Source organism: Arachis hypogaea, chromosome 9, assembly GCF_003086295.3.
Source record: "Arachis hypogaea cultivar Tifrunner chromosome 9, arahy.Tifrunner.gnm2.J5K5, whole genome shotgun sequence".
In the NCBI taxonomy this organism is placed as follows: Eukaryota; Viridiplantae; Streptophyta; class Magnoliopsida; order Fabales; family Fabaceae; genus Arachis; species Arachis hypogaea.
In genome coordinates this window covers 38512481-38584569 of record NC_092044.1, presented here as the reverse complement: position 1 = coordinate 38584569, position 72089 = coordinate 38512481, and the positions used below count along the sequence as shown (strand labels likewise).

Below are 72089 nucleotides of genomic sequence, written 5' to 3'. Positions count from 1 at the left end.
CTTTCAAACTACACTACCACAGAGAAGGAATTACTTGCAGTGGTCTATGCCATTGACAAATTCAGATCCTATTTGATAGGTTCCAAGATCATTATCTATACTGACCATGCTACTTTCAAGTACCTTCTTTCCAAGAAGGACTCTAAACCAAGATTGATAAGATGGGCATTAGTCTTACAAGAGTTTGACATAGAGATCAGGGAAAGGAAAGGATCGGAAAATCAAGTGGCTAACCACTTTTACTGGATTAAACCTACAATAGGGACGTCCCATCCCACTACTGAGATAACTGAGACCTTTCCAGATGAACAACTCTTTGTAATATGCAAAGCACCTTGGTTTGTAGATATTGCAAATTACAAGGTGATAAGATTCATTCCCAAGAAATACAGTAGACAGTAAGTTAGAAAACTCATCCATGATGCTAAATACTACTTGTGGGATGAACCATACCTTTTTAAGAGGTGCTCGGACGATATAATCTGTTGTTGCGTATCTGAGAAAAAAAGCAACAAATCCTATGGCATTGCCATGGCTCAGATTATGGAGGTCATTTTAGAGGTGAGTGATGACTTGCATAAAAAGTGCACATATTCAATATTTCAATGCAATTTCATGGGCTAAATAATATATATTATGGTACGTTGCTTTGAAATGGGTTTGTGCTAAATTTCAGGTGAAAAGAGCAATAAAAAGGGAAGAAAACAACAAGAAAAAGCTAGGCGTGTGAAGAAGGCGTGCCACTTGGGACGAACGCCACAAAAATGAATGGGCGTGGCACACCAGTATCAGGGCGTGGCACGCCAGTAGTAAAGTTCAGAGAGCAATGATGAAGGCCACAAGAAAGGCGTGGCACACCAAACTGGGCGTGGCACACCAAGACCATCACACACCATGGGCGTGCCACTTGAAGAACTAGGCGTGGCATGCCAACTCATCAATCAGGAAGAGGAATCACTTGGGCATGCCACTTGGTGTCGAAGGCGTGGCACGCCAGCCCCAATCCATCACTTGGGCGTGCCACTTGAGATTGAATGCGTGGCACGCCAACTCTCCTAGCCATCTGGGCGTGCCACTTGAATGCTGGGTGTGGCACGCCAGCTACTGGGACAAAGAGGAATACTGGGCGTGGCACGCCAGCACCTGGGCGTGGCACGCCAGTTATATTTTCTAGAAAGGTGAAAAAGCTTGCACTATGGGCATGGCACGCCAGACCCTGGGCGTGGCACGCCAGACCCTGGGCGTGGCACACCAGTACAACTTTTCAAAGAAGGAGATAGAAGGCCAACCACATGGGCGTACCACTTCGTATCAAAGGCGTGGCACGCCAGCTCCCATTTCCCACTTGAGTCTCAGGCGTGACACACCAGCATCATCAATCGCAAGAAGTAGACTGGGGCGTGCCACTTGAGCTTCAAAGCGTAGCACGCCAAGACTAGGAGGCCATGGGCGTGCTACTTGCGTTCTGGGCGTGGCTCGCTAGCGAAGGAGCCAAGCACACACAATGAGCGTGGCACGCCAGACCCTGGGTGTGCCACCCTAGTTCAACTTTCCAGAGACAAGAGGAAGAAGAAAGAGGCCTGGGCGTGCCACTTGGGCTTGAAAGCGTGGTACGCTAGGCTAACCAAGGCTTTAAAGAAGCCTAGGCGTGCCACTTGGGCTCGAAGGCGTGGCACGCCAGGCTACACAAGCGTTTAAAGAACCCTGGGCGTGCCACTTGGGCTTGAAGGCATAGCACGCCAGGGATGCCAATGAGAAAGGCGTGCCACTTGAAGAGTTGGGCGTGGCACGCCAAGCCAAAATTGGAGCTGGGCGTGGCATGCCACTGAAGCGCCAATCACACGCCAGCTACAGGAGGTCACATTTAATGAGTTTTCTTTTTCCCTCCAATTGTATTTTTTTTCCTTTTGTATTTTCTTTATTCTAGTAATAGGAGTAGTATAAATACCCCTTGGAAGTACTGAAGAAGGGGTCAAGTTAGGTAGTATTGAATTGGCATTGCCAAGTTTAGATCTAGTTTTCACTTTACACTTCATCTCTTCCATCTCTTGTACTTTTTTCTGAACTATGAGTAGCTAAACTCCTCTCATTGGGAGAGGGAGCTCTGTTATACTTGATGGATTAATGATAGTAAATTTTCTTCTTCTATTCATCTTCTCTTTGATTTACTTGAAGGATTTTCGTTTTCACTCCATCATTCAATTATCTTGGGAAAGAGATTGAATGAATCTAGGTTTTATGTGAGCCTTGGAAGAGGGATCATAAAACCATGCTTGAGAATCCTTCTCATACTTGAATAGATTTGGGTTTAGGTTGGAAATAGTGACATTAATCCTCCCAATACTTGAATCTAGGAAAGTGTGTGGTAAAATCAGGGACTATTCTTCATCTCTTCTCATGAGAAATTAGACCAAGGAATTGGCTATTGATCAAGGTTAGAGAGATTGAGTTACCAAAGGATTGGGACTCAATCACTCATGATTTCCAAGAGGTCAATGAGTTGCATGATTGAAGAAGCGATGAATTAGATTTAATCCAAAGAGATCAACATCTCCCAAACCCAATGAATTCCCAGACTCTTATCTTTCATTTTCTTTAAAGCTTTCCTTTACATTCTGCTCATTCCCCATTACCTTTTATAATTCAGTCTTTTATAATTCTATTCTTTACATTATGCAATTTACATTTCTGCAATTATCGCTTTCCTTTATTTTCACGTCTTTATGATTCTGCAATTTAATTCCCAGTACTCAACATTCTCTATTTGGTTAGCTTAACTAATTAATTCATTAGCTAACACTATTTAATCAATCAATCTCTGTGGATATGATCCCACTCCTAGTGGGTTATTACTTGACGATACTTTTGGTGCGCTTGCCAAAGAACGGATTCAAAATCAAAATGTGGTGGGGTGTGAAATCCGGGTCATCAGTGAGCGTACAGCCACCAAGGTTCTTCAGAGCGGCTTCTACTGGCCAACGCTCTTCAAGGACTCTCGGGCATTTGTCTGTAACTGTGACAGTTGTCAACGTGCTGGGAATCTACCTCATAATCATGAGATGCCACAACAAGGGATCTTCGAAATTGAGCTGTTTGATGTATGGGGCATAGATTTCATGGGTCCCTTATCCATCTTCACATTCAAAAATATGCATACTTATGGCGGTAGACAATGTATCTAAATCGGTTGAGGCAATCGCTTCACCCACTCATGATACTCGAGTAGTGATAAAGTTCTTCCAGAAATACATATTCAGTAGATTTAGTTCCCAAGGACACTGATCAGAGATTGAGGCAGTCACTTCTGCAACAAACAACTCGACTCCATACTGCACCATTATGGTGTTCACCACAGGGTGGCAACTCCCTACCATCTGCAGACAAATGGACAAGCTGAAGTCTCTAATAGGGAACTCAAGAAAATCCTAAAGAGAACAGCGAGCACCTCTAAAAAGGATTGGGCAAGGAAGCTTGATTATACCCTCTGGGCATATAGAACAGCTTTCAAGACCCCTATTGAGGTGTCCCTTTACCAACTGGTTTATGGCTAGGCATGTCATTTACTAGTGGAACTGGAACACAACGCCTACTGGGCAACTAGATTCCTCAACAGATGTCAAGGCAGTAGGAGAAAAGAGGTTGCTCCAATTGAATGAGTTAGATGAATTCCGACATGTTGCATTTGAGAATGCTAAAATTTACAAGGAGATGGCTAAGAAATGGCATGATAGGAAGATATCTTCCAGAGTCTTTGAGCCTGGGCAGAAGGTCTTGATCTTCAATTCCAAACTCAAGCTCTTCCCTGGGAAGCTCAAGTCGCGATGAACGGGACCTTATGTGATCACTGACGTGTCACCTTATGGTCGTATTGAGCTCCAAAACAGACACTCTGATGAAAGATTCACCGTTAATGGACAGAGAGTCAAGCATTACCTGGGGGGATGACATTGAGCAAGACAGCTCTACACTGTTGCTAACATGATAGCAGTAATGTCAAGCTAATGACATTAAAGAAGTTCTTGTTGGGAGGTAACCCAACCATAAGTATCTTTTAGTTTATTTCAGTTTTATCTCAGTTTAATTTTTTATTTTCAAGGTTTTCTCAGGTTTTCTAACATTTGCGATCATGTGTAGCCATTAGAACAGAAACAGGAACGCATAGGAGAGAAACAGAACACCCTAGAGGGTGCACCTTACTAGCGTTCAATGCTAGAAGGAGGAAGGGAGCATGGGCATTCAACGCCCATAAGGGAGGCAGTCCTGGCGTTCAACGCCAATAGGGGACCAAGATCTCTTTTCTTGGGGACAAGCAAACTTTTTAAGTTTGGTGTTGTAGGGCAAGCTTTGGGATTATATTATCACCGAAGGCACTAAAGAAAGGTGAATCATCTTCATGGAAGATCAGTAGCCACCATAACTGAGGTGGTTAAGTTTCATTATCCCTTCCTTTATTTTATTTCCTGTTTTATATTCTAGCTTTTGCATGATCACTCTTAGGAATTTTTTCCTTAGTAGTTTATTTTTGAAATTTCTATGGGTATAAGATATCCTATGTATCCCTCATCAAGCTTAAACGAAAAAAATTCTTTTTCAAAAAGAAGTAGTAAGATGCACAAGGCCTCGAGTTATATCATGAGTTATTCCAATTATTTTGATGTGGTGGCCTTACATTTATTTTCTGAATATATGAATTAACTATGCATATTTGATATTAAAGTTGAGCATATTGACTCTTGAAGAACAATGAATTTAGAGAAGTATTATTGATTCTCTGAAAAATAAAAAAGATTGATTCTTGAAGTAAAAGAAACAGCAGAAAAAGCAAAAAGTATAAAGAAAAAGAAAAAAAAGAAATAAAAAAAAGAAAAAGCAAAAGAAAAAGCAAAAGAAAGAAAAAAAAAGATAAAGGTTCCAAGGCTTTAAGCATCAATGGTTAGAAGGGTCAAAATTGCCCTAAAAAAAGTTCAAATGAGTTTCTTCCCCTAACTATATGCTTGTGGTGTGAAGGTGTCAAGTAAAAAACTTGAGACTGAGCATTTAAAGTCGTGATCCAAAGCAAAAAGAGTACGCTTAAGAACTCTGGGCACCACTGTCTGGGAATTCTAGCATAGCTGAATTACAATCCTAATGGGTTCACCCAGTTAAATGTTTGTGGCATTTATGTATCCGGTAGTAATACAGGAAAATAAAATGCTTAGAGTCACGGCTAGGCTTAAAAAGACTATGTGTTCAAGAATCAAGAAAAGCTAAACTAGGAGAATTAAGAATATTATCCAGATTCTAGTTCCAAGGGATGCCAATACTTCTGAGCTTCAAGGGAAAGTAAGGTATCAAAACTGTTCAGAAGTAAAAGGCTAATAGTCCCATTCAGATATTTGGAACTAAGCTTCATTGACAAATTTGAGACTTAGTGTATTCTTCTCTTCCACTCATCCTATCTTGTTTCTTTTTGGTTGCTTGGGGACAAGCAACAGTTTACGCTTTTTGGTATTATTTTTTAGTGTTTTTAGTTACATTTCATCAATTTTTAGTATGTTTTAGTGCAAAAATCACTTTTTGGATGCTACTTTGAGTTTTGGTGTTTTTGTGATTTCAGATGAATTCTGGGTGAAAACTACAAGTTTTGGCAAAGTCAAATTCAGAGGCAAAGAAAGGCTAGTAGATGCTGTCAAAACCTGACCTCCATGCACTCCAACGAGCATATCTTGAGCTACAAAGATCCAAATGACAAGTTCTCAACTGAGTTGGATATAATATTCTATACTTTACTCTAGAAATGATGGCCCAAAACGGGTGTTGAATGCCCAAATCACTCCCTGCTCAGCATTCAACGTCCCAAATGGAACAAGCCCGGCGTTGAACGCCCAAGATGGACTAAATCCGGCGTTCAACGCCCCAAGAGGAGTCTCAGCACATGAATTCACCCCAAGCTCAATCCAAATACTCACCAAGTGGGCTCAGAAAGTGGATTTTTGTACCAAAAATCCAGTCTATCTTAGTTTGTAATCCTTAGTTATTATATTAGTATATATAGACAAGAGTTCACCCTTGTTAGAGACTCTTGACCATTACACGTTTCATATTTTTTTCCTGTAAATCATGAGCAACTAAACCTCCTAGGTTAACGATAGGAGCTCTACTCATTCCTATGGATTAATATCATTACTTTTCTACTTTAATACATGTCTGACTTGATTCTATGATGTATTGTCGTTCTTAATCTTTATGGATTGAGGTGGAACTAGCATATGACCCCTGTTCTACATGAGTTCTTACTAGTCCTTGGCGGGATAGTATTGAGCTGCAATTTGAGAATGCATCACAGGTTCCAATAGGTTATCTGGGCTAATTGGGATATGTGACATAAAATCTCATTAGTAGTGGGTAACTTAGGTTTCTGTGGAGCTAAGGCTAGAATCCTGAGCTTCATTCTCCGATCCAGAAGATCTGACCTTGTTGTAGCGTTTTGAGTAGGATCATCAGAGATTGAACTGCTAGAGCTTCAACCTCGTTCAGATCAATTGACCATTGGTGTGGCGGTTGATGTGGATCAGAGGAGATTAATGACCATTGGCGTGGCGTTGAACACTTACAGCCTTGCCATTGAACGAATCATTCATTATTAAAGTAGTCAATAAGAAGTATTAATCCGGAAGAACAAGCATCTCTGAGGCCTTAACTGATTCCTCATCATTGTTTCTACGTCAAGTTGGTATTATTTTCGTTCTTATTTTATTTTATGCGTTTCTACAATATCTACACTTTTCGGATCGTCTGACTAAGATTCGCAAGATAACTTCTGCTTGTTCAATCCGACAATTCTCGTGGGATTATTCGACCCTCACTCACCTGAGGTATTACTTGAACGACCCGATGCACTTGCCGGTTCAATTGTGCAAAATTCTAATTTCGCGCACCAGTTCACCAATACTATTATCTCACTATAATAGAAGTGATTCATATAGATTTACTAATATTATAGATATTGCAGCTTATACCCATAGAAAAATAGAGAAAAAAAAAGAGAAAATTTATATATTATTATAGTGTGTGTTGTCTAAGGTTTTGTCCTCTATTTATACATGCAACAAATTTAAATATTTAAACTTCCTTAAATCTCAATTTATTTTGAGGAGTTAAATTCTACGATGTTAAAAAATGTAACCACCCATATTAATGAACATCCATTCTTATCATAACACCAACTATATTTTTAAAACAATTCATAAAATAGCTTATATCACGTCATAATTTACATTATTAAACAAAATTTTGATAACTAGCCCATTAAAAGTACGGGCTTAGTCCCTATTTTCTAATAATAAATAAATTTATTACAAAAGAATTCAATTTTACTTACATCTTATCAATAGTGAAGGCCTTTGTAATTATTGCAACCGAAAGCATGAATAAATCGTCTATTAAAAAAAAAATTCAATTTTAATTCACCAACAGCTCGAACTGTTAGTAACAAGAATTATCGATAGTAATGTTGTAAAAAAAATAATTAAAAAATAATGTATATTTACTAACGTCAGATTGCCAATAATAAAAAAAAATTCATTTAAAAAAATTGTATTTTAGTCGAAAGATTGTCAGTAATAATTAATTTTTTTAAGTAAGTAACATAATTATATATTAAAAAACTAGGTAACATAATTATATATGACACATCTTTTAGACTAAAATAAAAAAAATATATATTTTTTAATCAATCATATAATTATTTTGTTAAGTAACATAATTATATATCAAAAAACTAGGTAACATAATTATATATTACACATTTTTTAGACTAAAATAAAAAAATATTTTTTAATCAATTATATAATTATTTTGTTAAGTAACATAATTATATATTACAAAACTTATCAGTATTAAATTATTTTAGAGAAAAATTTATATAACTAAAATTAAAATCCTAAAAAATATTTATAAAAATATTTATATTTAAACAACATGTAAACAAATATAATTAAAATTAAATTAGTTCATTTACGGATATTGAAAATTTTTAATATGTAAAATAATGAGAAATAATTGGTGAAAAAATTAATTAGTGTACAACATTTGATTTGAAAGACTATCACTATAAGAAAAACGCTGAATATCGTCGGATTTGTCGACAAATTTAGCGAGGAACATCATTGATGAATTTAGCAGTAAATGTTTCGATGATCCGTCCCCAAAAAACTTACTGTGAGATTCCATAATCTGTCCCTAATTCTGATGGTAAAAAAAGGTGCCAAATTTTATTTTATAAGCTTTAATTTTACTGTCAAATTTATTTTCAAAAATTTTCTATGGTAATATGAATTAGTGAAACGCGGCGTTTTGGATAACGACAAGCACCTTATCATCAGATTTATCCACCGATACATCCGACGGTAAAATTGAGTTAAATTCGAATTCAGAAACCCTTCCCCATCACTTCTGCAACTTTTCTGCCCTCTCCTCTCTTTTTCTCCACCGGTAACAGTGCCTCCTCTCCACAACAAACAAGTCCTATTCCTGCATTGTCCTAGCTGAGCCACCAGAAATTTAAACGCCGCTGTCGGATTTCGTCGCCGTCGCTATTGCCTTGTGGGTCGCCGTCGTTATTGTCCATCGTCGTTCCTCCTCCATGTTAGTGTGACTCCTCCCCATTTTTCAATTTGTCAATTTTTTGTTTAGAAAATTTTAACACTATTCCATTAATGATAGAGGTGAAAGAAGCTTGATGCTGCCATCGTACCGTGAGCGCTGCTACTGCACCTCTATCGCAACTCAACAACCAGATGTAGATATTTTTTATTTTTTTATGTAATTTTATATGTATTTTATTAATTTTATATTTAATTTTTTGTTATAAAATATAATTTAGTTTGAAATATTAATTTTTTTGAAAATTTATGTTTTAAATTTTGTGTTTAAATTCTATTTTATTTTTTTAATTTACTGATTAAGGGATGTAGTTTAAATTAATTATTAGGGTATGTAACTTTAAATATATATATATATACTCAAGAGTGATTGCGCGGTTGAAAGATTTTATTTAGTGAATAAGTTTTTTTTAATTGCATTAAATTTATATCTTTTATTTTTGTTATGTGGGTTGTTAATTTGGTGAAATTAGAATTAGGTTTTAATTAATTGTAATGTTGATTTTTTTTTATTCCTTATGAATTAGATTTTGATTTAGTTTTACTTTGTAAATTTAATAAGTTGTCTTTTTTATTAGGATGGTGTTATTTTCTTTGAGATCAAATGAAGTTTGCTTCTTTCGTAGTTTGTGCAGTCATATTTCAGGTTAATTTTCTATCTTTGAATTTAATGAATTGTTTAAGTTTTATGACGGATTTACTTTTTTTAAGATAAAGTTTTAGGACGAAAGTGGGAGAAGGTTGCCTAGTGACACATTCTTGAAATCCTTGTTTGCTGAAAAATTACGGAGTAATAAAAAGAAACTCTACCAAATTTTTGTTAAAATCCTTATTTGGTTTGTAAAAAAACTGAAAAATTATATTTGCAGAAGGCTCCAAATTGTAGATAAAATTTTGCCGAAATTTTGAAGAAATTTAAATATAATTGAATGATGAAATTAAAAACAAAAGTTTTTTTGGCATTAAATGAATAATAGTCATGAAATTAAAATAACTTGTTTTATTTTGTTATTAAATTTTTTTGTCTATGACATATAATGTCATTATTCCTTGGTTTAACATATTGTTAAATATGTTATGTGTAGTCTAAATCATTGGATCATGATTTGACAATGACAGAGACCTTTAAGTATACTCACATCTTGAAGGAGAACAAGGAGAGATTTGTTGACAGCGGTCTACGAATTATTATATGATTAAATGTCATATGATATAAAGTTTAACATGTATTAGTTTTCAATTTACTATCGTCTTAATCATACATGTGTTACACAAGAGTTCCACATGTAGATATTAGAGGCCGCAACCCAATAATCTCAGCATACTGGAGAGTGTAACACCCTACCATACAGAGTCTTATGCTTAAGTCATAATTTAGAGATGGCAAGGTATTACGACCTCTAAAATAAAAATTTAGTACGTATAGTAGTATGAATGATTGATTATAACTAGGAGCCTTTGTAGAAAAAGGGGTAAACAAAAACCACAACGCGAAAGCGTAACACTCCGGTCGATAACGTAACGAACAAGGATAACCAACGCGTGATTATATATATATATAGGAGTGTCAAAAACAGGAATATCAAGACTCAAGATCCAGCTGCGAAGATAACCGGTCCGAGCATAACAATATATACATATGATAGAAAATAAGGAAAACCCCAAGGAAACCCAAAGGGACACCAATACATAAAACCTATTCTCCAAAATTCTCCCATAAGAGGAGTCATCACAGTTTGTATTATTTAATGGAGATAAAAGTATCTAAGCAAAACATATAAACCAAAACATAGCCCCGAGAACAAAGGATCTTCGCAAATCTAGAAGTCTCCAGCATGCCTCAGCGAGAAACCTCACGTCCTGCATCTGAAAACCACAAAATCCGCATGGGTGAGAACCAGAGGTCCCCAGCATGGTAACAGCTTCCACATATATAATACATAATAATGGAGGAAAGCCAAAGGCAATCCTAGAACTTCCTCCAGATAATATCAAGGCTTATAAACAAGCTAAACCATAAAAGGGCATCTGACTAAGGATTCTTCAGTCTAACTAATACTTCCCTTTCCAATTCCTTCAAACCTCCCAACCACCAGCAGGAGTATATTATAGCAAACACAGTTATATCAGACAAAGAATATACAAATAGGAGCAGTTAAGACATTTAGACAATTAGCAAATAATATGCAGTCAAATAGGCAATCTCAAACAATTCACATAGTATGCATATGATGAATGCCTGTCCCTAGTGGCCGATGATATCATCTTGTCGGTTATAGAGCCAACCCGACAAGTCCTGGTCGCTAACCATTGGACTGTCCCTCTGTCATGCATCCCCAACTCGAGTTATACTCGTCATAAACTTGATCATAATCATGATCTATATCCATCACCCTCACTGGTGAATATATACGGGGGCGAGCTCATCCGGGTCTTTCACAGTGCCCGGCCACACTTACGACATAGGGTCAGCAGAGTATCAAGTCTCAACCTGGAGCACGTGGTGGCTAGCCACTGCTACTACCCAGGGAAACTCGTATCTCAGATAGTGGAAGTGCAAATCACAATTATCAATAATTCAGCATAAACATGCATGAATTCTCATCCATGGATCAACATCCATATCAGCCATCCGGCTCACGGTTAAATCCATAACCAGCCAATATTCATAGCATACACAGCTATTCCGGCTCACGGTTCAATCCAGAACCAGCCAATATTCATAACATACATAGCCATTCCGGCTCACGGTTAAATCCATAACCAGCCAATTCATAAACAATTACGGCCCTTCGGCCAATGGCATAACAAGCACTTCCACCACCATCCTCCACATCTCACATAATCATCAAAGATCCTCATTGATTATTCATCTTCCCCTTGCTTCACTCGCAAGTTACCACATTCACTAGCCTTTCTTCTCATAGCTAGACATATCATAATGATTTAAGATATAAGTGGTGAGATCGGAGGCTTAGAAGTATGAAATTTGGCTTTTAAAACTCAAAAATCAACTTTGGGATGAAAACAGGTCCGCGCGTACGCGCACTCCACGCGCACGCGTGGATGGCCTCAAAAACTTCATCGACGCGCAAGCGTCATGCACGCTAACGCGTGGATTAAAAATTTGCCAATCGATGCGTAAGCGTCAACCACGCGTACGCGTGGGTGTTCTCGTGCCCCAGGCACAACACTAGCACATTTCTGGCATAACTCTCTGGAAAATGGCTGGGCATTGGGTGCAGCACCATCGGCGCGCCCGCGCACATCACGCTCACGCGTGGATGGCATTTTCGGAAAGAACGGCGCGCACGCGCCAAGTGCGCCCACGCGCAAGGGGTCATTCTGCTAAAAATTTTCTAAGTTAAAAGCTGCAGAATTCACCAATTTAAACCCCAATCTTCCAACGGACATAACTTTCTCATTTTAAATCGTTTTTCACCCGTTCTTCGACCGGCATGGACATCCCGGATCCAATTTCATTTCTAAATAGATTTGGCACAAAACAGAGATCCGTAGTCCAAGTTATGTCCCATCAAAGTATGTCCAAAAACTATATTTTTCATAAAAACCACAAAATGCCATTTTCAAACAAGCCATTTCCAACTCTTTTCAAAATCAATCAAAACATGCCATTTTCATCCCTTTTCTTTGAAATCAATCAAAATACATCAATTTCAACATCAAGCCTCCTCAACTCACACATTGACACATTACCACAATTTACAAAATCACTATCTCATCATTTTAACCCACTTCACCCAAGTGGCTCAAACTCAAACATATTGACATATCATATACTACCCCTCATGCCAATTCTCAACAACACCAATTCCAATAAATCATTATTGTACACAATCAACATCATACTCACCATCAACATGGTTCAACCCACAATTCAACCATAACCAATCATCAAGCATATATCACAACATGCATATTTCTCATACATCATACGACCAAGGCATCAATAATCATCATCACATATATGACCACATCATATATCTCAATCATTCAACAACATCAACCATTCAATGCCTATCTTAGGGCCTCTAGCCTAAGTATTTCCTACCACATTACATATTAGATACGGGAAACCGAAACCATACCTTAGCCGATTTTCCCAAGCTCCACCGGAGCACTTCCAAACCACTTATCCACAAGCTCTCAAGGCCTCAAAACCTCCAAGAACAGATTTTTCACCACCAAACCCTATCCAAGCTTTTCAAAATCACCAATCAAGCTCCAATATCCACACATACACAACCTAAGCCACAACCATCATACCCATACACAACATCTCAAAACCCAAACATCATAAAACAACAAAATATACTAGGGTTGAGAATCTTACCACACCCAAGGTCCAAGGAGACAAGATTAACCTTCTCCTTCAAGAGAGTTGGGTCCTATAACATCAAAGAACCCAAAATCTCAACATTTCACCCATGAAACTCGAAAATAAGGGCTGAGATTTCGAACAGCAACACGTGGCTTACCTCAAGATTGGTTGTATGGGTTTTGTAGAGCTCTCCGCGGTGAACGCGTGGCCGCAAACGGGGCGGCAATCGGAGCTCTAGATCAAAAGTTATGGTGGCTTGAAGATCAACCAAGGGAGAGAACTTGAGAGAGTGTTCTTCCTCCCTTTCTCTCAAATTTCAGCTTGTGTGTGTAACAAATGAGGAGAGAGAGTGCTGAAAACTAGGGTTTTGGTTAAGTTATGTTGGGCCAAGGGCCCACTTTGGGTCCAATTGGCCCGGTTTGGCCCGTTCGGTCCAATCTTGGTCCGAATTCTATAAAATTGGTACCGAAATTCTCGTCTCAATCTCCTCTATCACATTTAACCATAAAAATCACATTTTGGGCTTTCTAGAATAAATTCTCATTTATGGGTTAATTAGCCGTTAATTAACCGGGTTTTACATTCTACCCACCTAATTGGGAATTTTGCCCACAAAATTCAAATGCAATTACCTGAGAATAAATGCGGATAATCCGTTCGCATCTCTGACTCAAGTTCCCAAGTGTGTTCCTCAACACCGCCTCGACTCCAAGCCACTTTGACTAATGAAACCTCCTTTCCACGCAACCGTTTGATACTAGTATCATCAATTCTGACTGGAGCCACTGGAAGCGTCAGATCTCCCCTCAACTGAACCGACTCAGGTTCCAACACATGGCTAGCATCAGGAGTGTACTTCCGAAGCTGCGACACGTGAAACACGTCGTGCAGGTTCGAAAGATGAGGTGGTAGAGCCATCCGATACGCCACCGGTCCAATCCTCTCCAGGATTTGAAATGGACCAATGTATCGAGGATTCAACTTCTTTGCCTTAATTGCCCTACCTACTCCCGTAGTTGGAGTAACCTTAAGGAAAACATGTTCTCCTTCCTCAAATTCTAAGGGCTTTCGCCTCTGATCGGCGTAACTCTTTTGACGACTCTGCGCCGTAAGCATCCTATCACAGATTTTCTTGACTTGTTCAGTAGTCTCAGCTATCATTTCCGGTCCCAACAAGCTTTTCTCTCCAGCTTCATACCAACATAGTGGAGATTGACATTTCTTCCCATACAAGGCCTCATACGGAGCCATTCCAATGCTCGCATGATAGCTATTATTGTATGCAAACTCCACTAATGGCATATACCGATCCCAACTCACCGGTTGGTCCAAAACACAAGCTCTCAACATATCTTCTAGTGTTTGGATCGTCCTCTCAGATTGACCATCTGTTTGAGGATGGTAAGCCGTGCTCAAGCTTAATCGGGTTCCAAAAGCTTTCTGAAATGCACCCCAAAACCTTGAAGTGAAACGAGGATCTCTATCAGAGATTATAGTAGCAGGTACACCATGAAGTCTCACAATCTCCTTTATGTATAACCGTGCTAGCTCCTCAAGGGTGTAAGTCATACGAATGGGTAAAAAGTGAGCTGACTTCGTCAGTCGGTCCACAATCACCCAAATAGCATCAAAACCAGCCCTAGTCCTTGGCAATCCCGACACAAAGTCCATTGCAATACTTTCCCACTTCCATTGTGGAATCTCTAAAGGTTGCAACATCCCGGAAGGTCTTTGATGTTCAATCTTTACCTTTTGACAAGTTAAGCACTTTGAAACATATTCCGCCACATCATTCTTCATACCCGGCCACCAAAACATCGCCTTTAAATCATGGTACATCTTAGTACTTCCCGGGTGAATGGAGAATCCACTTTTGTGTGCCTCCTTTAAAATATCTTGCCTCAAAGTGCCAACATCCGGCACAATGATCCTACCCTTGAATTTCCATAACCCATCTTTTTCTTCCGACACTCTCCATTGTTTTCCTTGCTCAATAGCCGGTAACACCTTCCATAACGCTTCATCATTTTGATGAGCCTTTAGGAGTTCGGACTTAAAATCACTTGAGATCTCTAATCGGCTCAAACACAAAGTTCCGGATACTTCTCGAGTACCAATTTTTAGACTCTCAAATCCCTTGAGCAACTTCTCCTCTTGAAGCATCATCCAAGCCGCATATAACGACTTCCGACTTAACGCATCCGCCACTACGTTCGCCTTTCCCGGATGGTACTTCAACTCAAAGTCGTAGTCCTTCAACAATTCCATCCACCTCCTCTGCCTCATATTGAGCTCTTTCTGATCAAAGAGATACTTCAAGCTCTTATGATCAGAGAAAACTTGGAATTTAACCCCATAGAGGTAATGCCTCCACACCTTCAAGGCAAACACAACCGCAGCGAGTTCCAAATCGTGTGTAGGATAATTAACTTCATGAGGTCTCAACTGTCGTGAGGCATACGCCACCACATTACGATGCTGCATCAGCATGCACCCTAGACCCTTCAATGAGGCATCACAATACACCTCAAATGGCTCATTCGGCTCGGGTAACACTAACACAGGTGCAGTGGTCAACTTTTTCTTCAATGTCTGAAAGCTCTCCTCGCACTCAGGAGTCCAAACAAATGGAGTGTCTTTGCGGGTTAACTTTGTCATTGGCAAAGCTATCTGTGAAAAGCCTTTGATAAACCTTCGGTAATAGCCAGCTAAACCCAGAAAACTCCTTATCTCTGTCACGGTAGTTGGTTGCTTCCAATCCATCACAGCCTCCACCTTAGTTGGATCTACGGCTATTCTCTTCTTACTCACCACGTGACCCAAAAACTTCACCTCACTCTTCCAAAACTCACACTTAGACAATTTTGCATAAAGTTTCTTCTCCTTTAGAATCTGCAACACGGTCCTCAAGTGTTCCGCATGCTCTTCTTCAGTCTTGGAATAAATCAGTATGTCATCAATGAAGACAACAACGAATTTATCCAAAAACGGATGGAAAACTCTATTCATGTAGTCCATAAACACTGCAGGAGCATTCGTCAACCCAAAAGACATTACAGTGTACTCGTAATGACCATAACGAGTCCTGAAAGCGGTCTTAGGGATATCCTCACCCCTCACCCTTATCTGGTGATAACCGGATCGCAAGTCGATCTTGGAGAAAACTCCAGCTCCTTGTAACTGATCCATGAGATCATCAATTCTCGGCAATGGGTACTTATTCTTTATTGTAACCTTGTTTAGTTGCCTGTAATCCACACAGAGCCGCATACTCCCATCCTTCTTCTTCACCAGTAACACTGGAGCACCCCACGGAGAGACACTTGGTCGTATAAAATTCTTTCCCAACAAATCCTCTAACTGAGACTTTAGCTCGTTCATCTCTAACGGTGACATCCTATAAGGAGCACTTGAGATTGGTCCCGCCCCAGGCACCAATTCAATAGCAAACTCAACCTCTCGGTTAGGTAGAAACTCATCAATATCATCAGGAAATACTTTCGGAAACTCACACACAACTGAAATCTGTTCCAACCTTTGATCATCACCCGAAACAACCGCGGCTAACAACAGGATACCCTGACATTCGGTTCCGGAACAGTTCACCATCATCGAATTCAAGTAATAATTATTTACCACGACCGGCCCTTCTGTATCTTCCGTCATAAAGTACACCGACTTTGTAGAACAATCTAGCAGAACATGGTTCTTAGATAACCAGTCCAATCCCAAGATAAGATCAAGACCGATCATCGGTAAGCAGACTAAATTATGAACAAAATCATGCTGCTTGAACCTAAAGGAAACTTCCGGGCATCCTAGCCTAGTTACCATGGCTTCATGGGTAGCATTGTACACTCTTAGATCATAACCTAAGGTTACAATCTTCAGTCCTAACTCATGGGCTTTCTCAAATGCAATGAATGAATGTGATGCTCCCGAATCAAATAAAGCATTTAAAGTTTGACCAGCCAGTTCACAGTTACCTCTAATGAGTGTCTCAGATCCCTCAGCTCCTACAGCTGAAGTGGTGAACACCCAACCAGTCTGTTATGCCTTCCCAGCACCTTGTTTCTGCCTCTCAGGACAATTTACGGCTTTATGCCCCGCCTTTCCACAAGTGTAGCACAAACCCCATCCGGCCTTGCATGGTGCTCCCGGATGGTGACTCCCACATCTAGTACAAGCTTGATCATTCTGAGGCTGCTTCCCAAACTTCCTCCCTTGGGAGTTGTTGTTGCTGTTGGGCCTCCTAAAAGAGCTTCCTCTCTTGAAAGACGAACCTCTAGGTGCAAAGCTCTTCCCTCGGTTCTGTGGGAATGATCCCCTTTGACTCCCTTTCTCAGCGGTTGCCCTTTTCACACACTCCTCAGCAACCCTACACTTGTTTACCAACTCGGAGAAAGTCCTAATCTCCATTGGTCCCACTGAACTGAAAATATCACTCCGGAGTCCTCCTTCATACTTAACACACTTCCATTCCTCATATTCCACCGGAGTCCCTTGGCACATACGAGAGAACCTGAACAGCTCCTCAAACTTGTCAGTATACTCTGATATGGACATAGTACCCTGCTTCAGCTGTAACAATTCAAGTTCCTTAGCCGTCCTAGCAGAAGTCGGAAAGTACTTCTTATAGAACTCCTCTTGGAAGACATTCCAAGTGATATAGTCATCACCCTGTTGCAGAAGACGTCGGATACCTTGCCACCAATGCGATGCTTCACCTGTGAGCATATAGGTAGCAAACTCGACACGCTGTCCTTCAGGTACCACTTGTGCTTGCAAGGCTCTCTCTATAGCCTGAAACCATGTATCAGCCTCAGTCGGACTAGTAGTTCCCTTGAACTTAGGCGGATTAACCTTCAAAAAGTTTGCCAGTGTCATCGGGCCCTGAACTCCACCTCCATCATTACCATGGTTGTTCATCTGTTGACCAAGAGCCTCAGCAGTGGCTTGCATAGCAGCAGCCATGTTCTCCAACGCAGCCATAAAGTTCACCGGGTCATTAGGGTTATTCTCCGGTGCACGAGCATTCGTACGACCTCTCGCACTACCTCTACCGCGTCCACGAGGTGCCATCTGGTCCCTATACATACCAAACAATCGATATTAAGTTGATCAGTCTCAATATCGGAAGTCTAGTACTTCAAAGTCCCAAATGCATGCTCATGAACATTTATGCCAATTATATCAAGTAGATATACTAATAGCACATAACACACACACACGCACACAGAGAATGCACAGAAGCATAATCAGTCCATCCCTCAAGCTCTACAGGAACGAACTGCTCTGATACCATAATGTAACACCCTACCATACAGAGTCTTATGCTTAAGTCATAATTCAGAGATGGCAAGGTATTACGACCTCTAAAATAAAAATTTAGTACGTATAGTAGTATGAATGATTGATTATAACTAGGAGCCTTTGTAGAAAAAGGGGTAAACAAAAACCACAACGCGAAAGCGTAACACTCCGGTCGATAACGTAACGAACAAGGATAACCAACGCGTGATTATATATATATATAGGAGTGTCAAAAACAGGAATATCAAGACTCAAGATCCAGCTGCGAAGATAACCGGTCCGAGCATAACAATATATACATATGATAGAAAATAAGGAAAACCCCAAGGAAACCCAAAGGGACACCAATACATAAAACCTATTCTCCAAAATTCTCCCATAAGAGGAGTCATCACAGTTTGTATTATTTAATGGAGATAAAAGTATCTAAGCAAAACATATAAACCAAAACATAGCCCCGAGAACAAAGGATCTTCGCAAATCTAGAAGTCTCCAGCATGCCTCAGCGAGAAACCTCACGTCCTGCATCTGAAAACCACAAAATCCGCATGGGTGAGAACCAGAGGTCCCCAGCATGGTAACAGCTTCCACATATATAATACATAATAATGGAGGAAAGCCAAAGGCAATCCTAGAACTTCCTCCAGATAATATCAAGGCTTATAAACAAGCTAAACCATAAAAGGGCATCTGACTAAGGATTCTTCAGTCTAACTAATACTTCCCTTTCCAATTCCTTCAAACCTCCCAACCACCAGCAGGAGTATATTATAGCAAACACAGTTATATCAGACAAAGAATATACAAATAGGAGCAGTTAAGACATTTAGACAATTAGCAAATAATATGCAGTCAAATAGGCAATCTCAAACAATTCACATAGTATGCATATGATGAATGCCTGTCCCTAGTGGCCGATGATATCATCTTGTCGGTTATAGAGCCAACCCGACAAGTCCTGGTCGCTAACCATTGGACTGTCCCTCTGTCATGCATCCCCAACTCGAGTTATACTCGTCATAAACTTGATCATAATCATGATCTATATCCATCACCCTCACTGGTGAATATATACGGGGGCGAGCTCATCCGGGTCTTTCACAGTGCCCGGCCACACTTACGACATAGGGTCAGCAGAGTATCAAGTCTCAACCTGGAGCACGTGGTGGCTAGCCACTGCTACTACCCAGGGAAACTCGTATCTCAGATAGTGGAAGTGCAAATCACAATTATCAATAATTCAGCATAAACATGCATGAATTCTCATCCATGGATCAACATCCATATCAGCCATCCGGCTCACGGTTAAATCCATAACCAGCCAATATTCATAGCATACACAGCTATTCCGGCTCACGGTTCAATCCAGAACCAGCCAATATTCATAACATACATAGCCATTCCGGCTCACGGTTAAATCCATAACCAGCCAATTCATAAACAATTACGGCCCTTCGGCCAATGGCATAACAAGCACTTCCACCACCATCCTCCACATCTCACATAATCATCAAAGATCCTCATTGATTATTCATCTTCCCCTTGCTTCACTCGCAAGTTACCACATTCACTAGCCTTTCTTCTCATAGCTAGACATATCATAATGATTTAAGATATAAGTGGTGAGATCGGAGGCTTAGAAGTATGAAATTTGGCTTTTAAAACTCAAAAATCAACTTTGGGATGAAAACAGGTCCGCGCGTACGCGCACTCCACGCGCACGCGTGGATGGCCTCAAAAACTTCATCGACGCGCAAGCGTCATGCACGCTAACGCGTGGATTAAAAATTTGCCAATCGATGCGTAAGCGTCAACCACGCGTACGCGTGGGTGTTCTCGTGCCCCAGGCACAACACTAGCACATTTCTGGCATAACTCTCTGGAAAATGGCTGGGCATTGGGTGCAGCACCATCGGCGCGCCCGCGCACATCACGCTCACGCGTGGATGGCATTTTCGGAAAGAACGGCGCGCACGCGCCAAGTGCGCCCACGCGCAAGGGGTCATTCTGCTAAAAATTTTCTAAGTTAAAAGCTGCAGAATTCACCAATTTAAACCCCAATCTTCCAACGGACATAACTTTCTCATTTTAAATCGTTTTTCACCCGTTCTTCGAACGGCATGGACATCCCATATCCAATTTCATTTCTAAATAGATTTGGCACAAAACAGAGATCCGTAGTCCAAGTTATGTCCCATCAAAGTATGTCCAAAAACTATATTTTTCATAAAAACCACAAAGTGCCATTTTCAAACAAGCCATTTCCAACTCTTTTCAAAATCAATCAAAACATGCCATTTTCATCCCTTTTCTTTGAAATCAATCAAAATACATCAATTTCAACATCAAGCCTCCTCAACTCACACATTGACACATTACCACAATTTACAAAATCACTATCTCATCATTTTAACCCACTTCACCCAAGTGGCTCAAACTCAAACATATTGACATATCATATACTACCCCTCATGCCAATTCTCAACAACACCAATTCCAATAAATCATTATTGTACACAATCAACATCATACTCACCATCAACATGGTTCAACCCACAATTCAACCATAACCAATCATCAAGCATATATCACAACATGCATATTTCTCATACATCATACGACCAAGGCATCAATAATCATCATCACATATATGACCACATCATATATCTCAATCATTCAACAACATCAACCATTCAATGCCTATCTTAGGGCCTCTAGCCTAAGTATTTCCTACCACATTACATATTAGATACGGGAAACCGAAACCATACCTTAGCCGATTTTCCCAAGCTCCACCGGAGCACTTCCAAACCACTTATCCACAAGCTCTCAAGGCCTCAAAACCTCCAAGAACAGATTTTTCACCACCAAACCTTATCCAAGCTTTTCAAAATCACCAATCAAGCTCCAATATCCACACATACACAACCTAAGCCACAACCATCATACCCATACACAACATCTCAAAATCCAAACATCATAAAACAACAAAATATACTAGGGTTGAGAATCTTACCACACCCAAGGTCCAAGGAGACAAGATTAACCTTCTCCTTCAAGAGAGTTGGGTCCTATAACATCAAAGAACCCAAAATCTCAACATTTCACCCATGAAACTCGAAAATAAGGGCTGAGATTTCGAACAGCAACACGTGGCTTACCTCAAGATTGGTTGTATGGGTTTTGTAGAGCTCTCCGCGGTGAACGCGTGGCCGCAAACGGGGCGGCAATCGGAGCTCTAGATCAAAAGTTATGGTGGCTTGAAGATCAACCAAGGGAGAGAACTTGAGAGAGTGTTCTTCCTCCCTTTCTCTCAAATTTCAGCTTGTGTGTGTAACAAATAAGGAGAGAGAGTGCTGAAAACTAGGGTTTTGGTTAAGTTATGTTGGGCCAAGGGCCCACTTTGGGTCCAATTGGCCCGGTTTGGCCCGTTCGGTCCAATCTTGGTCCGAATTCTATAAAATTGGTACCGAAATTCTCGTCTCAATCTCCTCTATCATATTTAACCATAAAAATCACATTTTGGGCTTTCTAGAATAAATTCTCATTTATGGGTTAATTAGCCGTTAATTAACCGGGTTTTACAGAGAGGGTGGCAATAACTCCATTGATTCAATCATTGATCCTGATATGATTTAGCGCGAGACTGCATCTAAGTCGTACAAGAATCGCGTCTACGGGCTTGGATCGTTCTTCGCCAACAACCTCCGCACCTCCACATTGAGGGCTTTATCTGCCTTTGCTACTAGCCCTGTCGATCCCAAAGACAACGTCAATCTGAGGGAGTAGGTGCAAAATCTCACCCAGAGCCTTCACCCTCAGCAGCTGCAACAGTTTAAAGAGAGGTATAAAAAGACCCTCACATGAATGTCAGACACAAATTCCCTCAGGTTGAAGCTTAGACAGGAGCTAGAGCGGATTCAGCAAATACATCAACAGATGACGTTGTACCACGAGCAAATGTGTGTTGGTGACAATGGTATTGCTGAAGGGACACTGACATCACTACCTAGACGCCGCCTCAGCAGGACAAGGGGGATGACGATGACTATCAGGATCCGTATTGATTAGAGTTTTGTTATGCTCTATTTGGTTGTATTTTATTTATTTGACTTTTTATTCTGTACATACAATTGATATTTAATAAAATCCTTATTTGATTTTCATTCTTTAGAATTTGTCTATTAATTACATTAAAAAAAATTGAATTTATGGTCAGATTTATTTGGAAAAATCCGATTATATGTTAGCGTGAAACAATATAGTATAGCCCAAAATTATCGACGAAAAATTTTCACCAATAACCAAATATTTTTTGGTCAAAGAATCCGCCGGTAATTACCATCGGATTGAAAAATCCGACGATAGTTAATTATCGACGAGAGTTAAACCCCGACGATAAATCCAACGATAACATGTTTACCGGTAGATTATTTGTGTTATTCCGCTGATAAATCTTATGGGATTCACCATTTTTTCTGTAGTGAATAAAATGAGCTACTTTGTGCAAAGTTACCTAATTAGTGCAAACCGCAATAATGACATGGCAAATAATACGTGGACAAATAGTATTACGGCATGCATGTGGTACAAACTGACACATGGATAAATAATATTGTGACACATGACATAATTGTCCACATTAACATATCATGTGTCATTAATTGTAAATAGTCAAATTATGATGCAACACGTGTTACTAACGGTTTAAGTCATTAAATCATATCAGCATGTCAATGACAAAAAAGGAGTCAATTACTAAAGTGGTATTGTTTTACTAATTGGTTTAATTATTTTGTTGGTTGCTATAATTTTACGAAATTTTCAATTAGATATCTATAGTTTTTTTTCTTTTAATTGGATCCTTGCACCAAATTTTTTTTCAATTAGGTCCCTCTTAATAGTAATTGGTTTAATTATATAGGGATCCAATTAAAAAATAAAATTTGGTGCAGGGACCCAAATAAAAGGAAAAAAAAGTATAGAGACCAAATTAAAAATAAAATTTGGTACAAGACTCAATTAAAAGAAAAAAAGTATAAGGACTTAATTAAAAATTTTACAAAACATAAAGACTAATAGAATAATTAAACTTTTCTAATTTTAAAGGCATAATTAATACAATTTGAATCTAAGAATTAATTTTAGTATACAATGCCAATCTCATAAATCACTTTTAACACTCTACATGAACTTCATAATTTTAATAGAATACCTCACACATTATACGGAAGAGCTTTTGAAATTTTGTATATATATCTTTTTAGTATATTAATTACAAAACTAATTATCTAACCATCACATATAATTAATGTTTTAAAGTACATTGTGTATATGTTGTTAGGTATCGTATCAAGATTCACAAGAACCCAAGGCAAGTTGTCTATGTCGATTGAGATCTCTAAGATATTTTGTTGAGTTGTATTCTTGTGCATCTAGTAGCTCTTCTGAGTATGTTCTCTGAAGCGACTTTCTTTGACCTTTTCTTGATTCTAAGTCACACTTATCATGACCTCTTAGTAGTGTCACAACCTATATATATACAATAACCGTCAAGTTTATAATATCTATTTATGAAATTAACATGACTTACGTAAATTAATTTCTTGCTTAATTACCTCACTCATGCAAGGCCTTAAAATAGGAGACTGATCAACACACTTTGATGCAGTGAAAACAACATGACCTACTTGGTCCTTATCATAATCATCATCAAGAGAAGGATCAACAAGTGCTTCAATATTCTTAGCTTCAAGCAAAGGTTTGGCCTATAATTCATCAGATAATATCAAATTACATTGTGGTACATGTTGAATTTTGTTCTTATACTTGTAAACTTGATTTATTTTGGATTTAAAAATTTTAAGACTAATAATTTAGTTCATAAAATTGTTCTTAGTTTCTAATCATCAATCTACTAAACATTTGATCCATTTAATATTTTGCAGAAAAACAGGATTTATATTACCCACAGCACAAGGCTTTTCTGCATATCATCCAAAGCTGGACGCCCACTTATGATCTCCAGAAGTAAGACCCCAAAAGAAAATATATCAGTTTTCTCATCTACTATGCCATGCATGCAATATTCAGGTGCAAAATACCTACCAAAATTCAATGAAAAAATATATAAACAATATTATTAGAACATGCATGAAACTTAGCTAACTCTAATGTTACTAGCTTTTTGTTTCAGTACCCAAATGTGCCTCCAATTTTCGTTACGTTGCAGTGAGTCCACTGTTCTGGTAACCATTTTGCGAGCCCGAAATCACAAATCTGCAGAAATATTAATTAATTAGGGAGGATAGGACAAAATAATTAGACAAAGATTGCATTTGAATTTGTACCCAATTAATAAAAAATACTATATTAAAAAATAGATACAAAATTAAAAGCCTTAAACCCTATAGACATTCCACAACTGATCTAGCTATTTTACAGGCAGAAATAATTAAATAATGTGCTGACAAGGTCTAGAAGTTTTAGTGCAAACTACTGTGCAATATAATTAATCTCTAGAAAAGAAGATGAAAATCCATTGCCGATTGACAAACCATGAAATGAAATTTTAATTTACCATAACTTAGTCTTTAATTTGGTTTGATAAAATTTTATTTTTCAAAAATAGTTTATAAAAACTAATTTTAAAAAGATACTTTTTTTTTTAAGTTATAACATCTACATTTGGTAAATTAAAAATGACTTTTAATAATTACAAACAACAACAAATGCGTAGTTTTTAAAATTTAAAAATATTATAATAGATATTAATGTAAGAATTAGATTTAGATATTAATTAATATATGGTGTTATATTAATTTTTTTAATTTTGATAAGTATAAGTCATTTTTAAAAAGCTCTATCTTAAATTATTTCAAAAATACTCCTATCTTTTAAACTATAAGCACAAATATATGATTTTCTTTTACCAAATATAAAATGAGGAATTTATATTTTTTTTTCTAAATGTAGTATGTTATATTTAATTAATTATTGAAAAATGAAATTCAAGAATGTCCAAAAATAGGACAACATAATAAAAGATGAAAATTTTTTAAAATAATACATTGGAGGTATTCATCCAATAGTGTATGATCAAAAGCTAAGAAGAATCTAAAAGAAGAGAGAATAATAAGTCGAATTGAATGAAATTAAGAGTTTGCTTTATGGAGACGGCGACTTAAAATGGAAATTCTTTGAATTTCACATAGCAGCTTGACAGAGCTTGCAAGAATGGCAGACGGCATTGAAATAGAGTTTTCAAAGACTAATAATTGGTTGTAAACTTTCTAACGGTTCCAATAAATGATGGCAAGTAATTGAGAATTTGGGTCAACATTTTTCAATGGATTAAACATTCTCATTGCTGCAGTTCATTATGTCCAAATATCATGAGAACTCTTCATTAATTTCAAGGCAGTGAAGTAAACAATGAGTGATTATTTCTATTGCTTCATGACAGCAAAGACGTGTTAGCGATGTAGATAGAAAGCGGCGATGAATTTAAACAAGCACTGGAAGACATCTATGGAGAATTTTTTAAATAAATAGCTTAATTTTATGAGACAAGTTCAAACTTTCATAGTTCAATCTACGATTTTTTTTGTTGTATATAAATAACGCAAAGTTTAAGAGGCAGATGGTAAAATAACACTTCACCGAATTGACAATATAGTTATACTTGTTTTATGACTCTTATTTTAAGTGTTTCTATTTAGTAATACTGACACTTATACAACTAATTTTTAACTCAATATTTTACTATAGTCTATATTTCTAATCCTTCTTCGTATATGTTCTATTTTTTCCATAGCCATTTGAAAAAGAGAAGAGAAGAGAAGAGGCAAAGATGGACCCACGTTGATTTGTGTGGGACCTCCATTAAGTTTCTAAAAAAAATAATAATAAGTATATATGTTTATAGATAATTATCCTATCCTTATAATTCATTTGCCCTCCACACTCTAAAAAAAAAAAGTTGTGTAAAAAAAAATTGTTATTAAATATTAATACAATGATAAAAATTATTATATCACATATATTTAAAACAAACAATAACAAAAAATAATAATTCAATTAGCTAATTATCTAAATCAAATATAGTTTTTCAAATATAAATAAGATTATTAGTATTTATTATTTAGTAGCTTTTTAAATATAATATATATATATATTAATTACTTATTTATTTTTTATTATTTTATTTAATTTAGTTTTAGTCGAACATATAATATATTTTTGTCGAAAAGTTTTTCTCATAAATGTTAAAAAATATCAATTTTACAATTAAATGTTAACAAATTCTTTAAATATTTGCATAATATAAAAAGAGAAATGATCTTATCTATACTTATATATAAAGCTAAGAGAATTGTGGTGGTTTGATTTAAATTTTTATTTTTTTTACAAATTTTTTTGTCTCTCACACAATTTTCATAAAAATTTAAAATTAGTTAATTCGAATTATATTCTTTAATTATTAAACTATAATTTTTTGTTGTATTATATAAAAAATAATCAATAAAAATATAATTTGATAGATATGAGATACTTAACAAGGTACTAGTATTAATAATAAATATATCACATAAAAATGCTAAAACATTGAAATGAGAAAAAAATATTTTAAATATAAATTAATATATTTTTTAATGTATTAATTATATTTATTAAAAACTTGACTAACTAACATACTCCAAATATATTATTTTTGTCCCACTATTATAATTTTTTAGGTCCCTCACTGAGAAGAGAAAAGGAAAGAGAAAAAAAATAGCACAACCTTCACTATTTTGTATTCATCGTTCGCCCACCGTTCACCGATCACCATTACCGTTATTCGCCGGTCACTATTCGCTATTTTCTGTCCCCACGCTGTCCCTTCCCTTCTCCTCTTTTATAAGTGCAAATCACAATCTCCTTTCAGCGACTTTTTCTTCTTTTCAAACTCAACACCGATAGTGAGTATTTGAATGTTTTACTTTCTTTTTTCTGGAATTTTTCTGTTTTTGCTTAGCATTTATTGTGCTGAAATTATTACAATTGTTTGTTTTTAGTGTTCTATTTTATTACAATTTATCATAATGATTATATGCTCATATTGATATTTGTAGTTTTTACTTTGAAATCTCTTATTTCTTTTTAATTTTACTAACAGTCAACATGTAAAATGAACTGCTTTAACTACTAGATTTTTTTGAATGCTCTATTTCTTATTTTCTCTTGATTTCTTTGATTTTTTTGTGTGACATCATGAACTAGTTAGTGCTCTTCTTGAATTATGCAAATTGTTACTTTAGAAAAGGAAAAGCTAATTAGCTAAACTTTAGTATGGGATTTCATCTTTCTATCTTATGTCCGTTCTTGTAAATCTTAGTAGTTTTGTTTGGTGCACTTATAAACTTGATGTGAGTTTAATGATTAATTTAATATTAATTCATGATTCTGCAGTTCCTTAATTTAATGTTAATTTTTCTACAGTTCCTTATTACTTATAAAAACTTTGTTAATTCATAACTCTTATTATTTTTCACTATGATAGCTCTAACACTGTATACATACCCAAGCATATTTTGAGAATTTAGTGGTGCCTTGTTCACCCGATCAATTTAATGTTATCTTGAAATTATAATCGGCATAAACATGTGTGGCTTAATTGAATATGTTAGAATATAATTAGAATAAATTATGATTAATTAGTATTATTAGTATATCTAAATATTTATTATAGGAGATTATGTTTTTATTATTATGATTCTCTTAGTACCTATAAAAACTCTTTTATATTGTATCATTCTAGACAACTTGGATAGACAACTTGAATACACTCAATAATACATAAATCTTTTCTCCATTTTAGTCTCTTGTTTCTAACGTGGTATCAGAGCCATGGTATCCTCCTTGAAGAAAATAGGTTGTTTTCCTTGCGGTGAAATCACTGTAATTTTGCATTTTTTTCTATGCCATTCTTCTTTTCCTTTTGTCACTCTTTTGATGCTTTTTCACCTCACCGATTAGCCTATTTTTTCTGTCTTGTATTTTTTTTCGAGTCGCATGATCAAACACCATTGTCATCCGCTGCTTACCTATTCTCATGAAGAAACCATATAGTTTTCACTCTCTTTTGACAGTTCCGTCTGCGTTCTCTCATGGCAGTTTCGTCTGCGTTCTCTCGTGGTAGTTCTGTTTGTGTTCTCTCGTGGTAGTTCTGTCTGTATTTTCTCGTGGCAGTTTCGTCTACGTTTCGTCTGTGTTTCCTTGTGGCAGTTCCGTCTGTATTTCTTTCTGGCAGTTCCGTCTGCACTTCCTTAAGATAGTGGTAGTTCCATCTGCGCTTCCTTCAGACAAGCGGTAGTTCCGTCTGCGGTTCCTTTAGTCAAGCGGCAGTTTCGTCTACGCTTCCTTCAGAAAAGCAGCAGTACCATCTGCGCTTCCTTCAGACTAGCGGCAGTTTCATCTGCGCTTCTTTCTGGCAGTTCCGTCTGCACCCATTTTATCGGTTTATATAGTTTTTTCTCTTTATTTTGTTGTTTTAAATAAGTTTCAAACTCAAGTTGTCACTTGAGTTTGAGGTTAGGATCAATTAGGATCAATTAGTATTATTTAGTATATCTAAAAATTTATTATAGGAGATTACGTCTTTATTATTACGATTCTCTTAGTACCTATAAATACCCTTTTATATTATATCATTCTAGACAACTTGGATAGACAACTTGAATACACTCAATAATACACAAATCCTTCCTCAATTTAGTTTCTTATTTCCAACAAAATAGTGTTAAAATGTAGGATATGTTAATTTTGCTACATGACCTAACATAACACAGCTCCATTTCACATTAAGTAACTGATGGATTGTCTCACTTGTTTCTGTGATGTTATAACTTGATCAATGCATGCTGTTGTTAAATTTTTAGTCTGAGGTTTTTACAATGTATTTAGCTTATTTGCACTGGTGTAATTAATCATTATATTAATATTTTACTCATGATGAGGAAAATCAAATTCTTTATGTAGGCAGGAAGAGATATGGTTGCTTGTTTGAATGAGGCTATCGAGAGGCAAGGACTAAATATGTGAAGGCAGTAGAAGTGAAGCATGAATTAGTACAAGATAGTTCTCCTTTTGTTATTAACTTTGTAGGATATCTTGGGAGGCAGTAGAAGTGAAGCATGAATTGATTGAATTGCAAAAGGATTGTATCTTTAGTAGTTTTTTTTTAATTTCTTGTTTTCTTAGGTTAATCACAGTTTTTTCTTCTAATCTCATCACTTTTAAGTATCATTTGATACTAAGGTATTGTCTAAGTGTTTTTCAAGGAAATACTGGATTAAGAAAGGAAAATCAAATAGCAAAGAAAGCATAATCAAAGGAAAAGGCATAGGAAAATGCATGCGATCAAAGTACGTAAGGATCAAAGCCATGCAAATCATGCAGCACAGCTAGCATGCCATGCCACTAAGTGGCGTGCAACTCCTTGGAGGAGAAGCAAAGCTGGCGTGCCATGCCATGATGAAGGCGTGCAATGACTTGGAGGACAAGACAGGGGAGTGCCAAGTCATGTAGGGCGTGCAACGCCCCTAGAGCAAGATGAAGCTGGCGTGCCATGCCATGTTTTCCTGAAAAGTAACATCTACTTCCGGAATAGGTCAAGCCCTTAAAACTAAGAAACTTAACCCTCGTTACGTAGGACACTTCCAGATACTTAAAAGAGTTAGTCCAGTAGCTTATCAAATAGCCCTTACCCCTCCTTTGTCAAACCTTCATGATATTTTTCATGTTTCACAACTCAAAAAGTATAATCCCGACGAAGGCCATATTTTGCAACCATAGTCAGTACAGTTCCGAAGCGACTTGACATATCCAACATCATCGGTTAGGAAAGTGGATAAGAGTGACAAACAGCTGAGAGGCAACACAATTTCTTTGGTTAAAGTAGTTTAGGGACGCGATGAAGAAGCAGAACACACCTGGGAGTTAGAAGATAAGATGAGACCTGATTATCCGCATCTGTTTATAGGTAAAGAAAATTTTAAGGGAAAATTTTTCTTTTAGGAGGATAGAATGTAACATCCTGATTTTTCGTAACTAGATGTCATTTTAGTTTTTCAATGATTAATTTTATTTAGTCGTTTCCTGCAAACAAAATAAATGATAATATAATTATATTCTTATGTTATTTATTTATTTTATATATTCCATAGTTATAATAAAATTTAGATAATAATATTATTTTATTATCATTTTTATCGAGTTCGATATTCGCCAATATAAGTAAATATCAGTACTCTTTGATGAACTTGGTATTGCTAATGTTTCATCATATATCCTTTACATTAAGTTACTAATGTCATTTATATTAGTAACTCATATATAATTATCCCTATATATATATATATATATATATATATATATATATATATATATATTACTTGTATTTTAATATATCCAGTTTTCATCATTATCCGTTTAAGATATTTATAACTTGAATCACTGACTCAACAACCCTAAAACGTGACATCTAGCCACCTTTGTGATACCTAGCCACAATTATCATTAATCATCATCATCAACATCTCATTTTCTCTCTTGGTACTGAACCAAGGAGAAAGAAAAAGAGAGAGAGAGAAGTCGTGTGAGATTCATGGCACCTCCGAGCTTCTGAGTTTGATTTCTTGAGCTCTATGATCCCGATAAAAAATTTAAACTGATTAAAATGTTTGTATCTTCTTCCTCTTCATATTGACGTCACTTTTTCTTGGGAGAAGTCGATGGAGAAGCTGCTGCTCCTCTGTGCATGTTAGGCCAAGTGAGCCCAAAAGCGAAGTAGCCAATCTTTGACATTTTTCTCTCAGATTTCTTGGTCAGAAAGTTTTTTCGGTACTTTAGTTGTAAGGACAACGAGCTAGAGGTAAGGTTTGAAAATCTTTTACCGATTAAATGTTAATGTGATAAGTGATTATTGGTTTGATTGACTATTGGTTGCGTTTGATTAAGTTTATGTTAAAATTTTGTTGAATTATTATTGTTGCTTGTGAATTGTAGTTCGGCCATGAGGAACAGCCCAGCTAGGGTTGTTTTGTTAATTTTGGGACTGTTGTGAATGAGAATTTTTAATAATAATTGATGAGGTTAGATGGTCAAGAGATTAACTGAAAAACTGTGAAAAATCGATAACCGTAAAGCTCGAAAACGGATTAAAAATTATATATATTTTGAACAGAATACAAGAAAGGGATTTTTGGGTTTTAAGAGCCATGTTTGTCACAAACATAATATTATTTTTGAGGATAAAATTATATTTTGTTAAGAATTGAGGTTGATTTTATAAATAAATAAGTTTAGGGCTATTTTGAATAAAAAGTAAGTGTTCATGGGTGAACGAGTATTTTATAAAAATGATGAGTTACTTTTATAAATATTAAATCCGAGAGGTTTAGTTGGTTTTTTTTTTTTTCAAATGTTGGACTAAAATAAAATATTTAAAAGTTTGGGGTTTAAAGTATATTTTCTAAGAGTATAAGAGTAAAACTTCAATAAAGCTAGTTTTTGTATAACAAAAATAGAAATATTAAATATTAATACTTCATAATTATTATTGTATTTATAAATATTTAATTAGAATATTTTTGTTAAATTCATTATTTTATTTTCTTTAAATAAAAAAGTAAAATAATAAGACTCTCTAAAAGCATTAGAAATACAGTGTTATATTAAAAATAAAACAAATTTCTTTTAATAAGATATTTAAGGAAAGGAGAGAGAATAATGTGAACATGATTTGAGATATTGAGAATAATAAAATAAAAGATTGAAGAAAGAGAAGACAAAATAAAACAAAAAGAAGACGAACAGGGATATTGCTTGATTTTGAGAACGAACCGAGGTGATTATTTACCAGCTAAAACAGAGCAGAGATATGGTGGTGATTCCATTGAGAAAGTTGCTTTCAAGAGATACATCGGCTAATACAGGAAACGGATGCACCTGTAAGACAAAGGTCGTTTATATACATTAGCTAGAGAGAGACACACCTATAAGACAGAGGGTGGTTACAGAGGTTATGTTTGCATACATCAGCTCAAGAGAGTTGCACTTGTAAGAAAGAAGTTTCTTATAGAGGTTATAGTACTGGAAGTCAAACTCGGACAAATGTTGTTGGGTTACGTCCGGAGCAAGTAGAAACTGACAGAAGAGGTCATTACCTACATTAGAGATAGACATGCATCATAACTATTTGTGTATATTTTCCCGTGAACCTTGTTTTTTGTGATTGTGTATGTGATGTGCTTGATTTTATATGTTCTTTAGTTATTATGCTTTGTTGTGTTTATTGGTTGCTATTAATTGGGTATAGTATTAAAACGGACTTAATTAACTACTCGACCCTACTAAGGACTTCTCAGTTCTTACCCTTTTACCTTCCTCTTCAGATGGAGATAGGGACCTATTTTATGAGTTTGACCACTCCTATATCTACAAGGACTCTGTGCATCATAGTTTCTACATAGTAGCTGCCGAGTCTCGAGTACGACTATATGTGTTACGAGACCATCCCCTCCAGCATACGATTGACACTCATTTCTTTGACACTGACACCCCTTATGAGTTTTCTAATCTTGGCTTCATCTGGGCGCTTTACATCATCTATTCCCTAATAGACCTGAACGCCCTCATCCTATACAGTCTGAGGACTAGGTTGTTTCTCCACTGGACCCAGTTGAGTAGCTTGTACTTGAGCTTGCACTTGAGTCTGTACTTGAAGGAGATATTCCTCTAGAGCCAATTTAATCATCTTTGTCTAATGCGCAGACTAGAGAGCAGTTTGGACTTTCTGTAGAGACATTAGATCATATACCTGCAATCGGACCTTCATTCTCGATTGATGTGAGCAAACTCGTGTTCTCGATCCACCCTGCACGCTTGGATATTAGTAGTAACAGCAGTATCAAAGAGGTTCTGGAGGTTATAGAGATTTCTGACGACGATGATAAAGATCCTGAGGAGTACCTAGATGTAATAGAGATTTCATCTTCAGATAGCGATGACTGAGAGTTCAAGTTTGACAGCATGTTTTGGGAGCATTTCAGCTTAGCATAGATTTTGTGTTATATTATCTCACTTGTGGATTAGATCCACCGAGAGATTAGGAGTTGTATAGCTTTGCTTGGCTAGTTCGGGTGCCAGATTAGGAGCTTCCTTTATGGAACAGGACTCGAAGTGATATACATATATATAGTCATAAGCTGTGTTAAAGATGGTACTCTGACTAGTTATTTTGTTTAAAACTTATTTGTGTATATTGTACAGATATTATCTATTATTACAGTTTCTCTATGTGTTGCTTTATTTCTTTTCGTGGTCTGCCTATATTTGCTTAATTTTTCACAATTATTCGATTCATTTTAAAAAATATAAAATATACATCGATCGTCTGCTAATTCGGCTACATAATAATTATTAGTTAAGTTTTAGGAAAACAAGTTAGTGGCACTTGGTTTTTAGTATAATTATAACGTACTGAAAATCAGGTCGTTACAACAGTAAACACCCAAGTCTAAAGATCAAGTCTAGTTACATTCCACCAAGTCCAATGCAATGCCAATGATGAATTTAAGAAGGCCCAACCTCAAAGATGTGATTCCCAATTGAAGATTAAAGAAAATTTTGTTATGATTTGATTCTGTTTTATGATTTGAATTATTAGGAGTTATCTTAATTATTCTTATTAAGATAAGATTTAGTTTTAAATATGAACTAGAGGAAATCCTAGGATTTAAATAAGTGAAGATTCTTTACAGAGGGAACATTCAGTATCCTCCGCACTATTTTTTTTATTGTTTTTTTTCATTCTCCATGAGTAACTAATCTTTGTCAAAGGGTTAGGAGCTCTGTTTATATTTTTATGGATTATTAATCTATATTTTCTTTTATTTTAAAGTATTGCATTGATCTATTTTATGATTGAGTTATTCGTTTTTCATCTTTAAAGGATTAGTAGTGTCAAAAGGTATGTTATTTCCATTTTGAATTTGTTTATTGTTTCGATAGAACTAATATCCGAATTTTGCTTGAAAACTCTTTCACATTACTTTTTGAATTTGACTAGACATAGTGTTTCAATTAGTGTGCGACGATACATGATTTTCAATTACTCTAATTTTGAATACGTGATATATAATTCAGATTAGAACAACTTTTAAAAATTATATTTTCTCATAAGATTCAATCGGACAGGACTAGCTTGGACATGTGACATATAATCGCACCTAAGGACTGCTTTTGAATCTTATAAGGAACTGAATCAGATTTATACTTAACTTCTTTAATTAATTGATTGACCAATACATTGGCGGTTAGCTAATTGAGAAAAAACTGAGATACCAAGACATTGGAAATCAGTTAATTAAGGTTTGCAACAACCCAAATTTTTATGCAAACACAATATTTTTCAAAAAATGTTATTCTCAATAATTAGTTTTATTTTGATGAGTCACTTCCGAGTTTCGAAGTAAAATAAATGATAATATAATTTTGTTATTATGTTATTAATTTGTTTTACATGCTACAATTATAATAAAGCCTAGATAATATTATTATTATTATTATTATTATTATTATCAAGTCCAATATTACCGATATAAGTAATTATCGGTATTTCTTGATTATTAATTTATGAATGTTTTATCAAATATCTTTAATTCTTAAGTTACTAATATTATTTATATTAGTAACTCATATATATTTAACCCTGTATATATTTTTACTTGTGGTATAATACATTCAATTTTCATAATTATTCGTTTAAGATATTTATAAATTGAACTGCTATCTTAACAACTCCAGAACTTGACACCTAGCCACTAAATCACCATTAATCAATATCCTTTACCTTAGTTCCATTCACTTGGCCGAAGCCATTAAGGGAACAAAAGAAAGAAATGAAATGTGGCTTTTATATATATATATAACCAATGCCACTTAACCATAATCATCATTAATCACCTTCGTTTCTTTTCATTCACCACCAAACTGAACTTAAACAAAAAAAAAAGAGAGAGAGAGGGGCACCGAGAGTGTTTTTGAAGAGAAAAGTGAAACTTCCATGACTTTTAGCTTTAATTTTTTGTGATCCGTAACTCCAAACAAAAATCTAACCCAATTAAAACGTTCATATCTTTCTCCTTTATACGTTGATGTCATATTTGTTCGGAAGAAGCTGGCTGTGGAGATTCTTCCAAGTTTTCATGGTTCAGTTGGTTGGTGTACTAGGAAGCATAGTTAATTTCTGACGTTTTCTTCTTCAATTGTTCAATCAATAAACTTTTCTGGAGTTTCTGTTATCTTGATTTCGTACAAAGATAGAATTTTGGTAATTCTCACCGGTTAATTTGTATTGGATAAGTGAATTAATGTTGTGATTGATTGTTGATTGAATTTGATTGAATTTATGTTGAATTCTTGTGATATATTGATATTTGTGATAAGTTTGAGGTTCGGTCGGTTTAAGTGCAGCCAAGAACCGGATTATTTTTGAAATTAAGAAAAATTTTGTGTAATTAAAGGGCCGAGAGATTAAATTAAAGACTATGAAGAATCGGTAACTGTAGAGCTCAAAAATGGATTTAAAGTTTTATATATATATATATATATATATATATATATTTGAAAAAGTTATAAAAAGATATTTTTGGGTTTAAAGAACTGTATTTGTTACCATTACAATATTATTAATTTGAGAATAAAATTGTATTTTGATGAAAATTGAGGTTGGTTTTACAAATAAATAAGTTTAGAGGTATTTTGAGTAGAAAGTAAGAATAAATGACCATTTGTACCCATGAAAGATGAAAACGCTGCATATGTACCCACACTAAATCGAAATTAAACTTGTACCCATGTAAGATGTCCTCCGTACCCTACATGCACTCCAACCCTCCAAAAACAGGGTACTTTTGTTACACAGAGGGCATCTTGCATGGGTACAAGTTTAGTTTCGATCTAGTATGGGTATATATGTCAGTGTTTTTATCTTTTATGGATACAAATGGTCATTTATTCTAGAAAGTAATTGTTTGCGGATGAACAGATATTTTTATAAAAGATCATAGTTACTTTTATAAATATTAATAAACAAAGAGCTAATTAGTAGTTTTTTAAAAATATTGGGTTAAAAGTAAAATAATTAAAAGTTTAAGGTTTAAAACATAATTAATAAAAACTTAGAAGTACAGCTTAAAAGAGTGAAGTCTTCAAGGAAGTTATAAATATTATTTATTACATAAACTATTTTATTTGTATTAATTAAAATCATTATCATTGTTATTAATTTATCAAGGATATTATTTAGTAAAAATATTATTATTATCGATATTATTAATGGTAAGATAAAACAGAATAAAAAAGAATACCATTTTTAAAAGATTTAGAGTCACAAAGTTAACTTAAGAATCTTATGATTCTCTTTTCATAAAATACTTCATGGATGATGAGAGAACAGTGTGAAAATAGTTTGAACTATTAAGGATAAATAAGTAAAAGACCGAAGAAAGAGAGAAGATAAATTAGCACGTGTGCTTATGGGAAGGTCACGAAAGGGTGACGGTTATGGTGCCGAAGGATAAATGTTAACAAGTGTTGGGCTTTGTATGTGAATGATTGTGCAGAGACGCCCGCAAATATGGATTGGCTTCCAGGAGAAGGGGTCACATGCTTCAGCTGGAGAATCAATACTTGCAAGTACTTGTAGAGGTTATGTTTGACATACCTCAACTGGAGAATCAACGTTTGCAAGAAGTAGAAACTTGCAGAGGTTATGTCACTGGAATGCCTTATCCGACTTGCGAGTTGGATTGCGTCGGGTGTGGGTCAAAACCGACAAATGAGCTCATTACCTACAATAGGACTAGACATGCATCATCGTTGCTGCTGATGCGTACACATCATTAGTGTTTTTCCTTCTTAATTTCAATTGATTTACAAAGAATTTCTGTTAAATAATAAATAAATTTGAGGTTACAATGAATATTAGTTTGATTAGTTGACTTTCATTAGTTATAGGAAAATTTAAAAGGAAAACATAAAGAAACAGAATAAAATGGAGGATGGAGAGTAACAAACAGAGAACTCTCTATGACAAACAATAACATGCAGAATACTTTTTGTGAAGAACAGAAAGCTCACTGATAGGAGAAGGTGAAGGGCGTGCAATGTGAAGACAATCACGTACTACGTTGGAAATTTTTCACAAGTCATGTGTATGCATGCAGCGTGCGTATGCATGACCATCACTTTTCATGTAGTACACTGGAGATCTCACGTACAATGCAGCTATCACGCGTATGCGCGACGCATGCTTACGCGCAACAAGAGACTTTTGGGCAATCACATGTACGTATGAGGCATATGTATGTGCCAGTTAAATTTCACGTAGTATGTGAAATTCACCACGTACAATGTTAGGGCATAATTCATAAGCCAAAATTGAAAGAAATTGGCTCACATACAACGTAGCTTAATTCACGTTGTACGTTAGCCCAAGAAGAATGTATTTTAAGCTAAAAATATGCCTGACGTATAACGTGATACAAGCCACATACCACGTGGGCTTTTTTGCTTGTCCCAGGACTTCAATCAAGGCAAGTCTTCCTCCAATTTCTCAACCTTTTGGAAGATCAATCACAAGCCCATTGATGATGACATTAATTGAGGATTGCAAGGAGATAAAAATTGGAAGTTATGCTAGAGACACTCATTAATTAGATAGATTTTATTCTATTTTCATTTTGATTCTATTTTAATTTGAATTTGAATTTAAATTAGGGTTAGTATTTAAGGTAGAAGGAGACTCTTTTTTAGGGGCTCTCGGCTGCTTTGCCAGTTTTAATTTTCAAGGATTTTAAGGACGAAAATGAGTTTCTAATTATCCTCGATTTATACAACAAACCATGGATTAATATTTTAGGTTTTTACACCTTTGATTAATGCATTGATTTCTTTTCAAGAAAAGGTTTTCGTTCTTCATCTTAAAGGATTTGAATGTGTTGGGAAATAATTCTTCTCTTATTTGAATTATTTTAACTTCTTAGAAAAATTGATTAATTGAATAAGCTTGAAAATGGATTCTCATAATTCTTAAGTTTTGAAACTGGATTGATAAGTGACATAAAATCAACTAGGAAAGATTCTTATAAATTGTGTGGCTTTATAAATCAGAGAACGTTCTTCAACTCTTTTCTTAAATAATTGACTAAGGGATTAGTAGTTAATTAGGTTAAAGAGAAATCAAATTGCCAAGGAATTGGGGTTTGATTATTGATGATTTGACATGATTGTATCTTTGCATGATCAAGGTGGAAAGTGAAAAGTATTAATCCGGAAGAGTTAACATCTCCAAAATCTTGATCTTCTTAACTCATACCATTTTTCATAATCACTGTTGCTTTTGTTTTGCATTCGTTTACTTGTTATTTATTCAAAATCCTAAGGTAGTCTGACTAGATTAATTGATTGATTTTGCTTGCTTAATCCGTTAACCCTCGTGGGATCGACACTCACTCACTGTGAGTTATTACTTGATATGACCCAGTGCACTTGCCGGTATTTTGTGGTTTGTAAAATCCGCATCAGCTACGCATTTGCATTTTACTTGATAATGTGAAATTGTTTGTGATTGTCTTGTTGTGTTTATGCATTCCTTAAAGGTATTCTAAATTGTTGTAATTGGCTATTTCTCTGTGATTCTTGTATAACCCAGGTTGAAGGAACCATCCAAATTCTAGATGGAGAAATCAAGGACAGAGGAACTTCAACACTTCATATCAACAAGGAATGTCTTCAACACAATCACAAGCCCTCAAAAGCCCTCTATTGAGATCACCTTGAAAAACTTATCCAAATCAACCATCGAATTTATACAACAAACCAAGGAGTTTATAATGGAGACAAGAGTCAATTTTACGAACCAAGAAGCCTCCATAAGAAATTTGGAAGTGCAAGTGGGTCAAATAGCTAAGAAATTGGTAGAGAAACCCACAAACTCCTTCCCAAGTGACATAATTCCAAATCCAAGAAATAAGTGCAATGCTATCAATCTAAGAAGTGAAAAAATAATTGGCAAGGAATCCACAATGAGTAAGGAAGATGAAGAACCTTCAGAGGAGAAGAATGAGCAAAAAGAAGATGTTCATACCTTACCACCTCAAGTTTCGAAAGAAATTTTAAAAGAAAAGACATACACACCCAGAATTTCATTCCCACAAAGGTTACAAAAGGAGAACCAACAGCAACAATACTCCAAGTTTTTTGAAGTGTTCAAGAAGCTACAAATCAATATCCCATTTGTAGAAGTATTAGAACAAATTCTTCTTTATGCAAAATTCATGAAGGAGTTACTAACTAAGAAGGGACCCTCAAGGAAGATGAAACTGTAATCCTCACTAGGAATGCAGTGCCATTACTCAAAAAACAATTGCTCCTAAAATTGAAGGACCTAGGGAGTTTCCAAATCCCATGCACCATTGGAGATATTACTATTGAAAAAGCACTATGTGACATAGGAGCAAGCATCCACTTAATGCCACTGTTTATGTTGAAGAAGATGCAAATAGAGGACGTGAAACTAACAAGGATATCCCTTTATGGAGTAGTGGAAAATGTTGGTTAAAGTAGGAGACTTTATATTCCTTGCATATTTTGTGGTTCTTGACATGGAGGAGGGTGATGATGCCTCCATTATTCTAGGAATGCCTTTCCTAACTATTGGACGTGCACTCATAGATGTTCAAAAAGGATAATTAACGTTAAAAGTCCATGATAAACAAATGAGCTTTAATGTCTTCAAAATCATGCAACATCCTAGTAAGATAGATAATTGCATGAAGATTAATTTGATTGATACATTAGTGGAAGAAATCATTAAAGAAGAATATCTCCTCAATAATCTCGAAGATTCTCAACCTTCGGTGCCAGAAGATAATGAAGAGCCTTTAAAAGAAAAGGTCACCTTGAGTCAATCTTGCAAAGAAGTTTTCTCCTTCTCTCAAAAAGATGGTGAATGATTCCATGATGCATGGAGAAGATTCAAGGAGATGTTAGAGAAAAATTCACAACATGACATACCCTAAGTGGATTCTAATCTTATTATTTTATGATGGAATCTCTCTAGACTACAAGGAAATGCTAGATGGATGGGATAGAGGCTCCTTAAAATAGAGAACAATAGAGGAGGCATGGACATTAATAGAAGAGCTAGTAGTATGCATCATGAAGAGAATTGACATGCGGCTGAAAGGTGTATGCATAAAGATGGATGGTAATGAAGTGTGCTATGAAGCTTTTCAGTCTCCAACCTAGAAGCTACAACATCAAGCTAGTGATGATAAAAGAGCGCTTGTTGGGAGGCAACCAAAATATGGTTAGTTATGCTCTACTTTCTTTCCTTTTTTGTATTTGCATCATTCTGCTCCTTCCTCTCCCTCTGCATGCATATTCATCTCATTGCTCATGTTTATCTTTCTGCATCCTCTTTTATTTAAGTTTTTTTTAAAAGAAGAAGTCATGCATGTATCACGTAACATAATATATGCTTAGCATTCTATGTTTCTCCATACTCTTCACCATTTTATAATATGTCTAAACCCTAAGTTTGGTGTTCACCAATCTATACATGGCCAAACTCTAAGTTTGGTATTGCATTTCAAACCAAGACTGAGGATGAAGAGAGCAACAAAGATAGATAATGAACCTGGTAGCAATTGTGTTTGGTGGTTAGTACTCCTTTCTTTTAAGTTTTCTTTTGTTTTTCTTTTCCTTTCTTTTACATCATGTCTATTTCTCTTACTCTACTATCCATGCCTATTACTAAACTTGTTCTCTGAGCACTATAATCACATGAAAAAGAGTTAGCCCAATGGAGAAAAGTTAAATCAATTAAATAAAGTCTGATTATATAAAGTGGTAGTCCATGACTTTTGATTGTATTCCATGGAACGTAGCAATGTGTGAATGATCTTGAATGAAGGAGCAAAACAATTTTTCATAAATAGAGATTTAGAGAAGTACTATGAGATCTATGAATATTCCAAAAAGATCCTTGAATTGAAAAGAAAAAGAAAACAAAGAGAGAAAATATAAAGCAAGAAAGAAAAAAGTATGAAAAGATCAAAAGATATTCAAAGAGTAACAAAGCTCTAAGCATCAATGGCTAGAACCCAGTTATGTGCCTTTGGTGTTTATTGTCCAAGGAAAAGATTGGGTGATTAGATTCGAGGGGTGCTTCATCACTCGATAACTTGGCCAACTGGCTAGGTATTATCGATCGAAAGCCCACAATTAAGAGCTGCCTTGGAACAAAACATTTAGAAGCCTAAAGAGGATCTGGGCATCGATGTCTAGGAAATCAAATCTTTAGTTATATTCTTGTGGTGCAACCGTGTCAAGAAAAGACTTGGATAATTAGATCCGAGGAGTGATTTATCACCCGATAACTTGGGCCAACTGGCCTGAGATTATCGATTGAAAGCCTACCATAAAGAGCTGCCTTAAGACGAAGCACTTAGGGTTAACAATTGAAAAATCTCTCTAGATCAAAAAGAAGAAATTAAAAGATTCAAGGATTAATAAAAAATTAAGAAAAGAGATCTCATAATATCATCTGAACTTGAGTTTTTGAGAATTTTTCACTTCCAAGACTTCAAGATTCATTAAGAAAGAAAAGTCTGTTTATGATATGAACGTTCATATCCATTGTTAACATGGTGATTCAATTCTTCTTCATTAAATTCAATTCTTTTCTTTTTTTTTCTTGAGGACAAGCAAATTTTTAAGTTTGGTGTTGTGATGCTTTCGCATCTTTAGTGATTTTTCTTTCTTTAATTTAATGTTTTCTTAGGTTAATCATAATTTCTTCTTCTAATCTTATCACTTTTAAGTATCATTTGATACTACGGTATTGTCTTAGTATTTTTCTAGGAAATACAAGATTAAGAGAGAAAAATCAAGTAGCAAAGAAAGAATAGTCAAAGGGGAAGGCATAGGGAAAGGCATACAATCAAAGTATGTAAGGATTAAAGCCATGCAAACCATGCAGCATAGTTAGCGTGTCACGCCACTAAGGGGCATGCAACGCCCTAGAGGAGAAGCAAAGCTAGCGTGCCACGCCATGCAGGGCATGCAATGCCGCTGGAGCAAGATGAAGCTGGCGCGCCATGCCATAGAAGGTGTGCAATGCCTCTGGAGGACAAAAGGCATGCCATGCCACACCTTGAAGATAATCAACCCCTAGAGCAATCAAGGCAAGGAGGCGTGTAACGCCTAGTAAAGGGCGTGCAATGCCCTGGGCTTTGTTGAAGAGGGCGCGCAACGCCCTAATGAGGCGTGCAAAGCTTGACCCAAAATTAAAGGTGGTGTTTAATGCCACTGCTTGGCGTTAAATGCCCAAGCCTAAAGATCAAGCCCAGGGGGACTCCACCAACTCCAATGAAATGCCAATGATGAATTCTACAAGACCCAACCTCAAAGATGTGATTTCCGATTGAAGATTGCAGAAAATTCTATATGATTTGATTTTGATTTTGTTCTATTTTTGAATTTGAATTATTAGGAATTATCATAATTATTCTGATTAAGATAAAATTTAGTTTTGAATTTGAATTAGAGGAACCCTAGGATTTAAATAAGTGAAGATTCTTCACAGAGGGAACATCCAGCTTCCTTTGCATAGTTTCTTTTCATTGTTGTTTTCCATTATCCATGGGTAACTAATCTTTTTGTCAAAGAGTTAGGAGCTCTATTATGTTTCTATGAATTATTAATCTAAGTTTTCTTTTATTTTATAATTAGTTTCATGATTGAGTTAATGTTCTTTATCCTTAAAGGATTAGTAGTATCGAAAGGTATGCTAATCTTATTTTAAATTTGTTTAGTTTTTCGACAGAACTAATATCTAAATTATGCTTGAAAATTCTTTCACATGTCTTTTTGAATTCGACTAGACATTGTGTTTCAATTAGTGTGCAATAATATATGATTTTCAATCACTCTAACTTTGAATACCTGGATATAATTCAGATTAGAACATATTTTTGAAAATTGTATTTTCTCATAAGATTCAATTAGACAGGACTAGCTTGGATACGTGACATGTAAACCAATCTAAGGCCTACTTTTGAATTTTATGAGGAACTAAATCGGATTTGTACTTAACCTTTTCAATTAATTGATTGACCAAGACATTGGCAGTTAGTTAATTGAGAAAAAACTGAGGAACCAAGACATTGAAAATCAGTTAATTAAGGTTCATCGTGAAAAGATCTCTGCATGCTTTAGAAAAGGTAAACACAATTTGATTTTCTAGGGCTTAAACATCTCCAAAGCCCTTGACATTCTCTATTATTATTATTCTCTTTCAATCAACATCACTACCTCAGCAGCACTCAACTTCTAGATTCCAAGCAATACACAACTTTGCCCTTATCAATACCAGGTTTTATTTGATCTAATTAGAAATTTAACTCGATACTTGTGTGCTTAATCCTTTAATCCTCGTGGGAATGATATCCACTCACTGTGGTATTACTTGAATGATCTAGTGTACTTGCCGGTCTCTATGAGCTTTAGTTTTTACTCATCACATATATGAGCTCAATGTTGTATAGGACTTAATGACCGGTGTCTGCCGGGAATCAGAAAGTGGAATAAGTCAAGTTGCGATCCTACTGAAATTCAATCATTGGCACATATGCTTATGCTATTAGGCAACCATGTTGCGGAATTTAGATTTATGTTTTTAATTGGTCAATCTTTCTCGGTGTTATAGTATGTGATTAGGTGATAAATTAGCTCCTATATATCTCTTGGATAGACTGAAATTGATGAGATAAAAGTTACAATATGCTACTTGATTGATGATAAATACATGATAAATTTTCTCATGTGAGAGATATTATTTGATAATGAATTAATATTGTTGCTAAATTTTCTATTGTGTCATTAACATTAACCATTGAGCTTAAAAATTAAGTGTTTTAGAAAAGTTGTGGGAGTTTTGAATTGCCACAAGCATTCAAAATGATAAGACTGATGCTGCTAAGATTATGACAGTTTGAAACAGTCACTAAGTATAGGAAAAGTTTTTTACATGAACTAGTAACTTAGTGATGTTTTTAAACCGTCACTAAAAATATTGTGACAGTTAAAAAATTCATGAAATATAAGAAAAATTGTCACAGGATTTAAGAACTCAGGGACGATTTCAAACTGTCGCGAAATACAGCGTTAAAAAAACACCTTGACAAGTGTTACAAATTAGTGACGATTTTTTAATTCAAGGACTGTCACAAACAATTTCGAGACACTTCTTACCAATGGTCGTCCAAAACTGTCGCTATGTCACTAGCAATGCACAAATTTGTGATGCTTTTTTAACCGTCGCAAAAAAAACTTAGCGATGGTAAAAACTGTATCATAATAACCTATTTTGTAGTTTGAAGTTGTATCATAATATTTGGATTTATTCAAATTCCATTGCAATTTGTCTTTATTCCGATGGATTTTAACCGACAAAATCATGTATGCAACTTTTTGGAAAAATAATTTTTGAATGAGATTCTGATTCCAAATTTTGCTTTCAGTAATTAAATCTTTAACTCTTGGAATGAAATCAAAAATAGCCTGTTGATGAGCAGATAATTTATACGCTTTTTGGCATTGTTTTTAGTATGTTTTTAGTATGTTTTAGTTAGTTTTTATTATATTTTTATTAGTTTTTATTTAAAATTCACTTTTCTGGACTTTACTATGAGTCTATGTGTTTTTCTATGATTTCAAGTATTTTCTGGCTGAAATTGAGGGACCTGAGTAAAAATCTGATCCAGAGGCTGAAAAAGGACTGCAAATGCTGATGGATTCTGACCTCCCTGCACTCAAAGTGGACTTTCTGGAGCTACAGAAGTCCAATTGGCGCGCTCTCAATTGCGTTGGAAAGTAGACATCCTGAGCTTTCCAGCAATGTATAATAGTCCATACTTTGCCTGAGATTTGATGGCTCAAATAGGCGTTCCAAGTCAGCTCAAGAATTCTGGTGTTAAACACCGGAACTGGCACAAAAGTGGGAGTTAAACGCCCAAACTGGCACAAAAGCTGGTGTTTAACTCCAAGAAGAGTCTCTACACATGAAAGCTTCAATGCTCAGCCCAAGCACACACCAAGTGGGCCCGGAAGTGGATTTTTACGTCATTTACTCATTTTTGTAAACCCTAAGCTACTAGTTCTCTATAAATAGGACCTTTTGCTATTGTATTTTCATCTTGGTTCTTCGGGTTCCCTCTCTGGGGCCGAAGCCAATGATCACCATTATCACTTATGTATTTTCAATGGTGAACTTTCTACACACCATAGATTAAGGTGTGGAGCTCTGTTGTACCTCGAGTATTAATGCAATTACTATTGTTCTTCTATTCAATTCAGCTTATTCTTGTTCTAAGATATCACTTGTTCCTCAACTTGATGAATGTGATGATCCGTGACACTCATCATCATTCTCACCTATGAACGTGTGCCTGACAACCACCTCCGTTCTACCTTAGATTGAGTGGATATCTCTTGGATTCCTTAATCAGAATCTTCGTGGTATAAGCTAGAATCTATTGGCGGCCATTCTTGAGAATCCGGAAGGTCTAAACCTTGTCTGTGGTATTCTGAGTAGGATTCAGGGATTGAATGACTGTGACGAGCTTTAAACTCGCGATTGTGGGGCGTTAGTGACAGACGCAAAAGAATCACTGGATTCTATTTCGACATGATCGAGAACCGACAGATGAATAGCCGTGCTGTGACAAAGCGCGTTGAACATTTTCACTGAGAGGACGGGACTGTAGCCATTGACAATGGTGATGCCCAACATACAGCTTGCCATGGAAAGGAGTAAGAAGGATTGGATGAAGACAGTAGGAAAGCAGAGAGACAAAAGGGACAAAGCATCCCCATACGCTTATCTAAGATTCTCACCAATGAATTACATAAGTATCTCTATCTTTATTTTATGTTTTATTTATCTTTTAATCATTAATCCTCCATAACCATTTGAATCCGCCTGACTGAGATTTACAAGATGACCATAGCTTGCTTCATACCAACAATCTCCGTGGGATCGACCCTTACTCGCGTAAGGTTTATTACTTGGACGACCCAGTGCACTTGCTGGTTAGTTGTGCGAAGTTGTGATAAAGAGTTGAGATTGCAATTGAGCGTACCATGTTGATGGCGCCATTGATGATCACAATTTCGTGCACCACCTGTCTGTTTGGCATTTCAAAAATTGTTAAAGGATACGGAGGAGGCAGCCAAGGATCCTCAAAGGTTCAAATATTCTCTTTAGTACCCATAGCCCAGCTAAGACCTTTTTCAACAATCTTTCATCCTTCCAGTATGCTCTTCCATCCCAAGAAGATAATACTCTAGTTTCTGCAGTTATAACATTACCATTTCTAAAGTACTTATCTCTTAGGATTTTTGATAATAAAAAAGTAGGATGTGTTATAAGTTGCCAAAATGGTTTGCCTAATAGTGCCAGATTCTGAATTTTAAGATTTTTAAATCCAAGGTCTCCTTCTCTTCGTGGATGAGTCATAGTGTCCCAATTAATCTAAGTCATCTGCCTTTCAGAACCATTTCACCCCTACCAGAATTGAGAATGTAGATAGTGGATTTTCAAAATTAAATCATTAATTAACTTGAAGCAAGATAATGTTTAAATAGGAACAACTTCACTCATTCCCTTAAGCAATTGTCTACCACCCGAAGATAGAAGATTGCACTTCCATCCTTAGATTCTTTTCCAAACCTCCTCTTTGATTATACGTAAAGAAGTCTTTTTTAATCTAGAGACTATAGAAGGCAAACTAAGATATCTGTCCTGGGCCTTAATATGATTAATATTCACAGAGTTAGCCAGTTGTGTACGAGTAGTAGAGGGAGCGTTATGGCTAAAAATTACAGCAAACTTATTTAGATTCACCTTCTGACCACTGATGCTTTTGTAAGAACTCAACAAATTCAGAATGTTTAAACATGTCTCAGGATTAGCCTTGCAGAAAAGCATTGAATCATCATTAAATAGGAGGTAGTTAACCTTGGGACATCGCCTATGTACCTGAATAGCTTGAATTAGTTTGTTTTATTTTGCTTTGTGTTACAAGAAGGAGAGACCTTCCACACAGAAAATAAAAAGGTAGAGAGATAGAGGATCTTCTTATCGGATACCTCTATTTATGCTTTACAAGCACCTTTTCAAAAAGTTTTATTAAACCAAGTTTTAGTCTATTGATGAGTAAAGAGAGAAAAAAATGAAATTATATATCTAATACCCAAACTAGCTTAAAAGTGTACACACCTGACCCAATATTGGGCCATACGCACCAAAATCAAGATCGTATCGCCTTCCAAAATACGAAAGAATAAGTGGAGTTTCTCTCATCAATCTATTTGCAGAAGACTATAAATATGAGGGGTAGGAGCTCCCTAAGTCTTTTTTTTAACACTAATTCTTATATCACATGAACAATTTTGACTGACTTAATTGTTAGAATACTTATATGTTCTCCCCATCCAGCTCAGAGATGATTCTTGGTCAGTGGTTTCCCATTCCATTATCCATTAATGTAAATAGTTCTTGGGGTTAATAGTCAAAATCGTTCCCAAAAGATATCTCGATCTCTATTTTCGTCTCTGAAAGAATAAATTAATCAAATTCGTCCCTGAATGATTTTTTTTAAATCACATTCGTCCCTCCGTTAGTTTCTTGACGCTGTGGTTAACCTGGAATGTGAAGTGACAACTCATCATAGTAAATGACGTTGTTTTGCACTCTTCATCTCCTGAACAAGCATCGTCATTCGTTCTTCTCGCACTTCCAGCTATTAGAGAAGCCTCACTACTATTGCACAACGATCTCATCACATCTACTGTCGCTGATCAATCCACCCCTGCACGCAATTCTCGTTGCTCCACACTCTCTCAGTCGCCTTCTCCTTTTTTTACTCACACATCGAGGAAGAAGGCTGAGTCAGGAGCTAGGTTTCGTGACCCAATCTCCAGAGCTCGTTGGTGCTCTGGTCGAGGGAGCATCACTCTCCTCCCCTGCTTTTCTACTCTACCGTTACATCAGTTCAGGTAGGCCTTTTTCTTTGTGATTTTTTCTATTTCTGTTGTGCTCTAACTACAACTAAGATCATATATAATAATTAATCTTAATAAAAAAAATCAAACTGGGAGTTTCAGGGGAGAATGACATCCATGGCTACAGAGTTAGCGGTTTTGGAGTTTCAGTACTGAGTAACAGAATTAGCAAGAGAGAAGATGACTAATAAGTGCGGGTTTTTGTGTTAGAAATGTAATTTTCGGTGACGAATAGCCGACCTTGCCACAGTGGGATCGGACTTCCGATGACAGAGAAGGGCAAAGACAAGTACCCTCAGCAACGATTTGCAGTGAAGGAGAACGTGTGTATTCACTCTCAATGGTAGCTACAAGCACCACTTATGGAAGGTATTAAGTTGTTAGTGGGTGACTAGAGTTTGATCTTGGATCAGCAGCAATGGAAGAATGGCAAGCTGCATGAGCTAATTACGAAGGATTATGGGTGTAATTAGGTTCCGGTTCGAGGGTGTTAAATGACCCGTTTGCAGTGTTTTGGGCCCTTGTTGGCCCAGCACAGTCCAAAGAAAAATAGAAATATAACTTTACTGCCACATCAGCTTCTATTAACGCTATTAGTAAGAGAAGTGACGGAAGGACTAACGTGAATAATTTTTAAATCTTTCAAGGACGATTTAGGTTAATTTAATCTTTTGGGGACTAATTTGAGAATCACGTGATCTCTCAAGGACTAATTTGACCATTTACTCATAGTTGTTGATGAGAATATATAATGATAATTGTATGCTCAAAATATTAAAAACATATATATTGCACGGTGCAATATAACCAAAGTTTATTCAAGAAATCCATGCATACACACAAGAGAGGAGTGTACCTGTGGGTCAAAATTCTCGGTGAGCAAAATATTCTCTGCTTTAATATCTCTATGAATAATCCGTCTGTGACAATTCTCATGTAGATAGAGTAAACCATCAGCTATTCCCAAAGCAATCTTGTATCTTTTACTCCAATCTAGTTTGTGTTTATTTGGACCTACAACACACAACACTTTAATTTATTTGATAAATGTCATACTATATATATATAAGGATTAATATAAAGATTAGGAGAGATATAAACCATGAATAAGAGATCCCAAACTTCCGAGAGGAGAAAGTGAAAAGACAAGAAGATGCATGTCTCGTTCGACACAGCATCCAATAATCTTGGCAGTATTAGGATGATCAACATGGGCAATCACGCCAAGTTCTGATAGAAAATCTGCTGTCTTTTCTTCTAAGCTTCCATTCGTCAATTTCTTCCCTGCTATTAGTTTCCCTTCTTCAAGACAACCCTGATAAACCTCAGCAAAACCACCTCTTCCTATTAAATTTTCTACATGTATTCAAACCAAACAATAATGAAAACTTACCTACAGCCATCCCATCTGTGCATGATTTTATGGTTATATTGCAATTCTTTTGGGATATCAGTCAAGATAAGAATATTGCAATTCTTTTGGTAAATTAAATTTATATTTGAAATTATAAAAAATGTCTTTAATAAATTACTATAATTTTATTATGGGTATATACAATTAGAAAATTTTGTTCAAAAATTTCTTTTCAAGGTAATACTATTTTGTAAATATTCATAATTATGATATGAAATAAGAATAGGAAAAATATTATATAATAAAATTTTATTTAACTACATCAATACAAATAATAATTTTTAAATAAAGAAAAATTTCATTTTAACATAGAAAGTATAACCTCAAGTTCAAGTTCAAAATTCAACTTGGCCCAACACAAAAAAAATATTTATTAATACTAATTAAATCCATTTATTAAATTTAAAAGAGAAAAAACAGTAAAAAGATTGATATTTTTTTGCATGAATCTTGTTCTTTCGCTGTAACAATTCAAATAATGGGTCCAACAATAATGATTTGTTCATCAATGTGGGTCTCATTGTTATAGGCAACTCCAATCTCATTTTAACTCTAAATTTATACAAGTAGATGTTTTTTGCCATCTATGCAGTAGCATTGGCTTAATATTTTATTTAGAGAATGCAGGAGTTAATACTCAAAATGACCTCTGAAATTTGACCACCGATGCAATTTACTTCTTAAATTTTTAATTGACTCAAATTGTATCCTGAAATTTTGACCCGTGCTTCAATTTGACCCTTCCGACGTTTTTCGTCAGCAAGAAGCTGACTTGACAATTTTAAATGACACATGACATGTAACGGTTAGATGATATAACCAAAATTTTCAAAGTATCAATGTAACCCCTCACAATTTGAACATAAAACCTAACAGTTAGATAAAAAATTATAAAATAAAATAGTAAATTACATAAATATTCTCATCTTCTTCCTCTCACATCTTCTTCCTCTTCTTACATCTTCTTCCAACAACTACCATCCAACAATCACTATTGTTATCATCACACTAACCACAGCACCACCAAAATATATTATAACCGATTATTATATCTTAATGGTCTTTATAGAAAAAATATGAAATAATTTTGCAAAATGTCATTAATATCCTTTGTTTTTTGAGTACTCCGATCGACCTTTCGGATTTAGAGTTCTGATACCATATCATGAAACTACTCATCCTAAAAGTTTAAGCTGATAGAAAAAGGTAACACTAATGGTTATATCTCCGATACTGAATCGAACATCTTTAAACCCCATTGTACACATTGTACAAATATTCCATTGACTCCCTATACTTTCTCTTTTCTTTATCATCTTTTCTTAAAAAAAAAATCTCGTGTTCTTCCACCAATTTTTTCAACTGTGGCCATTGGTATTCATGAAGGTTGAGGCGCTATGAATCTTTTCGACAGCGAATTGTTCTCCATATGACCCTTCCTTCATGGCACTTTATCACCTATATATGTAACTAAGCATTGCAATTTGAGATTGCAAATTTTGAGTCTTTCTTTTCTAAGATTTCAATTTTTAAATTTGTCAAACAGGCATCGACCAAAAATTTTACTTCCATATTTATTACGACTCTCAAGATTTATTATCCTAAGTGTTAATTGAGACTTGGTGGTTTGAGATTAAAAAGTTAAACATGTGAAAAAAAATGAGGCAAATGAAAGAAAGAAAATAGAAAAAATAACAGTTGTAGTAGAAAAAATAAAATATAAGAACTAACATTCTTGACCTTTTGTTATGTTTTCTGTGAGATTATATTATTTGCAATAAGAGTCGGGGAATGAACAAATGAAATTATGAGATTATATTATTTGCAATAAAAGTCAGGGAAGGAACAAATGAAATTGAATCAGACGTAGTGATGTACAGAAACGGGGTGAGAAAGAGAAGAAGAAGAAAAAAATGATAAAATTAAAATTTTAAAATAAAACTATTATTTAAAATATTTAAATATAAATATAATTATTATATAATTAATAAAATGTTTGAATCTTAACCATTATTTCAAATTTTTAATGGTTATGATTCAAAAGGAATCTTGGACCACCAAGAACTAAAATATACTTTACTCATCTAAAAAATTCTTAATATATTAAATACAAAAATTATTTGTCACTAATAAAAATAAAAATTTATCTATTTTGTGTCTTATGAAAACATGTTAAGTTTATAAATTAATAAAATTTTTATTAAATAAAAATATTTAAAATTTTTTAATAATAACAAACTTATCATGTGTACTTAGTACACACATTAATTACTACGATTTGGGAGAATTGGGGCTACGCTAGGTTTTATGTTCAAATTGTGAGGGTTAAATTGATACTTTGAAAATTTTGGCCAGGTCATCTAATTGTTACAGTGGCACGTGTCATTTAAAATTGTCAAGTCAGCTTTTTGGTGACGAAAAACGTCAGAAAGGCCAAATTGAAGTATGGGTCAAAATTTTAAAGTACAATTTGAGTCAATTGAAAATTTAAAGGGTAAATTACATTGATGGTTAAATTTCAGGGACTATTTTGAGTATTAACTCATGCAGCAGTATTATTTTTTCAGCTCTAGAACCGATCTTCTCCCTGCCTCAATGGCCAGCAGGCCCGGTGTCGTTATTTTCAAAAGATTAAAAAAACAAAAAAAGAATATGCCAACAAATTAAAGTTGTGTATTGTTATCGAAAATGACGGGCGTATTTTTATTCAAAAAAATAAAATTTTTATTTATCAATTTAAATCGAAAAAATTGGTAAAATTTTGTTGATGTTACGTGCAAAAAGAGAAAATTAATTTTTTTTTATATTTTTGATGGCATTACAGTCCCAAAAACTAAACAAATCTGGTTTTTGTAATTTCTGATTGTGAAAATAAAACTAAAGGTACAAAATAATAAATTTTTGTATCCCGATTTAAATAGATAAATAAAGAATTTTTTAATTAAAAAAAATGAGTGGCTATATAAATGGAAGGGTAAGGATCTGAACTAACCGCTGCTAAAATTGTTGGTTGCATATTGTAATTCTGAAAGGCTAAAAGTGATCAAAGAAGACCTGAAGTTGTAGAAACCAGTATGTAGAGTAGTAGTAGTATCTTCTTTAGTGCTTTTGCTCTTCCATCGTAACTTGGAGAAACTAAGAGTGTGTAATGAAGGTAGGTGATTCTTAGTTGGTCTAATTTTCCACAATTTGAAAATTTTGCCCCATCGAGAGCGTGCTCTGCTTGAACTACTTGAACCACTTGCATTTGATTCAGATGCTTGTTGCTCTGACTCAGCTTCTAAGACACCCCTTGGAGATGTCTCATCTTCTTTCTCTTTCTCCATCTCCAATTCCCTCAAATCTAACATAATAAATCATCAGAAAACCAACTTATTATTACGTTATCACCATGAAGTAACAAGTCTATCTAATTCCAATATGAACTAGCAAGAAAATGCATAACTAAGGTATTTTAGTAATTAAATTTAACTAAGGTGGTATAGTAATTTATTGACACAATAAAAATTAATTGACGAAAAAGGAGGAAATATACAAACAAAAGAAAAACTTAGTTAAACTTGTTTGCAAAATTAACTTGTTCCTTTAATATTATTCTTTGCAACTTTTCTTTTAACATTTTAAAATATACAATTTGAATTTGTGAAATTATTAACCCTTATAATTTATTTATTTTTTTGGATTGCTCTTACATTTGATATGTTTTAATACTCTAGCTTTTTTTTAAAGTAATTTTTAAAATGAAAATAATAGGGATTAAATTATTTCACACATATGGAGGTTTAACGAGAGAGAGAGAGAGAGAGAGAGAGAGAGAGAGAGAGAGAGAGAGAGAGAGAGAGAGAGAGAGAGAGAGAGAGAGAGAGAGAGAGAGAGAGAGAGAGAGAGAGAGAGAGAGAGAGAGAGAGAGAGAGAGAGAGAGAGAGAGCCTTTAGCAGAGGTTGACCAAGATAACATTGATCCTAGCCTCCTAGGTTTAAGACTAAAAGCACCATACAATAGCATCCCCTTTCGTTTATCGGCATGGCTTTTCTTACAAGGATCCCTGCGTAACACACCACAACATCAACTATTAAAAAGAGAACAATGTCCTTATCCTTGCATATATTACAATTTTGGGGATTAGATTGTGGTTAGTAATAAATTAATTTTGTTGGAGTGCCATATTGTGCTCATAAAATAAACCCTAACATGAAATTTAAAGAAATTAGTGGAGTGAAAATTTAAAATAACTCTTGAAATTTACATCACATTCTAATAAAATTTCAATTAATCTAAATTTTTAAATTTTGATTTGTCATTTACATTAGTCCTTAAATTATTTCGTCAATTAATTTGTTGTAAATGTTATATTGACATAGCCTGACAAAGACCACATAGGAAGTCCCAATGAATATCTAAACCTATGGAAGAGAAGGAGAAAAAGAGTAAGTGAGTTTTGGCTTGGAATGATCATGTATTTTTAGGATGAGATTTATTTTAATCAAGAGAATAATTTTGATATATTGATAGTATAAACTATTTTATATTGTCAATTATATCCATTTTTTTAAATAATTATTTGCATGTTAATTATTGAAAACAATTATTTTAAGATGTGTCGTTTTGATTAGTCCATTGTGCCAACTAAACATGCTATTAACAAAGATGGATCCAGAAACTAACATTGGGTTAGTTGAAATTCTAAGGAATATTTTGAAATGTGACACAAGTTTTAAGGGCCATTTTGGGTTACTTGAAATGAGTGTATATTATCAATATTAAAACTCACTATAAAAAATATAGTAATTTCGAAAAATTTTTAGTAACAATTTTTTTATGCCAATAGATATTATTTTGCAGCAAATTTTTAAAAATTACTACAATTGAAAGACCCAAAAATTAAAATTGAAAAAATCAGAGTTGCTGCAATAGTTTTTTTATTTTTATTTATGATAGCAAATTATTTTGATGCAAAATCTAGATCTTTGGTAGCAAATAAAAAAAATAACCACAATGACTTTCGATAACAAGTTCTACATGCAACGAAAAAAAATATTCTATTGCAGAAAAAGTGATATTTTACAGCAATTTTTTTCCTCAGCAAATTTGTAGTGACCTAAAACTAAATTGATCTAAAGTTCATTGACATAGATGCTTTAAGGATAAGCAAACAATTTACACTTAACAAGTATAATAAACAAAGCAGGATGATCCAATTTGAGCTAGTCAATCATGCAGTAGCAAGATATTATAAATAGAAACATAGTGGAGTGAACACATATTGTAGCCCTAAGTTCGTGTTAAGATTTAGTTAGGACAATACAACACAAAAATCCACAATGGCATACTTATATCTATTCAGGAAATTAGGAAGGGAATTTAATTGTTTAGGCATAATACCTTTGCCAACCTATAATTAATATGAACCATTTCAAGAAAGTTTAGCTAGTATGAGTGTATGACCATTAATAAGTTAGTGTTTCCAGGTTATCAATTAATTAATAACATATTATAATTTTATATATTTCAAATCTGTCAAAAACTCTAAATATTAGATGTTCAAATTATATCCTTGCAAAAATCTATCAATAAGAAGATCAGATGCATGCACGCAAGAACTCGATACCCCAAATAAATTAAGGAAAGAAAATATAAAAGTGTCCATACCATAAACAACAATCCAGTTGGTCATTTTCTTCCTTGTTTTCCATGAGTGCTCACAAAATGATCAGAATATATGGATGGGTTTGATGCCTCCGAGAAAACAAAGATCCGTTCTTCTATGGTTTTGAATTTCAAATTGAAGTTTTGCAATTCCAAGCTCTCATTCATTATTTTGCACCCATTTCTCTCTTCTTTCTCTCTCCCTTGCATTGTTGCATGAGAGATGAGTCCATAAGGCTGAGGACAAGTGGTGAAATAAAACATGTGCAACGACTTATTCTCCAATCCATGCAATAGCAAGTTACAAATGTGTTAGATTGACAAAAAAACTTACAACTTATCACGAATATATATTTAAGTGTCGAAATTGACCCTTGGTGTGTGTACGTGTTTTTTACAAAAGAAAATTAGTAAGCTAAGAATAGAGACATATGACTAATAAATATGCAGAAGATTTAGCTATTAATTTAATCACTTGAACCTTTTATTTATTTTACTTAATTTATATGTTTCTTATTTTGTTACTCTTTATCAAAGATAATTTATATATATATGTGTGTGAATTAAAAAAAGAAATGGTTATTATAAAATTGAGAGATAGTGCATATTTTTATATTTATTATTCGAGTCAATTAGCATATTTGTATATTTATGGTATATATAATTTTCTTGTTAATTATTATAGGATATTGTATATGTGTATGTAGACTAGTAATTCAATCGAGGTATAGTCCTAACTGCTTGAGTGCACTATTTGTTCGTCGTTGTTGATCTTTTTATTTATAGGTAAAAAATCTAATCTGTCAGAGTAAAAAACATTCTGACATTCAAGTAAATGAAATTTTTAGAAATAAAAAGTTTTTTCTTTTTTTGTTCTTTTGATACCACTCTTTTTATTGTGTTTTATTTACTTGATGTCTTCGTCTTTTATAGACGACAGGACTTACTGCTTTGTAACGGCTTTAGAGTTGGTGGTTCCTGTTATTCAGGTAGTTAGAAATATTACGAATTTCAAATATTAGGTTTGTTATTATCGTGCTTACCGATTGCTTGAATTTTAGCCTTTGGAACATTGTCGATGTGTTGGCTCTTTCTGATATATACTTGTTTGTCAATTTTACTACCGAGGTTATAAGTATAGTTCATAGCCCCCAAGTTTAGCCTGTAAAATATAAACAGGTTGAGCTTTTTTGCATCCTCTGCTTGGAGTATATGTCAAAAAGAGTATAGCTATAAGCCCCCAAAGTCAACATGTTTGTGTTTTTTGTTTGTCATTGTTGGGCCGTTAGTATGGGTCGTGGACAGGGGTGGGCAGATTCTTTTTGGTGGTTTTTTGGGAGAAGAAACGTTCAAGTAGTGGGAAGAGAGAGAGTGTATGTGGTTTCATTGTCTTAGTAACTTCTAAGTAAGATAAATATCTCAAACTGTTTGTCTTCCTAGAGTTGTATCATTTCTGAAGGAAGAGAAAATCTTAAGTAAGAAAGGTTAGTGTTTGTTTGTTGGATTTGATATTGTCTATCTATTGTGGGTTTGTCGGGTTATAGGGAAGAAGAAAATGGCTGTTATTGATGAGGGAAACCCTTATGGTTGGGTTGATGATGACATAAAAAGTCAAGTTTCAATTTTTAACATAGTGAGTTTAGTGGCGTAATTGAATGAAGTGAAGTGGATAAAAAATGGTGAACAATTGGAGGTGAAGTTTTTGCCTTATGGGAAAAGTGATAGAGTGTGTGAGAGGAGGTTCGATTAGTCTTACTTTTATTTATATACTTGCATGTTAACAGAGTTGGACATGAGACTTCTATTTTTGGATTTTGAATGTGGAATTCTGTCTCAATTGAACTGTGTGCCGACGCAGTTGCATCCTAACTCTTGGGCCTTTGTGCGAGATTTTGAGGATTTGATGGAATATCTGGAGTGTTACCCGTCTTTAGGATTATTTTTTCTTTGTTTCAAGCGAAGGGCGTGTGGAAAGGGGCTTAGATAAACTTAAATAGTTACCCAGGTCGTAGCATCTTTAGCCTGTATAAGTCCTCATTCAAGGAATTTAAAGAGATATTTGTGAAAGTTCATATTAGTGAGGAGTTATATCCTTTCTTCTTGAACTCATTGATGAATGAAAGATTCCCCGTGTTCTGGTCTCCGAAACCAAAACAGATTTTGGATTGTGAAAATAGGGTGAAAAGTGAGGAGTATATTTTAGATTTTTTGGTGACTATAATGTCATCATCGGAGTTATTATTGATTTTTAGTTTGTTAAAGCTCGAAGGAGATAGAGAAGCAATGGAGGAATATTTAAGTAAAATAGCTTTGCATGTTGGATCTTGCAATTTTGGAGTGGTTGCAATGAGATTAATTTGTTGTATTTGTGGTTTGTGTTTCAGGTGATAAATCTCCAACCCTAACCACTGCGTCTGAAGGCCTTTGTTAATAAGGCAAAGAAAAAAGAGAAAGAAGGATCCTCTATTAATGTGGCGAAAGACAGTGAGGTGGACGATGCTTACTTTATGTCCTACCAGGAGTGAAATTTGAAGAGGAAAAGGACGAATACGTTGTCAAGAATTATTGATTTGACTAAACAAAAGGAGAATAGTGGGATGTTTACGGCTGAGGAGATCAATATTGCTCATGAGAGTCAGCTGGTTCTTCATGGTATAAGAGGGCCCCATGAATTCTTTGTGGACCAAAAGTTATCCTTTTATGGCTGTTGCTGATGAGTTTGCGCAGGTTGATGCTGATGTGAAAATTATGCATGAAGCTGGTGAGATCGGTGTGACTCGATACTTACAGGTGAGTTGTTTTTTATTGCCTTGTTTTGATTTTGTATTTTATTTCTATATGCTAACCTGATCTGATATGGTTGATACTAAGGTCATTGGTGGTCAGTTGATGCCGATTGGACAAACATCTGAATTGGACGCTGTTCTGAAGGGTGATAATATTGCTGCTATAAAAAGTTAAAGGAGTCTGTGAAGGAAAAAGATGAAAAAATGAGCAAATTGAAGACAGAAGTGAAGGGGTTTGAAAGAGAACTTAAACAATTCGGAGAGCGAGGCAAAAAGGGTCAGAAATGAATTGGAGTTGAATGTGTCTGCAGAAGAGAAGCTAAAGGCGAGGATTGCTGAGTTGGAAGATGAAGTATTGAGTGCTTTTATGCAGGGTTTTGACTGAGCTATGTCCCAGATTGGGGTGATTGTGCCTAATGTGGATGTTTCGAGGTTTGATGTTACAATGATTGTATCTAATGGCAAGCTGTTGGATGACGATGTGCTGACGGAAAACCAAGATGAAAATGTTTCTGTTGGCCAAGAAGTATAATTTTGAGATATCTTCTTATTAGCATTTTGTTTGTATAGAATATTATGGTCATTTGTATCTATTTGTATTAGATATTTGGAGGATGTTAGTTTGTTCGCAAAAACTTTTGCTGCTTTTGTTTTGTGATTAATGGTTATGTCTGCGTAAGGACTTTCTTTTGATTTGCTATTTTGATATCGCATATTGATTGACATAGCATCGTATTATTTATAATGAAATTTGAGTAATGTACATATGTATGATATAGTATGGGGGACCTCATTAAAACCTCTCCAAGAAAAATCCAGTGTGAGGAAAAAGCTTGTGAGTAGGAAAAAGTGTATCTCCCCTTTCCTATATCATTGTATGGGAAGTAAAGTTTAAGTGATGAAACATTCCAATTACCAGGAATGTTAACACCTTGTAGTGTTTGGAGTTTGTATGCTCCCTTGCCGAGGACTTGTGTTTGATGTGGATTTTATAAACCACAAAATATTGGCAAGTGTATCGGGTCGTATCAAGTAATAACTCACGGTGAGTGAGTGTCGATCCCATGAGGATTAAAGGATTAAGCAAGCAAAATCAACCGATTAGTCTAGTCGGACAATTAATTTAGGATTTTGAAAATCTTTAGGCATAAACAAAAACCAAACAGAAGCAAAAATAGAGCGATAGTGAGTGTCAAAAGATGTATGATTAAGAAAGTTAAGGTTTCAAAGATATTAGAACGTCCAGATTAATACTCTTCACTTTCTACCTTAATCATACAATAATTCTTTTATGGTAAATCATTAGTAATTAAATCCCAATCCTTTGGTGATTCAATTTCTCTTTTACCTAATTAAACGCTAATCTCTTAGTCATTTAATCAAGAAAAGAGTTACTCACGTCTCTGATTTATAAAACCACATAATTCATAAGAATTTAACCTAGTTGATTTTATGTCACTTATCAATCCAGTTTCAAAACTTAAGAATTATGAAAAACGGTTTTCAAGCTTAATTCAATTAATCAACTTTTTCAAGAGATTAAGAAAATTCAAGTTAGAGAAGAATTGTTTCCCCACATATTCAAACCCTTTAAGATGAGGAACGAAAACCTTTTCTTAAGAAGATATCAATTACATCAATTAGAGGTAGAAAAATTATTGCATTAATTCATAGAACTAATAGAGCTTCAAACCTTAACCGAGGAGAATTAGAAACTCATGTTCATCCTTCAAATCCATAAGAAATTAAAACTACAAAATGCCGAAGAAGAGAGCCCCTTTCGGAGAATCTCCCTCTTCCTTAAATACTAACCCTAATTTAAAACTCAAATTCAAATTAAAACAAAATCAAGACTAAAATGAAATCAAATCTTTTTCCTAGTTGTTTTCCTCAAAAAAGATCTCTTCTTTAACTGCTGGTGATCTTCAATTGATGTCCTCATCAATGGGCTTGTGATTGATCTTCAAGAATGTTGAAAAATTGGAGAAGATTTGATCTTGAATTGAAATCTTGGAAGGAGTCAAAGTCCACGTAGTATGTGGCTTGTGTCACGTTATACGTGAAGCAATTTTTAGTTTAGGAGTGTTCTTTGTTAGGCTCATGTACAACGTGAACTAGGCTACTTTATATGTAAGCCAATTTCTTCAATTTGGGCCTTCCCACTTGCCCTAACGTTATATGTGGTAAATTCCACGTACTATGATGAGCGGATATTTTATACACTTTTAGGCATCATTTTCTTAGTGTTTTCAATATGTTTCATTAAGTTTTATTATGTTTTAGTAGGTTTTAGTGCAAAATTCACTTTTTGTATATCACTTTGAGCTTTTATGTTTTTCTTATGTTTTTAGGTGACTTTTGGATGAATTTGGCAAGTTCTGGCAAAAGTCTAATTCAGAGGCAAGGAAAGCATAGCAAATACTGTCAGATTCTGACCTCCGTGCATTCAAAAGAGCATTTCTGGAGCTACAGAGGTCCAAATGACGCGTTCTCAACGGTGTTGGAAAGCTAACTTTCAGAGCTTTCCAGATATAATGGTTTATACTTTTCTTCATATTGGACTGCCTAAAATGGGTGTTTGGTGCACGAATCCCCACACCTTCGTACAGTTGTACCAACAAGTGCATTGGGTCGTCCAAGTAATACCTGAGCGAGTCAGGGTCGATCCCACGAGGATTATGGTTTGAAGCAAGCTATGGTTATCTTGCAGGTCTTAGTTAGGTGAAATCAAGAGTTGATAGATAAATATTTGTGAGATCTAAACTAAGTTGGCATGTAAATAAAGAAAAAGCGTAATCAGTAATAGGAATATAGTTGAATATTGGAGTTGCTTTGTCTTTCTGAATTAACTCTGGTAGTACTGTTTCCTTTGCTTATGAATGATTTCTTCAATGGAAGGCTGTATGTGATTCACACTGGTTTGAGCAGCCACCAATACTCCTCCAGATCTGAACCCCAGGGTTAGTGCGGATCCATTCTGATTGAGGGTGAAGCTCCTGCAGTTCATTCTCCTTGGTGATCCTACTCAAAACACCACAGACAAGGTCGAATCTTCCAGATCAGAGGAATTCTGTGCCTTTGGTTCTAGCCTTTACCACAGAGACCCTACTCTCCCTGTAAATCGGCTGAATTGATGTCTCGAGAAGTTTCCAACAAAGTCATGGATTAGCCGTATGAGAGATGTATAATCAAGCTGGTGGTTTATCATTGTCCGATGAAAGATGCACTCTGAACCCATGTAGAATGTGATAACCTAATGCCAGTTCAACGCATTCATATTGATAAAAAATGAATATACATCTTAGAATTGATCAAACACAAATTAAAGAGAAACATTAATACTTTTATTAATTCATAGGACTTAGCAAGGCTCCTCCCCTCAACCTAGGAGATTTAGAAACTCATACTGAAAGAAAATACAATATTAAAAACGTGTAAAGTGGCTGAAGATCCTTAACAAAGAGTAATCTTCTACTTTAGATACTAAACTAATGACTAGTAAGGGTAAAACATTCTTTTTAGTGCTAAAATCTACTTCTGGGACCCACTTGGTGAGTGCTTGGGCTGAGCTTTGATGAGATCCATGTGCTATGAGGCCTCTAAGGCATTAAACGCTAGCTAGGGGGTCCACTTTGGGCGTTTAGATGCTGGTCTCTTCTCTTTGGGTGTTGGACACCTAGAAGAAGGCAAGAAGCTGGCGTTGGACGCCAGTTTTGGGCCTTCTTATACGAAGCAAAATATAAACTATTATATATTGTTGGAAAGATCTGGAAGTCAGATTTCCATAGCCATTGAGAACGTCCTATTTGGACTTTTGTAGCTCCAGAAAAGCTCTTCTGAGTGCAAGGAGGTCAGATCCGAACAGCATCTGCAGTGCTTTCTCTGTCTCTGAATCAGACTTTTGCTCTAGCTCCTTAATTTCAGCCAGAAAATACCTGAAATTGTACAAAAACATATAAACTCAAAGTAGAATCCAAAAATGTGAATTTAACACTAAAACCTATAAAAACTTAATAAAAACTAAACAAAACATACTAAAAACTATATGAAAATGATGCCAAAAAGTGTATAAAATATCCGCTCATCAGTGTTGAACGCCCAAACTATCCCCTGTGGGGCGTTCAAAGCCCCAAGAGGACCAAGGCCAGCCTTGAATGCCCAAATCTAGCATTCAATGCCAAAAGGGGAGTAAGGAAGCAGCATACTCACTCCCTAGAGGGCGCTCAATGCCTACACCTTTAAGTTAGAAGCCAAGCTTAGCCCAAACACTCACCAAGTGGATTTTTGCATCATTCTATTTGGTTTGCTTCATTTTTGTAATTCTTAATTATTAGTTTAGTATAAATAGAAGTAAGATCACTCTTGTTAAAGATCTTTGGACTTTTGGAACGTGTGAACCTTTTGTACAGTATGAGCAACTAAACCTCTTAGGTTATGGTTAGGAGCTCTGCTGATTCTTATGGATTAATATAATTACTTTTTTATTCCAATGAATGTGTGATTCTATTCTATGATGCATTATCGTTCTTCATCCTTATGAATATCGATTCTACATGAGTTCCTTACGAGTCCTGACTCGAATAGTATTGAGCTACAGGTTGAGGATGTGGTAGATGAAATTGTAATCATCAACAATGGCTCCAAAGACTTGGTGCTCTCAAACGTGAATCTCACTTTGTCACAACTCCGCACAACTAACCAGCAAGTGTACTGGGTCGTCCAAGTAATACCTTACGTGAGTAAGGGTCGATCCCACAGAGATTGTTGGTATGAAGCAAGCTATGGTCACCTTATAAATCTTAGTCAGGCGGATTCAAATTGATAGTGCTTTTCGGAATATATAAAGAGATACTTAATTAGATAATAAAGGACAGAAATACTTATGTAAATTCATTAGTGGGAATTTCAGATAGGTGTATGGAGATGCTGTCTTCCTTCTGAATCTCTGCTTTCCTACTGCTTTCATCCAATCTTTGTCACTCCTTTATATTGCAAGCTGTATGTAGGGTATCACCGTTGTCAATGGCTACATCCCATCCTCTCAGTGAAAAAGATCCAAATGCTCTGACATGGCACAGCTAATCATCTGTCGGTTCTTGATCATGTTGGAATAGAATCCCTTGATTCTTTTGCATTTGTCATCATGCCCAACAATCGCGAGTTTGAAGCTCGTCACAGTCATTCAATCCCAGAATCCTACTCGGAATACCACAGACAAGGTTTAGACTTTCCGGATTCTCATGATTGCCGCCATCAATTCTAGCTTATACCACGAAGACTCTGATCTCACGGAATGGAAGGTTCGGTTGTCAGGCGAGGGGCAACCATGTATCGTGCATCAGGAATCCAAGAGATACGCACTCTAGCTCTCGCTTGTAGAACGGAGTGATTGTCAGGCACGCGTTCATTAGGATGGATGATGATGAGTGTCACGGATCATCACATCCATCAGGTTGAAGTACGAATGGCATCTTAGAACAGGAATAAATCGAATTGAATAGAAAGTAATAGTAATTGCATTAAAACTTGAGGTACAGCAGAGCTCCACACCCTTAATCTATGGTGTGTAGAAACTCCACCGTTAAAATACATAAGTGATGAAGGTCTAGGCATGGCCGAATGGCCAGCCCCCAAAACGTGATCACAGGATCAAAAATACAATCCAGGATGAAAATACAATAGTAAAATGTCCTATTTATAATAAACTAGCTACTTAGGGTTTACAGAAGTAAGTAATTGATGTAGAAATCTACTTACGGGGTCCACTTGGTATGTGCTTGGGCTGAGCTTGAATGTTACATGTGCAGAGGCTTTTATTGGAGTTGAACGCTAAGCTGTAACGTGTTTCTGGCGTTTGACTCCCGAATGTAGCATGGAACTGGCGTTGAGCGCCAATTTACGTTGTCAAATCTCAAATAAAGTATGAACTATTATATATTGCTGGAAAGCTCTGGATGTCTACTTTTCAACGCAGTTGAGAGCGCGCCATTTGGAGTTCTGTAGCTCCAGAAAATCTATTTCGAGTGCAGGGAGGTCAGATTCCAATAGCATCAGCAGTCCTTTGTCAGCCTTCTTATCAGAGTTTTGCTCAGGTCCCTCAATTTCAGCCAGAAAATACCTGAAATAAAAAAAAACACACAAACTCATAGTAAAGTCCAGAAATGTGAATTTAACATAAAAACTAATGAAAACATCCCTAAAAGTAGTTAGATCATACTAAAAACTACCTAAAAACAAAGCCAAAAAGCGTATAAATTATCCGCTCATCACAACACCAAACTTAAATTGTTGCTTGTCCCCAAGCAACTGAAAATCAAATAGGATAAAAAGAAGAGAATATACTATAAATTCCAAAATATCAATGAATATTAATTCTAATTAGATGAGCGGGACTTGTAGCTTTTTGCTTCTGAACAGTTTTGGCATCTCACTTCATCCTTTGAAGTTTAGAATGATTGGCTTCTCTTGGAACTCAGAGTTCAGATAGTGTTAATTGATTCTCCTAGTTAAGTATGTTGAGTCTTGAACACAGCTACTTATGAGTCTTGGCCGTGGCCCTAAGCACTTTGTTTTCCAATATTACCACCGGATACATAAATGCCACAGACACATAACTGGGTGAACCTTTTCAGATTGTGACTCAGCTTTGCTAGAGTCCCCAGTTAGAGGTGTCCAGAGCTCTTAAGCACACTCTTTTTGCTTGGATCATGACTTTAGCCACTCAGTTTCAAGCTTTTCACATGGACCTTCATGACACAAGCACATGGTTAGGGACAACTTGATTTAGCCGATTAGGCCTGGATTTATTTCCTTGGGCCCTCCTATCCATTGATGCTCAAAGCCTTGGATCCTTTTTACCCTTGCCTTTTGGTTTTAAGAGCTATTGGCTTTTTCTGCTTGCTTTTTCTTTTTCTTTCTATTTTTTTGCCACCTTTTTTTTTCGCAAGCCTTTTGCTTTTTCACTACTTTTTCTTGCTTCAAGAATTAAATTTATGATTTTTCAGATCATCAATAACATTTCACTTATTCATCACTCTTTCAAGAGCCAATAATTTTAACATTCATAAACAACAAGATCAAAAATATGCACTGTTCAAGCATTCATTCAGAGAACAAAAAGTATTGTCACCACATCAATATAACTAAACTAAATTCAAGGATAAATTCGAAATCATGTACTTCTTGTTCTTTTGAATTAGAAACATTTTTCATTTAAGAGAGGTGAAGGATTAATGGAATTATTTATAGCTTTAAGACATAGTTACTAACTACTAATGATCATGAAGTAGAGACACAAAACATAGATAAACATATAACATAAAAACCGAAAAGCAGAGAAAATAAGAACAAGGAATGAGTCCACCTTAGTGAGGGTGGCGCCTTCTTGAAGGACCAATGGTGCTCTTTGAGCTCCTCTATGTTTCTTCCTTGCTTTTGTTGCATGATCCCTAGTGATTTTGGTGCTCCTATCCTTAGTTGCTCCCAATAATTGTGTGGAGGAAAATTTATCCCCTAAGGTATCTTAAGGATCTCTTGATTTGCAGTCAAATGTTCTACCACTGAGCTATAGACCCTTTAGATGAATCTCTCCATCTCCAATGACTTGGAGGTAGAAGCTTTTGTCTTCCCTTTCCTCTTTCTAGACATTTCTCTGGCCTTAGGTGCCATCAATGGTTATGGAAAAACAAAAAGCTATGCTTTTACCACACCAAACTTAAAATGTTGCTCGCCCTCGAACAAAAGAAGAAAGAATGGAAGAAGATATGGAGGAGATGGAGAGATGTGTATGTTTCGGCCATATGGGTGGGATTGGGTGGGGAAGAGATGGATGGATGTGAGTGGTGAAGGGGTGATGGGAAGAGAGATTGAGGTGATTGGTGAAGAAGAGAGAAGGTGAGTTGAGGTGGGTGGAGATCCTGTGGGGTCCACAGATCCTGAGGTGATCCTGTAGGATCCACAGATCCTAGGGTGTCAAGGATTTACATCCCTACACCCATTAGGCATGTATAATGCCTTAGCATACAATTCTGGCGTTTAAACGCCGAAGTGATGCTCATTTTCGGCGTTCAACGCCCAATTGCAGTATGTTTCTGGCGTTGAACGCCAGTTCCATGCTTCTTCCTGGCGTTCAGTGCCAGCTTTCCTCAGGGTATATTCCTGGCGTTCAAACGCCAGGATGTTGCTTGTTTCTGGCGTTCAACGCCAGATCCATGCTCTGTTCTGGCGTTGAACGCCAGCCAGATGCTCCTTACTGGCGTTTAAATGCCAGTAAGTCCTTCCTCCAGGGTGTGATTTTTCTTCTGCTGTTTTTTATTCTATTTTTAATTTTTGTATTTTTTTCGTGACTCCACATGATCATGAACCTAATAAAACATAAAATAACATTAAAATAAAAAAATAAAATTAGATAAATAAAAATTGGGTTGCCTCCCAACAAGCGCTTCTTTAATGTCACTAGCTTGACAATGGCTCTCATGGAGCCTCACAAATGTTTAGAGCATGATGAGGGCATCTCAACACCAAACTTAGAGTTTGAATGTGGGGGCTTCTCAACACCAAACTTAGAGTTTGGTTGTGGCCTCCCAACACCAAACTTAGAGTTTGATTTTGGGGGCTTTGTTTGACTCTGTATTGAGAGAAGCTTATTGTGCCTCTTTTCCATGTTTATAGAAGAACACCCTTGGGTCTTAAACACAAGGTAGTCCCCATTCAATTGAAGGACTAGCTCTCCTCTGTCAACATCAATCACAGCTCCTGCTATGGCTAGAAAAGGTCTTCCAAGGATGATGCATTCATCCTCCTCCTTCCTAGTGTCTAAGATTATGAAAGCAGCAGGGATGTAAAGGCCTTCAACCTTCACTAACACGTCCTCTACCAATCCATAAGCTTGTCTTACTGACTTGTCTGCCATTTGTAATGAGAATATGGCAGGCTGTACCTCAATGATCCCTAGTTTCTCCATTACAGAGAGTGGCATAAGATTTATGCTTGACCCCAGGTCACATAGAGCCTTGTTAAAGGTCATGGTGCCTATGGTATAGGGTATTAAGAATTTGCCAGGATCTTGTCTCTTTTGAGGTAATGTTTGCTGAACCCATGTATCTAGTTCACTAATGAGCAAGGGAGGTTCACCTTCCCAAGTCTCATTACCAAACAACTTGGCATTGAGCTTCATGATAGCTCCTAAATATTGAGCAACTTGCTCTCCAGTTACATCTTCATCCACTTCAGAGGAAGAATAGTCTTCAGAGCTCATGAATGGCAGAAGGAGGTTTAATGGAATTTCTATGGTCTCTATGTGAACCTCAGATTCCTTTGGGTCCTCAATAGGGAACTCCTTCTTGGTTGGGAGACGTCCCATGAGATCTTCCTCATTGGGATTCACGTCCTCCCCTTCCTCCTTGCATTCGGCCATATTGACTATATCAATGGCCTTGCACTCTCTCTTTGGATTCTCTTCTGTATTGCTTGGGAGAGTACTAGGAGGGGTTTCAGTGATTTTCTTACTCAGTTGGCCCACTTGTGCCTTCAGATTTCTGATGGAGGACCTTGTTTCATTCATGAAACTTAAAGTGGCCTTAGACAGATCAGAGACTAAGTTTGCTAAGTTAGAGGTATTCTGTTCATAATTCTCTGTCAGTTGCTGAGAAGATGATGGATAAGGCTTGATATTGCTGAGCCTATTTCTTTCACCATTATTAAAGCCTTGTTGAGGCTTTTGTTGATCCTTCCATGAGAAATTCAGATGATTTCTCCATGATGAATTATAGGTGTTTCCATAAGGTTCGCCCATGTAATTTACCTCTGCCATTGCAGGGTTTTCAGGATCATAAGCTTCTTCTTCAGAAGATGTCTTTTTAGTACTGTTGGATGCATTTTTCCATCCATTCAGACTTTGAGAAATCATGTTGACTTGCTGAGTCAACACTTTGTTCTGAGCCAATATGGCATTCAGAGCATCAATTTCAAGAACTCCCTTCCTTTGAGGCATCCCATTATTTACGGAATTTCTCTCAGAAGTGTACATTAACTGGTTATTTGCAACCATGTCAATAAGTTCTTAAGCTTCTGCAGGCGTTTTCTTTAGGTGAATGGATCTACTTGTAGAATGGTCTAGTGACATCTTAGAGAACTCAGATAGACCATAATAGAATATATCTATCATGGTCCATTCTGAAAACATGTCAGAAGGACATCTTTTGGTCATCTACTTGTATCTTTCCCAAGCTTCATAGAGGGATTCACCATCTTTTTGTTTGAAGGTCTGAACATCCACTCTAAGCTTGCTCAGCTTTTGAGGGGGAAAGAACTTAGCCAAGAAGGCCGTTACCAGCTTATCCCAAGAGTCCAGGCTATCCTTAGGTTGTGAATCCAACCATGTTCTAGCTTTGTCTCTTATAGCAAAAGGGAAAAGCATGAGCCTGTAGACTTCAGGATCTACTCCATTCGTCTTTACAGTCTCACAGATCTGCAAGAACTCAATTAAAAACTGATAGGGATATTCTGATGGAAGTCCATGAAACTTGCAGTTTTGTTGCATTAGAGCAACTAGTTGAGGTTTCAGCTCAAAATTGTTTGCTCCAATGGCAGGAATTGAGATGCTTCTTCCATCAAACTTGGAAGTAGGTGTAGTATAATCACCAAGCATCCTTCTTGCATTATTGTTGTTGGGTTCGACTGCCATCTCCTTTTCTTGTTCGAAAATTTCAGTAAGGTTGTCTCTGGATTGTTGTAATTTGGCTTTTCTTAGTTTCCTCTTCAGAGTCCTTTCAGGTTCAGGGTCAGCTTCAACAAGAATGCTTTTTTCTTGTTCCTTCTCGTATGAAAGAAAAGAGAACAAGAAAAGAAGAGAAGAGGAATCCTCTATGTCACAGTAAAGAGGTTCCTTATTGTTAGTAAAAGAAGAAAGGGAATAAAGAAAGGAGAATCCAAACAGAAGGGTGAGGATAAGGGTAGTGATTTGAGATGAAGAGAGGTGAAGAGAAGTGTTAGTAAATAAATAAATAGAAGAAGAGGAGAGGGAAAGAATTTCGAAAATAATTTTTGAAAAGGAGTTTATAATTTTCGAGAATTAAGATAAGAAATAAAATTAAAATTAAAAAATTGAAACAATTAATTAATTTAAGAATAATTTTGAGAAAGGGGAAGATATTTTCGAAAATTAGAGAGGGAGAAGTAGTTAGGTGGTTTTGAAAAAGATAAGAAACAAACAAAAAGTTAATTAGTTAGTTGAAAAAGATATTAAAATCAAATTTGAAAAGATAAGAAGATAAGAGGTTAGATAAGATATTTTAAAACTCAAATTTTTGAAAAAGATAAAATTTTGAAAAAGATATGATATAAAAGATAAGATAAGATAGATTTAGTTTTTGAAATTAAAATTAATTACTTGACTAACAAGAAACTAAAAGATCAGATTCTAGAATTTAAAGATTGAACCTTTCTTAACAAGAAAGTAACAAACTTCAAATTTTTGAACCAATCACATTAATTGTTAGCATAATTTTTGAAAATAAAAATAAAATTAAGAAAAAGATTTTTGAAAAAATATTTTAAAATTTTCGAGATTAATAAGATAAAAATGAAAAAGATTTGATTTTTGAAAAAATTTTTTGAAAAGATAGGATTTTTAAAATAAAAAATTTGACTTGACTTATGAGAAACAACTAATTTTAAAATTTTTTGACTAAGTCAACTCAAATTTTCGAAAATTAGGAGAGAAATAAGGAAAAAAATATTTTTTTTATTTTTGAATTTTTAATGATGAGAGAGAAAAACAACAAAAATGACTCACAACATGAAAATTATGAATCAAAACTCATGATGCATGCAAGAACACTATGAATGTCAAGATGAACACCAAGAACACTTTGAAGATCATGATGAACATCAAGAACATATTTTTGAAAAATTTTTGATGCAAAAAAAAACATGCAAGACACCAAACTTAGAATTCTTTAATGCATGGATACTATGAATGCAAAAATGCATATGAAAAATAATAAAAGACACAAAACAAGAAAACATCAAGATCAAACAAGAAGATTTACCAAGAACAACTTGAAGATCATGAAGAACACTATGAATGCATGAATTTTTCGAAAAATGCATAAGAATTTTTAAAACATGCAATTAACACCAAACTTAAAAATTGACTCAAGACTCAAACGAGAAACAAAAAATATTTTTGATTTTTATGATTTTATAATTTTTTTGTATTTTCTTAATAAATTTTTCGAAAATATTCTTTAGAAAAACGAAAATAAAGAAAAAAAATTTTGAAAGATTTTTGAAAACTTTTTGAAAAGAAAATTACGTAATCTGAGCAAAAAGATGAACCGTTAGTTGTCCAAACTCGAACAATCCCCGGCAACGGCGCCAAAAACTTGGTGGACGAAATTGTGATTATCAACAATGGCTCCAAAGACTTGGTGCTCTCAAACATGAATCTCACTTTGTCACAACTCTGCACAACTAACCAACAAGTGTACTGGGTCGTCCAAGTAATACCTTACGTGAGTAAGGGTTGATCCCACAGAGATTGTTGGTATGAAGCAAGCTATGGTCACCTTGTAAATCTCAGTCAGGCGGATTCAAATTGATAGTGGTTTTCGGAAAATATAAAGAGATACTTAATTAAATAATAAAGGATAGAAATACTTATGTAAATTCATTAGTGGGAATTTCAGATAGGTGTATAGAGATGTTATGTTCCTTCTGAATCTCTGCTTTCCTACTGCTTTCATCCAATCCTTGTCACTCCTTTCTTTGGCAAGCTGTATGTAGGGCATCACCGTTGTCAATGGCTACATCCCATCCTCTCAGTGAAAAAGGTCTAAATGCTCTGTCACGGCACGGCTAATCATCTGTCGGTTCTCGATCATGTTCGAATAGAATCCCTTGATTCTTTTGCGTTTGTCATCATGCCCAACAATCGCGAGTTTGAAGCTCGTCACAGTCATTCAATCCCAGAATCCTACTCGGAATACCACAGACAAGGTTTAGACTTTCCGGATTCTCATGAATGCCGCCATCAATTCTAGCTTATACCACGAAGACCCTAATCTCACGGAATGGAAGGCTCGATTGTCAGGCGAGGGGCAACCATGTATCGTGCATCAGGAATCCAAGAGATACGCACTCTAGCTCTCGCCTGTAGAACAGAGTGGTTGTCAGGCATGCGTTGATAAGGATGGATGATGGTGAGTGTCACGGATCATCACATCCATCCGGTTGAAGTACGAATGGCATCTTAGAACAGGAATAAATCGAATTGAATAGAAAGTAATAGTAATTGCATTAAAACTTGAGGTACAGTAGAGCTCCACACCCTTAATCTATGGTGTGTAGAAACTCCACCATTGAAAATACATAAGTGATGAAGGTCCAGGCATGGCCGAATGGCCAGCCCCCAAAACGCGATCACAGGATCAAAAATACAATCCAGGATGAAAATACAATAGTAAAATGTCCTATTTATAATAAATTAGCTACTTAGGGTTTGCAGAAGTAAGTAATTGATGCAGAAATCCACTTCCGGGGCCCACTTGGTGTGTGCTTGGGCTGAGCTTGAATGTTACACGTGCAGAGGCTTTCATTGGAGTTGAATGCCAAGTTGTAACATGTTTCTGGTGTTTGACTCCAGAATGCAGCATGGAACTGGCGTTGAGCGCCAATTTATGTTGTCAAATCTCGAATAAAGTATAAACTATTATATATTGCTGGAAAGGCTCTGGATGTCTACTTTCCAACGCCGTTGAGAGCAC

At 35.6% G+C, this 72089-nt stretch overlaps 1 protein-coding gene and 1 non-coding gene across 2 annotated transcripts; one reads left to right on the top strand and one right to left on the bottom strand.

The window, feature by feature from the left end:
- Positions 1-23649: 23649 nt before the first annotated feature.
- On the bottom strand, positions 23650-53230 carry LOC112709107 (receptor-like cytosolic serine/threonine-protein kinase RBK2). Its single transcript, XM_029289009.2, has 7 exons — positions 52884-53230; positions 49579-49833; positions 49334-49491; positions 24497-24576; positions 24266-24401; positions 23916-24065; positions 23650-23829 (listed from the first exon to the last, which is right to left on the bottom strand). Exons 1-7 carry the CDS (start codon positions 53215-53217, stop codon positions 23650-23652), a joined length of 1293 nt encoding a protein of 430 aa, XP_029144842.1. The 5' UTR covers positions 53218-53230.
- A 15274-nt stretch (positions 53231-68504) lies between these two features.
- LOC112713870 (small nucleolar RNA R71) lies at positions 68505-68608 on the top strand. Its single transcript, XR_003158830.1, has one exon. It is a non-coding gene; the product is annotated as a small nucleolar RNA R71 (small nucleolar RNA).
- Positions 68609-72089: the final 3481 nt, after the last annotated feature.

Coding starts and splice junctions, on each gene's coding strand:
- LOC112709107 (XM_029289009.2), bottom strand. CDS start 53,217: ATGGAGAAAGAGAAAGAAGATGAGACATCTCCAAGGGGTGTCTTAGAA. Junction 49,492..49,578: donor TTTGGGATCTCTTATTCATG/GTTTATATCTCT, acceptor TGTGTGTTGTAG/GTCCAAATAAACACAAACTA. Junction 24,577..49,333: donor CCGAGAATTTTGACCCACAG/GTACACTCCTCT, acceptor ATATTTCTGCAG/ATTTGTGATTTCGGGCTCGC.